The sequence below is a fragment of the Oncorhynchus clarkii genome, chromosome 14 (assembly GCF_045791955.1).
Source record: "Oncorhynchus clarkii lewisi isolate Uvic-CL-2024 chromosome 14, UVic_Ocla_1.0, whole genome shotgun sequence".
Taxonomy (NCBI): domain Eukaryota; kingdom Metazoa; phylum Chordata; class Actinopteri; order Salmoniformes; family Salmonidae; genus Oncorhynchus; species Oncorhynchus clarkii.
In genome coordinates, this window is record NC_092160.1 from 7559257 (window position 1) to 7630247 (window position 70991).

General features: G+C 44.8%; 4 protein-coding genes across 7 annotated transcripts in view; 1 reads left to right on the top strand and 3 right to left on the bottom strand.

The window, feature by feature from the left end:
• The first annotated feature begins 11919 nt into the window (after positions 1–11919).
• Positions 11920–20428, top strand: LOC139365941 (fibroblast growth factor 18-like). Of its 2 annotated transcripts, none has more exons than XM_071102999.1 (5): positions 11920–11986; positions 16474–16513; positions 16730–16910; positions 18226–18332; positions 18568–20428. In XM_071102999.1, exons 1-5 carry the CDS (start codon positions 11955–11957, stop codon positions 18835–18837), a joined length of 630 nt encoding a protein of 209 aa, XP_070959100.1. In that variant the 5' UTR covers positions 11920–11954; the 3' UTR covers positions 18838–20428. The 2 variants fall into 2 exon arrangements, with proteins under 2 accessions (XP_070959100.1, XP_070959101.1); XM_071103000.1 differs by lacking the exon at positions 11920–11986 and adding an exon at positions 12119–12182.
• A 3603-nt stretch (positions 20429–24031) lies between these two features.
• On the bottom strand, positions 24032–44882 carry LOC139366195 (F-box and WD repeat domain-containing 11-A-like). 2 transcript variants are annotated; one of them, XM_071103415.1, is made up of 14 exons: positions 43900–44882; positions 41609–41713; positions 39975–40046; positions 39566–39788; positions 35280–35466; positions 35079–35169; positions 34520–34657; positions 33992–34110; positions 31219–31468; positions 30935–31053; positions 25586–25696; positions 25408–25486; positions 25159–25323; positions 24032–25073 (listed from the first exon to the last, which is right to left on the bottom strand). In XM_071103415.1, exons 1-13 carry the CDS (start codon positions 43936–43938, stop codon positions 25162–25164), a joined length of 1695 nt encoding a protein of 564 aa, XP_070959516.1. In that variant the 5' UTR covers positions 43939–44882; the 3' UTR covers positions 24032–25073; positions 25159–25161. The 2 variants fall into 2 exon arrangements, with proteins under 2 accessions (XP_070959516.1, XP_070959517.1); XM_071103416.1 differs by lacking the exon at positions 41609–41713.
• Positions 44883–45009: 127 nt separating this feature from the next.
• Positions 45010–54087, bottom strand: LOC139366196 (eukaryotic peptide chain release factor subunit 1-like). Of its 2 annotated transcripts, none has more exons than XM_071103418.1 (11): positions 53912–54087; positions 53401–53512; positions 51716–51891; positions 50386–50525; positions 48953–49091; positions 48615–48805; positions 48309–48438; positions 47918–48091; positions 47580–47644; positions 47303–47450; positions 45010–45729 (listed from the first exon to the last, which is right to left on the bottom strand). In XM_071103418.1, the coding sequence occupies exons 2-11, from the start codon at positions 53484–53486 to the stop codon at positions 45647–45649; spliced, it is 1332 nt and encodes a 443-aa protein (XP_070959519.1). In that variant the 5' UTR covers positions 53487–53512; positions 53912–54087; the 3' UTR covers positions 45010–45646. The 2 variants fall into 2 exon arrangements, with proteins under 2 accessions (XP_070959519.1, XP_070959518.1); XM_071103417.1 differs by lacking the exon at positions 53912–54087 and adding an exon at positions 53642–53721.
• Positions 54088–63159: 9072 nt separating this feature from the next.
• LOC139366197 (SPARC (osteonectin), cwcv and kazal like domains proteoglycan 1) overlaps positions 63160–70991 on the bottom strand; it is a 270417-nt gene continuing 262585 nt past the window's right edge. The window contains exons 11-12 of the mRNA XM_071103419.1: positions 68763–68900; positions 63160–67443 (exon numbers count right to left, since the gene is read on the bottom strand). Coding sequence (XP_070959520.1) covers positions 67247–67443; positions 68763–68900 — 335 coding nt within the window. The 3' untranslated portion in view covers positions 63160–67246. The remainder of the gene's footprint in view (positions 67444–68762; positions 68901–70991) is intronic.

Here is a 70991-nt window from a genome sequence, read left to right on the forward strand (position 1 = left end):
ACATGTAGTCTACTTTGACACCGGGTCGCCACAATTTCCCACTCTGCCACGCCGAATGCAGCTAATTTCCAGTAATTCTACCCATTTTGCCATGGAGTAGAGAGATACTTTTTCTGTTTTTTTTCACATTTTGCAATGAATTGAGTGAGAGCGACTAATAACATCTACAGGTGCCCCCTGTAGGTAAGTGCCTCTGGGCACATGCCCTGTGTGACCGGTCGGTATTATGTCATGATTACTACAAGTCTAGATAGCTGGCTAGACTAATTTACCAAAATTAAAATTGTTATCTGACATGGCTAATTGACTGACATAACAGTCAGTGACTGACATAACAAGAGAAAAATTGCTGATTCATAACCAAATTTCAAACCAAATTTCTAACTATTGTAACTCTGAGTCCCCTCCCGCCCCTCCCGCCCCCCCCCCCCCCCCCACACACACACACACACACAAAAAAGAAGGGCCCCCTAGTGGCCTGGAGCCCTAAGCGACCGCTTTTGTCACTTACGCCTGGAGCCGGCCATGCCTGTCCCACTCCATTATCCCTTACAAATTGACGTCCCATTCCTCAACTCTGTCACATTCTATGTTTCTGTCCCATTCCAGAATTCTGTCACATTCCATCTGTCTGTCACTTTCTGTATTTCACTGTCATCCCATAAGTCTGTCAGAGCGCTGCCCCTCAGCCAGGCTGTGGAAAAAGGGAACGAGTGACAGAGAGGATGGAGGAGGTGCCATCAGAAACATTTCTCTCTTTTCCTGTTGTTTCCCTGAACTCTGCCTCTTTTAAAATAACAAAGGGCAGAGGGGGTGGCAGGTGGGGTACGGAGATGGGAGGAGGAAGAAGGAGGAGGAGAGGGGGGAAAGGCAGTCACCGAAACAGACGCTGACAGACAGAGAAAAAGAGAAAAGGGGTGAGCAAAAAAAAGAGGGGGGAAAAGACAGAGACAGGCCGAGAGAAAGAGAGAAGAGAGAAAACCAGAGACGTTTTTCTTCTCCAACGGGACAAAAGGTTACGGCATGACGGGGGTAGGTGTCAGGTGATGTGTGACAAGCCCAAATTAAAGATGACATAATGGTGGGGGCCGTCAGGGCCGGAGGCTGGCTGGGGGTCGGTGGAGGCAGGGGCCCGTGGCAGAGGAACCCGGCTGAGATGAGCTGAGCCGTGCTGGGCTGGACTGGGCTGGGCAGCGGGGGGCTACCCTGCCGCGGGCTGCTACTCCATATGGAACGCGTTAGTCTAGTGCTGCTAATGAAATGCAGGCTGACGTCAGGCCGACACCAGCCCATTGTTTTGCTGCTTAATTTGTTATAATATTTGTCTTACAAACAAGGGTTTTTGCAGAGCGAGAAAGAGAGGAGGGTGTAGAGTTTTAGGCTTCAAATGAGTAAAGACAGAACTAAGGAAGGGCCTTCGTATGACAACCATAGGGAAGGGATCTTGAGGGTTTAGCATTAGCGATATAGGTGGAGGTAGGCTTGAGGCTTTAGCATAAGTGCTAACAAGAGAAGAGCTTAGGGTTTCAGCATAAGGGTAGAGCCGTTTCAGTGGGTGGTTGTGCCCGGAGGTACATAGAGGTGTGTGGGTGGGTGTGTTAGAGTGTGAAAGGTGAAAGGCGGTGTTTATTGCTGATGTGGAGGAGGTCTTACTCACAAGCAAACACTTAATCTCAGAGTGTGTCTCTCTTCCTCCATTCCTCTCTCTCTCTTTCTCAGTCTTTCACCCTCACTTTCTCATGGCTGGTACCTTCATTCACAAACGGACAGGCCTTTCCAAAAATAGTCTCTCTAGACCAGGCTAAAGAATGCCTTTGTTTTCCCAAAAGAGAAATGTGCTGTAATTGACTACCACCTGGGCATTTGGCTTGAGTCAGGGAGAGAAGGGAGGGGCACAGAGAGAGAGAGAGAGAGAGAGAGAGAGAGAGAGAGAGAGAGAGAGAGAGAGAGAGAGAACAAGGGGGAAGGAGGGAGGAGGGTATGCAGATGGAAGAAAGGGGATGTGGCGGATGGGAAAAAATGAAAGGAAAGATGAGACATGAACCAACTGAGAGACAGAGGAAAGACAAGAGAGAAGGGGGGGGGGGGGGGGTTGAGGGGGGCATGGAAAGTGTGTGTGTTATGTCCTTCCCCTCTCCCCCCCTTCTCTCTCTCCGACATGTCAATTCGAAGGTGCTTTATTGGCCTGAGTAATGATGAGAAGTGTTGCCAGGGTAATTACATAGCACATTAAAGGGTTTCATAAACATTACAGTTCCTCCTCTGCCCGGTGGCAAGGCTAAGGGGGCAGGGAGAGCAAAAAAATACAAAATAAATAACAGAATGAGAGAAATGGACAGAAGGAGACAGGGCAGAAAGAAGGTGGGGAAGAGAGGAAGGGGAAGGGGCAATGGTGAGGGAGGAAGAATACAGGAAGAGGAGAGAATCAAAAGGAGGAGTAGAGAGGAAGAGGGGGAGAGGAGGAGGAGAGAAGCTTGGTTTTAGAGGTCCGTAGATTCCATCATCGTCAGAACATGAAACAGCAACAACCAGGATCAGCCTCCAACATAAACCACAGCTGCTATTCACATCACCATTAACAGTGTAGCAGAACACACACACACACACACTGCTGCCACGAGCCTTACACACTCGCATAACCTTAGCATACAACCTCACACACACCGCAGACACAAGCGTTACACACTTACACAATCACAGTGCAGCCGCGAGTCGTACAAACACTAACACACCGCAGCACACGCCTTACACACACACAAACGCCATGCACACAGCAGCCACGAGCCTCATACACTACAGCTGACTACGTCCAAAACTACAGCGCAGCCTCACACCCTAAACTACTTCCAACCAGTAGCCATGACTGGCATTCTACTGCAACTCACTAGATTGCAGTTGAGAGCCCAGTATTACTAGAATTTGCTATACCATCACTATTCAATAACACACAGATTTCCCTAAAGGCTGCATGGTCAGGCCTTATATGGGGAGGCTAAAAGGCCTACCTACTACACAGCCTGTAAGCAGAGGTGGATTGGCCATTGGGCAATTCTGGCAAATGCCAGATGGGCCGGTCCATCGTTAGCCCAATGGGCCAGTCTTAATTGGGCTTTTTTTGTGCAAATTGATATAGATTTTTTTACTAATAATGGAGGGGCCTCAAGGGAAGAAATGGGCCCGTGTGTTTCCTGGCTGACTCCTGGTCCCAGTCCATCACTGCCTGTCTATAATGAGAGATGGCTGGCTGTGAGAACGAAGAGGGAGATGAATAACGAATAATGAAGAACCCTGCTGACATGATTCCAAACAAGCATGAAACACTTCAGCTTGAAAGTGTCAAAGAAAAGTTATTCCAGCGCTCAGCTGGTCTATGTATAGACACTTTCCAACAACAGCTGCGACGGATTCCCGGACATGGAACGCAAACGTTCAATATTAATCTCACTGAAAGCAAGAGAACCAGACCAGGCTCTGTGTGCCACCAACATCGCCGCTAATGAAAACAATATTTCTTGTTTCTCTTCATCTCTTGCGGCGCGGTATCGCACAAACAGCCCTCGTTAATTAATTCCTGGTGTCGCGTCGTCGCAGCTGCTGGGGGATCTCATCTTCCAGACGTGGACAAGTGGTGAACAGGTTCCCATTTCAAAGCCAGCGCACTGTGCACATTCCACAACTCGAATGTACAAAAACATTTCGTAAGAAGAGCCCCTGTCATCAAAGCCGCTTTATTAAGTGTCTCACACATTGACATGTTGGGGAACGGCTGAGACTTGGCTCGTGATTAACAGAGCGGGGATATCTATCCTAGGAACCGATGTTAGGCTGTTATCTCACCATCTGACCAGAGGAGTATTAATGAAAACCACACAGCACGCTGTCCAAAGATCACACACACGGCACGACCCCCCCCCCCCCCAAAAAAAATAACCCAATCCATCAGTCTTTCAAAGTTAAAGGGATACTTAAGGATTTTTGACAATGCCATTGATCTACTTACCCTGAGTCAGACTCGTGGATACCATTGTTATGTTTCTATGTCCAGTATGAAGGAAGTTCGAGGTCGTTTTGTGAGTCGATGCTAACTAGCATTAGCGCAATGACCCGGAAGATAATAATTGTGCTAGTGCTAGTTAGCATCTTCCTTCAAACTGCACACAGAGATAAAAAATGGTCTCCACGAGTTCATCTGACTCTGGGGAAGTAGATAAAGGGCCTCATTGCCAAAATCCCGAAGAACCCCTTTAAGAGTATAAGCCTTTGCACTAGACCAACCTAAAACCACCAAATCCTGGTGAAGCCAGAATGCCCTCATATAATCAGAGCGCTGTTTGGGGATTTGTTCTAGCGTGATAGAGAAAGGGCAGGCTCACACAATGCACCCTGGGTCTTTGTCTGGGCGCTGGCAGTATTGACGAGCACTGATCGATGTTAATTGCTAGATGGAATGGCCCTAAGGAGGCAGCAGCCTGCAGATCTTCCTGGTTGTTCATCCTCATCCCTGAAAAGAAAGAAAGACAGAGACAGAGACAGAGACAGAGACAGAGACAGAGACAGAGACAGAGACAGAAATAAAGAAAGAAAGAAAGAAAGAAAGAAAGAAAGAAAGAAAGAAAGAAAGAAAGAAAGAAAGAAAGAAAGAAAGAAAGAAAGAAAGAAAGAAAGAAAGAAAGAAAGAAAGAAAGAGAGAGAGAGAGAGAGAGAGAGAGAGAGAGAGAGAGAGAAAGAGAAAGAAAGAAAGGCAGAGCAGGAGCAGCCACTGGGCTACACACAAATGCACGGACGCACACACACATGCTCTCATTCACTTAAATAATGAGTAGAGATAGGAACACAAAAGCATAGTGTCCATCAATGCCAAGTCTATTTAAATCAGGGAGAGGGTATATGCAAAATATACGCTGGAGTGTGTCTTTGTTTGAGAAGTGTGTGAGTGTCGGTTGGTCTATATCTGAAAGTGAGACTTACAGGTAACTGCCAAAATGTACGAAACACCAACACAGAGTGTCTTAATAGGGCGTTGGGCCACCAACAGCTTTGAATTCGCCTTGATTCTACAAGTGTCTGAAATCTACTGGAGGGATGAGACACCATTCTTCCACAAGAGATTCCATCATTTCTTTTTTTTTATGGTAGTGGAAAACACAGTCTCATGAGCCACTCCAGAATCTCCCATAACTCTTCAATTGGGTTGAGATCTGGTGACTGAGACACACACACACACACACACACACACATCTAATCAAATCAAATGTAATTTGTCACATGCTTCTTCAACAAAAGGTGTAGACTAACAGTGAAGCACTTACTTCCCAACAATGTAGAGAAAATTTTAAACATACACAATGAGTAAATGATAACTTGGCTATAGAAGCTGTTCAGGGTCCTGTTGGTTCCAGACTTGGTGCATCAGTACCACTTGCCGCGCGGTAGCAGAGACAACGTCTCTATGACTTGGGTGGCTGGAGTCTTTGACAATGTTTAGGGCCTTCCTCTGACACCGCCTGGTATTGAGTTCCTGGATGGCAGGGAGCTTGGCCCTTAGTGATGTAGTGCTTTGCAGTCGGATACCAAGCGGTTGCCATACCATGGGGTGATGCAGCCAGTCAAGATGCTCTCAATGGTGTAGCTGTAGAACTTTTTAGGGCCCATGCCAAATCTTTTCAGCCTGCTGAGGGGGGAAGAGGCGTTGTCGTGCATTCTTCACAACTGTGTTGGTGTGCATGGACCATGTTAATTCCTTAGTGATGTGGACACAGAGGAACTTGAAGCTCTCAACCCACTCCAGTACAGCCCCGTCGATGTGGATGGGGCGAGCTCGGCCCTTCATTTCCTATAGTCCACGATCGGCTCTTAGGTCTTGCCAGCGTTAAGGGAAAGGTTGTTGTCCTGGTACCACACTGCCAGGTCACTGACCTCCTCCCTATAGGTGGTCTCATCGTCGTCGGTGATCAGGCCTACCACTGTTGTATTGTCAGCAAATGTAATGATGGTGTTAGAATCGTGAAGTCTCGGGTGAACAAGGAGGACAGTGGGGGACTAAGCATGCTACCCTAAGGGGCCCCCATGTTGAGGGTCAACGTGGCAGGTGTGTTGTTGCCTACCCTGGCGGCCTGTCAGGAAATCCGGGATCCTGTTGCAGAGGGAGGTGTACAGTCCCAGGGTCCTGAGCTTAGTGATGAGAGGGCACTATGGTGTTGAACGCTGAGCTGTAGTCAATGAACAACATTCTCACATAGGCATTTCTCTTATCCAGGTGAGAGTGCAATAGAGATTGCGTCCTCTGTGGATCTGTTGGGGCGGTATGTGAATAGCAGTTGGTCCAAGGTGTCTGGGATGATGGTGTTGATGTGAGCCAAGACCAGCCTTTTCAAAGCATTTCTTGGCTACAGATGTGAGTGCTACAAGGGGATAGTCATTTAGACAGGTTACCTTGGCGTTCTTGGGCACAAGGACTATGGTGGTCTGCTTGAAACATGCAGGTATTACAGACTGGGCTAGGGAGAGGTTGAACATATCAGTGAAGACACTTGCCAGTTGGTCAGCGCATGCTCTGAATATTCATCCTAGTAATCCGTCTGGCCCCGCAGCTTTGTGACTGTTTAAAAGCCTTATTCACATTGGCTATGGAGAGTGAGATCACATAGTCGCCCGGAAGAGCTGGTTCTCTCATACATGGTTCAGTGTTGCTTGCCTCTACAGCTCATCTGGTAGGCTTGCATCACTGGGCAGCTTGCAGCTGGGTTTACCTTTCTAAATCCAGAGTCAGAGCCGGCTTAGTAGGATTCGATCTTAGTCCTGTATTACCACTTTGCCTGTTTGGTGGCTCGTGGGAGGTCATAGTGGGATTTCTTAGAAGCATCCGGATTAATGTCCCCCTCAGATGTTGCCTGTTATCCATGGCTTCAGGTTGGGATATTTACAGTATATATGGTCACTGTAGGGACGGCATCGATGCACTTATTAATGAAACCGGTGACGGATGTAGTAAACTCCTCAATGTTATTGGATGAATCTCGGAACATATTCCATTCTGTGCTAGCGAAAGAGTACTTTAGCTTAGCATCCACTTCATCGGGCCACTTCCTTATTGAGCACGTCACTGGTACTTCCTGTTTGAGTTCTTGCTTGTAAGCAGGAATCAAAAGGATAGAGTTATTGTCAGAGAGGGCGAGGGAGAGCCTTGTTTGCTTTTCTTGGAGTGGAGTATTTTTTTATTCATTTAATTTTTGATTTCACCTTTATTTAACTAGGCAAGACAGTTAAGAACAAATTATTTTTTACAATAATAAATTAGTGTGTGCCACCCTATGAAACTCCCAATCACGGCCAGTTGTGATACAGCCTAGAATCAAACCAGGGTCTCTAGTGACGCCTCTAGCACTGAGATGCAATGCCTTAGACCTCTGCCTTAGACCGCTGCACCACTCGTGAGTACAGGTGAATAGTTGTGTCACCTCTAGTTGCACAATGGACATGCTGGTAAATATGAGGTAAAATAGATTTCTGTTTCCCTGCATTAAAATCACTGGCCAAGAGAAGCGTCACATCTGGATGTGCATTTTCTTGTTTGCTTATGGCCCTATACAGCTCATTGAGTGCGGTGGTCTTAGGGCCAGCATCGGTTTGAGATGGTAAATAGACAGCTACGAAAAACATAGATTAAAACTCTTGGTAAATAGTATGGTCTGCAGCTTATCATGAGGTATTCGAACTCGGGCGAGCAAAAAGTCAAGACTTCCTTAAAACATTAGAGATCGCTCACCAGCTGTTGTTAACAAAGAGACACACCCCTCCCCCTTTCACCTTACCCCAGGCTGCAGTCCAGTGGAGAGAACGCATGGAAAAACCCGAGAGTTGCATATTATCCATGTCCTTGTTCAGCTACGACTCTGCGAAAACACCGTATATTAAAGTTCCTCACGTCCCGTTGACAGGCTAGTCTTGAAGAGAGCTCGTCCAGCATGTTTTCTGGTGATTGTACGTTCGCCAATAGAACGAGGGTAGAGGCGGTTTATTTGCTCGCCAACATAGTCTCATCAGGATGCCAGCTCGTTTGCCTCTCTTGCGCCGTTGCTTCCGCTTTTGAATCCCAGGCCCGGTCCAGAGTAAGCAAAACGTCCAGAGCTGCCTGACTCTAGGTAGAAATTGTTATTCAAATCTAGGCTAGTGATCGCTGTTCTGATGTCCAGAATATGTTTTTGGTCATTGGAAATGATGGCGGAGACCTTATGTGCAAAAATACTAAGATCAGCATTTTTGCACATAAGATCACCCCCCCCCCCCCCCCCCCACCACCACCCACACACACACACAAAATAGCAGTATAGGTCAGTAGCCCAGCGTCATCTCTCACACACACACACCTTGAAACCCCCTATGCTCCTTTGAGACCCCACTTTCATAGTCACTGAGATCTCTTCTTCGAGCCGTGGTAGCCAACATAATGGGCGACTGAGCATTTCGACACATGACCCTGTGTGTGTGCGCACGCATTTAAAACATCTTAGCTGAGGATCAATAGCCAGGAGCTGCGGAGGCAAAGACATGGGCGATCAATACACTCCCTCGCTGCAAACAGAGCGACAGTGGGAGGCGATACAAAAGACAGGGGGGGTTAAAGAGACCGATAGGGAAGACAGAAAATGGATGAGGGAAAGATTTGCGTGACAGAGGGCGAGGAAGAGAAGGAGAGAGAGAAAGAGGGGGGAAAAAAGGAAGAAAAATGTAAATGTCTGTAAGGTAGACAACTGAAAGCCCTGAGGAACTTTTCGATCTGGTCTCATATTTCAGTTGACTATTTCGCTCTAGACCTATCTTTCACCCATTCGGAATAAAAATGCATCTGTTGGTAAGCTGACTACACGATGGCTGTCAGCCAGCACATCAAAACCTCATTCATCAAGGTGCCGCCTTTCTTACACCACTGCAAAGCTGGACACCCACAAAAGGCGCTCAAAGTGAAATAGACTCCCTGAAGTCACTCCTCATGACGAGGCCTTTCTGCAGCTCTCTGGTCAGTCTAATAAAGGGCATGTTAATATGGCACAAATGACCAAGAGCAAGCTGGAGAAAACGGATGCCACGAGTAATGACTCTTGCTCCCTTTGTGGTGTGTGGTTGCAGCAGCGGTGTGCGTCTGTTTGAACCTGTGGTCCAGCGGGCTGTGGTCAACCAGGTGGTTTAAAATAAGTGCCCTCCTGCCCTGGCCTGGCTAGCTGGACACCAGGCAGGCCAGAGGAGCAAACTATCCACCCAGACACAGGTGCAGGGAGGGGAAGAGGGCCAGTAGGAGAGGAGGGCCAGGAGCTCTTCTTTTGAGCATGACTTAAAGCCAGTCAACCACAGTACCCCTACCCAGCCCTATGAAGCCACGTAGCCTGTGTGTGTGTGTGTGTGTGTGTGTGTGTGTGTGTGTGTGTGTGCGCACACACGCGAGCAACATTGAAAAGCCAAGATATCTGCCCCCCCCCCCCATTTCCAGCACACACAAGCGAGTGAGAACCCAATCTCTCCTGTGTGCGTGTGCGTGTGCGCGTGCGTGTGTGTGTGTGTGTGTGAATGAAAGGTATGGAATGAGTGTTGTGTTGGCTTGGCTGACCGTCTGCGGTTCTGTGGCGGTGAGAGGGAGGGTTGGGAGCGCAGAGCGGGCGTTGCTGCCGAAATCCCTGAGAAATGTTCGTTTTGGATCCGAGTCCATGCTTACATACCGCCCTCCCGCTTGAAAAGCGGACTGTCTCTCATTCTCTGTTTCATTTTCCCCTCAAGGTTTAAGTTATAAGTTATGAAACGAAGAGTCACAAAACATCACTTTTCAAAGCGGTAATTATTTACTTGGAGGGTCTGCTCTGCTAGTCGTGCCCCCCCACCCCGCTCTGGCGGTCTCGCCTCAGCCCACACTCCCCACCATGGGTCAGGGGCAGAGGGGTGGCAGTGGTCGGGTTTCTTTTTAACTGAGGTGAGAAGTAATCGGAGGGCAAAAGTGACTCGCCCCTGTTATTCCCCAATGACTAGTGAAAGGTTCCAAAAGCGCAGAGAAACCCACATAAACCCGTGTTTTGTGGAGATTTGTAAAAACTAAGCCCTGTTCCCCCTTCCTCCTTTGTTGCAGCCAGTGACATTTCCAACACGGTTTCGCCTTTGGTGTAGTTGGTCGGCATCACATAGCGACTGACTAATCTCATTTTGATCCAATAAGTGTGTGTGTGTGAGAGAGAGAGAGAGAGAGAGAGGGGGGGGGAGAGAAAGAGGGGAAGCGGGGGAGAGATAGAGAGCAGACGCGAGAGAGGGGGGGGGGGGGGGGGGGGGGGGGGGGGGCTGGTGGGAGGGAGGGGTGGATTGATCCACGGCTGTTAAAATCTTGTTCTGTTTTTTTCTTGGAGGTTCGTGCCTGCCGACTGACTCGCCTCTCCCTTACAGCACTCCCATCCACCGTAAAGACGAGCTTTTTGCGGAAGGAGAACGCTTTTTATATACATGCTGTAGCTGAAGAATAGACGCAGCTGTGTTCTTTCTGTATCTTCTCCTGTGCTTTCCTCTCGTCACTGAATGAAAGAGGGAGGTTGTGAGAGAGAGCGAGAGAGAGGGGAGAGACGGTGCAGGTTCTGGAGTGATCTGTCAATGTGATTAGGTAAACGTCGTTGAAGCGCATGCATTCACTTGTATTTCTTTACAAACAGGAGAAGTGGACCTGTGTCTTCTGCACTGCAACGGTCGGTTCCAACTGAGCCATCCAGACTTTGGTGCCTTTACAGGAAAAGTGCTAACTTTCTACGTTTAAAAAATTACTAAAAAGATCGGATTGCATTTTTTCCTTCAAACATTTTTGAGGTGATGTCATCGCGCTCTGTTTTGGCTGGTATTGTGCCGGAGCTCAGGGAGGACCGCAGCCAGGCAACCAGCGGTTGAAACGGTCGGGGAAGTCCGAGAAATCAGGTGCAGAGAGCGCCTGTCATTTCCGTGCTGTCGCGGGTGGCTGGGTCCGCCACCCAGTCACAGCTGTTCCCATCCTCTCCAACCCCCCCTCCCTCCCTCCATCCCTACCTCTATCTCCCTCCCCTCCTCCCTTTCATTCAACTCTCTCCATCTCCATCTGAGCTGGACCGCTACGGGCTCTTATCCACATTACTAGACACTGTTGTTCGGTGCCCCCGGGGCCAGAGACTTCGTGACCCATCGTGGGGTCGCAGCCATGACCGAGCCCGCCCTGCAGCACCCGGCGCACGCAGAGGCCCCTTCTTCACGCCGCCCTCGCCTCCAGCCCGTCCAGGTACCCCGCCTCCCGCAGCGCCTGGCATTGCCTCGCAGGGACTAGAGACCTTGGGCGTGCTCCAGCCTGCGTTCAGACAACCACTCCTCCTTTACCATCCCTCATTCTGCGTCTCCTCTCTTCAAATTCGTCTCTAATGTGGACTTCTCTCAGAATAAAGTTATTGACCTAGTATAAACTTTATTGTCGCACTAAAACACCAATACGAACGTGGATTACGCATAAGATTACCGGGAGAAAACATCGTCACTAAATCACATTGGAGTGATTTTGACTGACATTAGTTGCATTATTGATACGTAGCAGGTGAGTCGATTGGAGTTTAGCCTCTATGAGTCGTGAACTTGCTTTCACCTGTTCCTCTCCAGCCCGGAGGCGCGCAACTGTTTGATGACCTAACCTCCCCCCGCGCCCCGCCCCTCCCCGTTGCACCGGCCACCGTGACAGCCAAGAGAGGTAGCCCTCCAGTCACAGTGGCACGGCCACCCCCCGCCCCACAACCCGCCGTGCCCGCGCCCTCACACCCACGCCGCCGATGCCAACGGGAGTGTCCGCTGACTCTTTGACCCTCCACTCCGTCCAGCGGATTATAAAAACACAAGTGAACTCTCCGGACTGTCGGACCGGCTCTGACCGAGCGAGGCGATTGACTCTGGGCGAAGTTCCCTAGTGGAGGGGGGAAGCGATGCGGTCCCTTCTCTCCACGCTGGCTGTCTTGTAAGTCCCTCTAACCATTTATCAAGAATGTTATTGCCATATGAAGCACATTCTGTTTGATTGTTGCAGTGTGTTGTTTAGTCTTTGACAATGTGGACACGGCAGTTTTTGATGGGCATGGTTCATGGATGCTCTGGCCTGGGTATTCGACGTCTCATCTCTTCCCATCGGTCACCATAGAAACATGTCAAAGAAGGTGATTGGCTAATTAGTCGGGGTCACTGGGTCAGGGTTGGGGCTGTGCCACCCATAGGACTTGTCATAAACACGTTTATAACTGATTATTACTGGTGTAGATGTTGACCATTTCAATTGGATCTAGGTTTATATGATGTACAGTACAGTAATATATTGCATTGAATCCACCACTATCACAAACTATCGTTTGATCATAGTCTGCAACCATATTACATTGAACATGTGAAATACGTGCCAACTGCAGCTATGTGAAAGGATACAGAATGAAGCCAGGGATTTAATTTGTCTTTCATTGTGACCAATGTACTTCTCCCAGATGGCAGTCATCTCCAGATAGTTATCATTTCTCTCTCTCTCTCTCTCTCTCTCTCTCTCTCTCATGAATGGATAACAACCTAACAGTGTCAGATGAAGAGAAAGATTCAACTCTCCACCACCTCTTCTACGTTGTCTTCTTCTCTGCCATGCAGGCTCTCTTTTTTTTATTTCCCCCTCACTCCCCGAGACCACGGCTACTAACTACCGCTCCACACGAACGTTACATCTATGATCATCAACATATTAGCTCGCCCGGCTAATGGCTGCTCTACACAAACTCAAGCATTGGTTCAATGGTCTAGACTCGGAGCTACTGCTCCCCACTGGGGCCTATTTCACCTCTGACCACAACACCACAATGAGACCTACAGTGCTATTCTTTTAGAAAACACTGCTGCACGCTGGGACCCGCTGCTACTCTAACCACTGCTCCACACTGGGGCCTGTTACTGCTTTAACCACCACTGAGACTTACCGCTCTGCTTTTCAAACCACAACTCCTCTCTGAGGCCTACTGCTCTGCACTGAGGCCTACCACTCAAACCATTTCTCAGCAGTGAGGCCCACTACCTCAGCCATTGCTCCACGCTGGCGCTCTGTATTTAGGCCCACTCTACCTTAACGTCTACTCAACATGGGAGAACTTCAGAGACACAGGTTTATGATGTCGGCTTGATGCTTGTTTTGGCACAGGTCCAACACACAACCAGGTTTCCCCATTGGTCCCTCTTATAGAACTATTACCTCCCTCTTACAGTCCCTTTTCATCTCTATCTTTGCTACTCTCCCTCTCTTCTCCATTTCTTCTGTCTTCGCTTTCTCTGCTCGCCATTTCCTCACTGGCATACTGTGAGTGTCTGTGGTCGGGAAGAGAGAGGTAGAATCCAGAACTGAAGCACTTTTCTCTCCGTGTCCTCGGGCAGCAGCGCAGCAGTGATGTTTTAACAGCTGAGAGTCCTCACAATGCACAAGACACCGCCACTTTTACAGCTGCGCAGGCAGAATGCAGCTTTGGTTCCCCTGGTGTCTGCATCTGTTAGCAGCCCCTATGAGCTGATACACCAGCCAAGGGAAAGATCACCCGTGTGATGTTGCATAGGAAGGAGTTTGGCTTCTTGTGTGTTTGGGTTGGTGTGGGTTGTGGTATGTGGGTTGAGTGAGTCAAGAGTGAGGTACATGTATGTCTATGAGTACGCATCAGTGGATGGATGCAAGACCTTTCTCTTTTTCACGTTCTTGTCTTCCTGTCTCTCACACCACAAAAAATGGGGACACCCGTGTTTCTCTCCAGCCGCAATACTTGTACAGGAGGAGTACAGTCTCTCTTTCTCCCCACCCTGTCACTATCTCTCCCCGTACACAGACACCTCTCTCTCACTCTCACCCTGCAGTGCATCAGTCTTTTCTTCAGTCCAGCTGTCAGCTTCCTGCTCCCCCCCCCCCCCCCCCGACATACACGCATCCAGCGCACATCTCCACATCTGCGTGTGTGTGAGGCCATGACTGTGTGTGGGGGAGTCTCCTCCATCCCTAAACACTGAGCATGGGACAGGAGAGAGAGGGGGGGGGGGGGGAGAGAGAGGACAGTGGAAGGGAAAGAGGGAGACTGGTAGACCTAGGGATATGTGAGGGTGAAGAGAGAAAACAGGAGAGAAGAGAGACAGGTAGGAGAGAAACAGGTAGAAGAGGAGAGAGAAACAGGTAGGAAAGGAGAGAGAAACAGGTAGGAGAGAAGAGAGAAACAGGTAGGAGAGAAACAGGTAGGAGAGGAGAGAGAAACAGGTAGGAGAGAAACAGGTAGAAGAGGAGAGAGAAACAGGTAGGAGAGGAGAGAGAAACAGGTAGGAGAGGAGAGAGAAACAGGTAGGAGAGGAGAGAGAAACCGGTAGGAGAGGAGAGAGACAGGTAGGAGAGAAACAGGTAGAAGAGGAGAGAGAAACAGGTAGAAGAGGAGAGAGAAACAGGTAGGAGAGGAGAGAGAAACAGGTAGGAGAGAAACAGGTAGGATAGGAAAGAGAAACAGGTAGGAGAGAAACAGGTAGAAGAGGAGAGAGAAACAGGTAGGAGAGGAGAGAGAAACAGGTAGGAGAGGAGAGAGAAACCGGTAGGAGAGGAGAGAGAAACAGGTAGGAGAGAAACAGGTAGAAGAGGAGAGAGACAGGTAGGAGAGAAACAGGTAGAAGAGGAGAGAGAAACAGGTAGGAGAGGAGAGAGAAACAGGTAGGAGAGAAACAGGTAGGAGAGGAGAGAGAAACAGGTAGGAGAGGAGAGAGAAACAGGTAGGAGAGGAGAGAGAAACCGGTAGGAGAGGAGAGAGAAACAGGTAGGAGAGAAACAGGTAGGAGAGGAGAGAGAAACCGGTAGGAGAGTAGAGAGAAACAGGTAGGAGAGTAGAGAGAAACAGGTAGGAGAGGAGAGAGAAACAGGTAGGAGAGAAACCGGTAGGAGAGTAGAGAGAAACAGGTAGGAGAGTAGAGAGAAACAGGTAGGAGAGGAGAGCGAAACAGGTAGGAAGAGAGAAACAGGTTTGTACTGCATTTGGCAACCCTTCACTCAACAAGCTTGCCTCTCCATGCTGTAGTGTAGAACACACAGAGAGAGAGTGAGAGAGAGAAAGAGAGAGATAGAGGACAGTGCATGCTCTTCTCCACAGTGCACACACACACGCACGCACAAGTGATATTATGGCTACTTACACAATGGCACAGTACAGTCATGTAGGGGTCAAGAGGTGGTTGAGTGGGAGAGGTGTCAGTCAGTGTTTCCCTGTCTGTGTTTCCCTGCTGCTCTGATGGAGCATCTGCTGGAGGAAAACATGGAGGCTCTGGGTGTTGTCCCCGACTGACCCTGGATGTCTGTCTGTTTGTCTGTCTCGCATGTCGCCATGCCAACTACACCACCCCATCCTGTAACTAATCCCACCTACAGAATGTCTATTGACAGACACCTACAGAATATCTGTTGACAGACACCTACGGAATGTCTGTTGACATACACCTACAGAATGTCTGTTGACAGACACCTACAGAATGTCTGTTGACAGACACCTACAGAATGTCTGTTGACAGACACCTACAGAATGTCTGTTGACAGACGCCTACAGAATGTCTGTTGACAGACACCTACAGAATGTCTGTTGACAGACACCTACAGAATGTCTGTTGACAGACACCTACAGAATGTCTGTTGATAGACACCTACAGAATGTCTGTTGATAGACACCTACAGAATGTCTGTTGATAGACACCTACAGAATGTCTGTTGATAGACACCTACAGAATGTCTGTTGATAGACAACTGCAGAATGTCTGTTGACAGACACCTACAGAATGTCTGTTGATAGACAACTGCAGAATGTCTGTTGACAGACACCTACAGAATGTCTGTTGATAGACACCTACAGAATGTCTGTTGATAGACAACTGCAGAATGTCTGTTGTCAGACACCTACAGAATGTCTGTTGATAGACACCTACAGAATGTCTGTTGATAGACAACTGCAGAATGTCTGTTGTCAGACACCTACAGAATGTCTGTTGACAGACACCTACAGAATGTCTGTTGATAGACACCTACAGAATGTCTGTTGATAGACAACTGCAGAATGTCTGTTGTCAGACACCTACAGAATGTCTGTTGATAGACACATCTTCATAGGTCAAGTGTCAAGGCTGGTGGTTCTGCTGACATCAGGGTGACAGAGTTTGGGAACCAGCGACTGTCTGTCTCTTGTAGCACAAAAAAAAGTATTAAAATGTATGCATTCACTACTTGAGTGCTCTGGATAAGAGGGTCTGCTAAATGATAACATGTCAAATGTCATATCTGAGGGAGTGGAGAGTCCCACAGTCCAGCCAGAAGCTCTCTCTGGTTTCCCAAGGATAGGTCTCAGTGTTGTGGAAGGGATCAGACGGATGGAAGGAGAGGAATCCTTGAATCGGAGATATACTGAACCTATTTTCTCTTTCCAGATGCATCCAGATGTTGCTGGTGATGTGCAATCCATTGCAGGTGAGAAGCTAGATATGCGCGTGTGTGTGAGTACATGTTTGTATGGATATGTGTGTATGTAAACGCGTCTTGACAAAGGCATTTAGGACCTTCAGATTTTTGCGTAGTGTTGCCGTTCATCGTGTCCACGTATCCTTCCCCCAAGGATGGAGGGAGTGGGGGATAGGAGAGAGCATGCAGTATGCTGATTGTGACCCGTGTGTCCCGTGTGTGCAGCAGGTGTTTGGCGTGGATGGGGTTAACTTCAGCGTGCACGTGGAGAACCAGACCCGGGTGAGAGACGCTATGAGCCGGCGGCACCACCGGGTCTACCAGCTCTACAGCCGCACCAGCGGCAAACACGTCCAGGTGCTGGGGAGACGCATCAGTGCCCGCGGAGAGGATGGAGACAAATATGGTAAGACACACACACACAGACAGGCACATAAGTACACACACACACACACGCCTCAATCCTCCCAGCCTTGGCAGTGGGCAGTGGAGCTTGTCTCCGGAGCACAAAGACCTCATCGACCAACTGCTGACTCAATGATACACCAGAGAGACACACAGAGAAAGAGTGAAAGAGAAAGAAAGCAGGAGAGAGGGGGGCCTGCCAGGTAGAGTGTTAGGCAGTGGTAGAAACTCATCTCCTCCATCGATCTATCCATTGATTTTTCATCCTCCCCGTTGTCTTCTCTGGGTTTAAAACAGCAGGCTGCCTCCCCCTCCCTCCCTCCCTCGTCCATCCCTCCCCCACTCCTCCCCCTTCCCCTTTCTCTCTTTGTCTGTAATTATGCCTAACCCATTCTCAAACCGCAGAGGATCAATGCAGGAAAAAAAGCCCAACGTTAACGCTGGTGTTCATATTCCTCTGTGCAGATGAATGGGGTTCATGTTACCAGCTCTCCCATTCACAACCGTGCTCTTCACAAACATACCACTTCAAGGCCAGCCTTATTACTGCTCCGGGAGCAGATCTGTTCTTGACAAGTGGTTCTCAAAAGAAGAAAGACTGTGGTTAACGCCATCAGGCAATGGCAGTAAAGCATTGTGAGAGGAAAAAAGAACAGAGAACGAGGGGGAGAACAGAGAGGAGGGTTGAAGGTGCAAACATGTAGAGTGGGAGAGAGAAAGAGGAGGGGAGAGTTAAGGGAAGAAGAGGGAGAGAGAAGGGTATTGATTTCTTGTGACCCCTTTGTTGACTAAGGTCATGTAGGAACCATTTCAGGGATTTCTTTTAAAAACAGGCACAAGCGCTCTCTCTAAAGACAAGTGTTATTACAAGAGAAGGGGAGCTGTACTTTAATATACACTGAATGAGCTTCACAATGGCATGATGAACACACACACACACACACACTTAAAACAACAATCCCCCCTGCAGTGTTTGCTAGACTTCTTCTTCTTTTGTAGCCTCGCTCTGTGTCGGCTGTTCTCATGTCTTTCTGTGTCTTTTTTTTATGAGCCCCACTTGTAATGACCAGTCTCCCAAGACCATCTCTGAACAGGCTTCTTTGACAACTAACCATCTACTCACCCAAATGTCTGCCTGTCCTCGCTTCGCCATCTGCCTGGGATTGATCTGTCAGTTCAAACCCAGGCTATAATCTGTCGCTCTGTCAAGTTGCGTCCCCCCTCCTCCTCCCTTATTTTCTCTCCCTTTTGTTTTTGGTGCTCTACCTGTCTGTGGCTCTAACGTCTGTCTGTCCCTCTGTCTGTCCCTTCACAAGCCCAGCTTGTAGTGGAGGCCGACACCTTTGGTAGCCAGGTGAGAATCCGTGGCAAAGAAACCAACTTCTACCTGTGCATGAACCGCCGCGGCAAGCTGGTGGGAAAGGTGAGACCTCTTCTGTTTTCTCATGTTCTCAAACAATTACAGTTTCATTAGGCTTATGGCATGAATCACAACAATATGCCAAAAAAAGTGCTGTTTGGAAGCATTCCTGAGCATTCCTTGATTTTTGTTCAGATTGAATGTGTTCACCTGGATTGCTGATCTGCCTCTTCCCCCCTCATGTCTCTCTCTCTCCGTGTGTGTGTGTGTGTGTGTGTTCGTGTCTCTGTTCTCTCAGAAGGCCAGTAATAAAAGTGAAGACTGCGTGTTCGTGGAGAAGGTTCTAGAGAACCACTACACCGCATTGATGTCATCACGCTACGCAGGCTGGTACGTTGGATTCACCAAGCGGGGGCGACCTCGCCGCGGCCCCCACACGCTGCCCAACCAGCAGGACGTCCACTTCATGAAGCGCTTCCCGCCTGGAGAGTACCCTGAAACCACTCCCTTCCGCTTCACAACGGTCAACAAGAGGAGCAAGAGGGTCCGTGCAACCGGGCCCCGCTAGCAGCTAATGGCTACCCTCCATCCACTGCCCATTGCCACCTGTACCTGCTTATTCAGTAATCGCTAACGGGATAACATTGACCCTTCCTCTGGACTTTAATACATGCTAATTGGCTAACCTGAAGCTAATCGATAATGGGATAACATTGACCCTTCCTCTGGACATTAATACATGCTAATTGGCTAACCTGAAGCTGATCGATAGTGGGCCAGTGATACACCCAGACTCCTGACCCCACCTAACGCTTCCCGCTACTGGGATAACATGTACCCTCCTCGGGACCCTGATTGGTAGGTTTCCTAACTGTGCTAGTGCCACAGTACATCCACTAACTTGACACTTGGCCCTGCTAAGCCGTCACTGCCCCAGGCTCCACGATCTCTGTCCATTGACTGAAGGCCACTAGCTTGTAGCCCTGCTATCACAACTAGCCCATCAACCTGGCCCACTCCCCTGCCAGGCCCAGAAACTATGACAAGGCCCCTGAAAGCTAGCTAAACTGATGACCAGGCTTTCCAACTTGTGTAGACCTCGTTTCCCTCCAACCTCCAAGCTTGAACATAATGGTGCTATTGCACTGTCACTGGCCAGTTAATCACTAGTTTAGAACGGACAAACAAAAAAAGGGTAACTTTGCTGTTTTATCAAGCAGCCATGCTTTAAGGTTAACACTATTGCTCTGCTAAACAAGAATGAGTTCAGTGTGTTCTCGAAACTGCGGGTTTAAACTCTTTCTGAGGGCTAAAATGTAGCTAAGCTAGCTACACCGTGATAGCCCCAACCTTACTCACAGGCTTGGACCAGTTCAGCTATCTGACGCTGTCCAGGACTCACTGGATGATACCCACTTAATGGACCAAAAGACAGAGACAGGAGAGACAGACAGGTGGACAGACTGAACGTCTATGAGACAGTGGCGTCATGAGAGAAACTGTGGAGCAACCGGTGGACAAACAGCGCGAGGAACACAGGAAGTCAGTGGAGTGGTGATCAAGCCACAGTACGGGACTAGACAGAATGGCACTGTGGAGAAATGGATGGACTGCTTTGACGCACTTCTCTCTGTCTCACCCCCCTTGGGTGAGAAGAATCTGTGAGACTTGGGGTGAATGAATGTGAATGTATGTACAGTATGTGAGTGTAAGGGCACCAAAGACCATTTGGGGGGAGGAATCTAGAAAGGGACTAGAGGCCTAAATTATCCCTAAGGCAACCTCCCCAGGCAACTAACTGAAGTGACGGAAGCTTTAAGAACTGGAATGTACAAACCGAGCTGAACCAAAAAACAAACCAAATCTAATGACCACCAAAGACAACTGGAGACCAGCGCCATGACACCTCCCCAATTCCCACTGCCAGGACAGAATGCCCTCTTCTTATAGGATCAGAGGGTGATGACGGGCGCGTGGGGGAAGGGTGCCTTCTCTTCATGTATGCGTTGCTATAGAAACGACCCAGGGGATGACGCTCCTGTGCGATACCATGGATACAGAATGCTGCTACCAGGACATTCAGTGGAACACCAAAGTCTTATACACAAAATATAAAGGGAACAATTTATTAAAAGTTATATAAAGATGACCAAAAAAAACTAAATAAGCGATCTTTTTATGATTGTTACTATAATTGTTGATATTATTATTATAAAATGATTTCTTTTATTTATTTCAGCTCTGTGTGCAGCAGTCTTTCTCAAGTCAGTAAACCTGCATACAGAAACCTGTCTACTGTGTCATAAAGCATCTATACACAGCACAGGAGGTTGGTGGCACCTTAATTGGGGAGGACGGGCTCGTGGTAATGGCTGGAGCGGAATGGTATTGAATACATCAAATCAAATTTGATTGGTCACATGCACATGGATAGCAGATGTTATTGCAAGTATGGTGAAATGCTTGCGCTTCTAGTTCCCGGCATTGCAGCAATATCTAACAAGTAATCTAACAATTCCTCAACTACTACCTGATACACACACATATAAGTAAAGGAATGTACATACATCTGGGATGAGTAGTGCAAGATATGCAAACATTATTAAAGTGGAATTAATAAAGTGACTAGTGATCCATTTGTTAGAGTGGCCAATGACATCAAGTTTGTATGTAGACAGCATCCTCTCAGAGTTAGTGATTGCTGTTTAACAGTCTGATGGCCTTGAGATAGAAGCTATTTTTCAATCTCTTGGTCCCAGCATTGATGCACCTGTACTGACCTCACCTTCTGGATGGTAGCGAGGTGAACAGACAGTGGCTCGGGTGGTTGTTGTCCTTGATTATCTTTTTTGTCTTCCTGTGACATCGGGTGCTGTAGGTGTCCTGGAGGGCAGGTAGTTTTCCCCCGGTGATGCGTTGTGCAGACCACACCACCCTCTGGTGAGCCCTGCGGTTGTGGGCGGTGCAGTTGCCATACCAGGCCGTGATACAGCCCGACAGGATGCTCTCAATTGTGCATCTGTAGAAGTTTGTGAGGGTTTTAGGTGACATGGTTTCCATGTGTTTGATGCCATTCCATTCGCTCTGTTCCAGCCATTATTACGAGCCATCCTCCCCTCAGCAGCCTCCACCGATACACAGGTACACAACCCCTTCATCATCATAAATTGACAATATTTACTTAACTATGTGGAAGATAAGTCTTCCACAAGAGAGTGCGGCCACTGCTGATCTTCTACCATTTTGGGGTTTCTCGCCAGGTTTCCTTTGGGTGGCCATGTTTCCGTTTTTGGAAATATATAGACACAATATTAACATGTGGGTCTTGTATGGCCCTATTAGCTTACAAAACCTGCATTTCTTACTCTACTTATATTCCTGACCACTGATCTGAAAGCATTGTGGAAAATAACAGTAGGCTTCTGCAAAGCAGTAGTATCATTTTCTTATTCTTTCTCTCAACCCACGAATATAGGCCAACACCTAACCCCCTTCATCCACCACACAAACAACCCTCCACCACCATCCCAACACACAATTCTATCAGGGAACTACCATGAGACTTCAACATGGTTGCATCACAATAAATGTAATCTTGATTTACTGTATTAAATCCTCTTGGCCCCTTTGGGAGATTAGGGCGTCCACCATGGTTCTCTACCTCACCGTCTTCTATTACCTCTTAAATGTTGTCTCTCACCATGAGATCCCTGCTTTACTAAGTTCCCAGCTGGTTTTTGGCCATCCCTGCATTTGTAAAGAATCTTCCGTTTCCTAAATCTGCACTGAACTGTAAAAACAGGATAGGTGGAACTAAGCAAAGCCTACTGGCCAGTTACTTACACCTGTCCAGTTCTTTCACATCTGAGCCGATGAAGGAAAGGAACAAGGGAAAGGGAGCAACCAACTTTGGACTATTGAGATGCAGCAGGTCTCTTACATGCTACCTACTCCCCCATCCCTCCCAGGAGGTCTTTATAGAGGTGCCGCTGCCGAATGACCCAATCACGTCGGCAGACACAAACAGCTGACTCAGGGGGGAAAAAGGGCTGTACCCGAGGATTCCAAGGAAGGCAGGAGTATGAGAGTGAGGAATCTGAAATGTAGGGGAGGGGGTTCTGGAACATCGCTGCAGTTCCTCTCGGAATGATGGAAATATTCTGCAGAGCCAAACCCAGAGTAGAAGGTGTATGGTAATCATTTCGGGGAAAGAATGCCAAATATGTGTGAGAACGGCACTGTGACCTGAGAGCTCCAGGAATTATGGGCCCAAATCCGACAGACCCAGAGTAAGCGCGCGCGCACACACACACTCTCTAAACAGTCTCACACACAGAGCTTTGTTTTTGTGAAATTTCAAGAGTTAAGAGTGTAAAAACTGTATTTTCCCCTAACTCCAAAACCTAACCCTTAAGGTTAAAATAGCATTCTAAAAAAATTCAGGACCTGAAAGAAGTTCTGACTTCTCCAAAAAGTTAACGTTTCAGGACATTCGGGTGAAACGTTAGGATATTGGGGTCCTGATATGTAGGAAAACAAGTGCACAGTCACACACAGACATTTCCACACCACCCCACACATCCATTTGACAAGTTATTTACACTCAGGGTACTCCGCCACAACACAGGCACTCTACTCTTCCCCCTCCAACACAAACTTAGAATAAAAAGTTTAACCCACCCATCCGTTGGTGAAGGATAAAGGCTGCTGGTATGGAGCCTGTTTCTACAGTACATTTACTCCCTAACTCTACCCAAGAGGCTCAGCTATCCCAGTCATGAATGGAACCCTATTCCTTATATTAGTGCACTACTTTTGACCAGGGACAATAGGGAATGGTGCCATTTGCAATGCATGGAAGCACTGCAGGTTGGAGTTTGAACTCTGGCATTTGAAACTACAGTACAAATTGGTACTAATTTTTAAAAAAAAATGTTTTTTTAAATAACCCAACAGCCACTTTAGGTTCCATATGAAAGCTTTACTTCCATCTCTAGTACTTTTAAAAGGGAAACTAAATATTTGTCGCGAAGGAAAACAGCATACTGTTCCTACAGTGTAGGTTATCCTATTCACACGAGTGGGTAGTGTATTAGAACAAGTTGTAATGGGATATAAGCAGTGTAACTACTTGGGTAGGACTAGTGTTACACCATATCAGGCTCAGTGATACAGTAGGGTTAGAGCGCCACCCGGTGGCAAACCGTAGGCGAGAACGGACACGTTAATGATGTCCAAGTATACTTACCCATCTGCAATGATGTTGAAAGGTCACTAAAGCTAGAATCCAGATTTCGTGACACAGCCCCACTGTTCGCCTCAGCACGTTTGTTATTGTTTTGTTGATTAAACAGAGTCGAGTGGCTGGTAATGCGGTAAAAAAAAAAAACACATTTTGTCACATGCTTCGTAAACAACAGGTGTAGACTAAACAGTGAAATGCTTACTTATGGGTCCTTCCCAAAAAATGCTGAGGTAAAATTGAAAAGTAAAAAAACGCAGTACGTTCTCTCCGATTTTCTAACGGGCGTGCGATGACGTAAGAGGGGAAAGAACAGTGTTCGTTGTTTTAAGTAACCTCCTTGTCGTCGTAATATCCTAAACGGACGTGGCAGTTTCAACAAATACAGATTTCAGCTTCAAGGACGCAGACGCTAACACTCATCTGGGCACACATACTGATGCGGCCACACACAATAATGACACAAGGGATAAACAAACAGACACATACAGTAATTTATGTTAGTTGGCTCAATACCCAATCACTGTCAAGTACTTTATTCACAATATCATTTTCTTTAAAAAAATCATTTTAATATAGAACAATTTTGACAAGAGGACTCAGTTTTACAGCTAAATTGCATTCAGAGTTCCAGCTTCTCTCATAACTAAAGCGAGCATGGATGGATAGAGAGAGATGGTGAGCGGAAACGACTGAGAAGAGTGAATGAGAAAGACAATGAGAATAAGAGACAGAAAAATAACTACAATGCTTAGTATAATTTTACTAAGAACAAAATGATTTGTCAAATAAAATATAAAAACAAAAGAATAAAAAAAACATTCAGAAAGTAAAACAGCCGTAAAAGGAAAGAGCATAGGTGTCGCCCGGGACGACGTATCCCGGCAACCTCAACATGCACATCCATTTCCATGGTGACGGAGCAATACTGCCAGTCTTTCTATTAGTCTATGCCGCATTTTACAGGTTCACACACACACACACACACACACGTGTGTTCCGCGTTCCGAACAAGTGTTCATCCCAGGGAGAAGAAGAGTGGGAACCAGGATAGATGGAGTGGAGTCTTCATTCTTCACTCATTAACTAACTCCATCGCTCATCCTTCCTCACTCAGAGCCGAGATAAAAGTCTCTCTCTCCCACACTGCAGCGCCAAGGTCATTCGCCATCCATACGAGCACATGTGTCTAGGTGGGGTTGGGGGTGAGAACTGAAGAACTAGAGCTTATGGTAGGACTTCTTAAGGTAAGTGATTAGGTCATGTCTGGTGCAAGATATGTAAAAACATTTTTTACTGTGGTGGGTTAGTGTTGACTGGAGAACATAAGTTAGTGATATAATATGAATGTGTGGGTGTGTGTGTGTGTTCAACTGCAGGAAAAGTTGCAGTGCGTGTGTGTGTGTTTCAGGGGTGTGGTGGGAGACCTAAGTCCTTGTCAGAATGGGTATATGGACAGAAGGATGAGGAAGAAGACGAGTTGAGCTCCTCTCTGCAACACACCCTCCATCAGCCAATCAGATCTCAGCTCCTCCAAGACTCGCTGCAGTGGATGGCGCCACCTGAAGGACAGAGACGGGTCAGAAACTCCAAGCCAGAGTTGTGTGCGCGCGCGCGCGCGCGCGCGCGTGTGTGTGTGTGTGTTACCTGCTATCTGGAGATATAGGTGTAGGTGCGTGAGGGGGACCGGCCCTCTGACTGTCCATTGGTCGACACGTTCAGGAAGTCCCAGATGAGGATGGTGTCGTCATGGGAACTGCTGATGATCTGGAACTCGTCAAACTGCAGCCGGAACACGCGCCCCGAGTGCTCCTGAAAAACACACACAAACCACCTAACGCTACGGTCTACAACAGACCAGACATTAAAAGATTAAAGCAAACAAAAGATACTCACCACCAGTGTGCGCAGACACAAGGTGCTGGCTGGGGCTCGTGGGTCCAGGGCAGCTTGCAGGTCCCACACCTTGATCTTACTGCAGAGAGAGGAGACGAGGTCAGTAGAGAACAGCAGTGTGGGTGTGAATTGTAAAAAGACAATCTATAAACTCAATGTCTGTGTGTGTGTCTCTCACCCGTCATAGGCACCACTGACAATCCTCTTGTTGTCAAAGCGAATGCAGCGGACTAGTTCCTCATGACCTTCCAACACTCGCAAACACGCTCCACACTCAATATCCCATAACCTGGAAAGAAACAATACGTTCACACAATAAACCATGCGTTCACACAATAAACCATGCGTTCACACAATAAACCATGCGTTCACACAATAAACCATGCGTTCACACAATAAACCATACGTTCACACAATAAACCATACGTTCACACAATAAACCATACGTTCACACAATAAACCATACATTCACACAATAAACCATACATTCACACAATAAACCATACGTTCACAAACACACACACAGCTTTCAGAAAAGGTATTCACACCCTTTATTTAGGGCAAGCCTAAATAAGTTCAGGAGTAAAAATGTGCTTAACAAGTCACATAAGCTGCATGGACTCACTCGTGTGCAATAATAGTGTTTAATAGGATTTTTTGAATTGCTACCTCTGTACCCCACACATACAATTACCTGTACGGTCCCCTCAGTCGAGCAGTGAAAGCACAGATTCAACCAGAAATCTAATTTACATAAGTATTCACACACATCAATACTTCGTAGAAGCACTTTTCCAGCAGTTACAGCTGAGTCTTTCTGGGTAAGTCGAAGAGCTTTCCACACCTGGATTGTGCAACATTTGCCCATTATTCTTATCAAAATTCTTCCAAGTTCTGTCAAATTGGTTGTTGATCGTTGCTAGACAACCATTTTCAGGTTGTAATAGATTTAAGTCAAAACTAACTCAGGAACATTCACTGTCTTCTTGGTAAGCAACTCCAGTGTAGATTAGGCTTTGTGTTTTTGTCCAGCTGAAAGGTGAACTCATCTCCCTGTGCCTGGTGAAAAGCAGACTGAACCAGGTTTTCCTCTAGGATTTGTACCTGTGCTTAGCTCTATTCCGTGTCTTTTCATGATAAAACTCCTTAGGTCCTTGCCAATGACAAGCATGCCCATACTTGAGTAAAACATACCTTAATAGAAAATGACTCAAGTGTCACCCAGTAAAATACTACTTGAGTAAAAGTCTAAAAAGTATTTGGTTTTAAATATACTTCAGTATCAAAAGTATAAATCATTTCAAATTCCTTATATTAAGAAAACCAGACGGCACCATATAAAATAAAAAAAAAGTATAGCTAGAGGCACACTCCAATACTCAGACATAATTTACAAACAAAGCATTTGTGTTTAGTGAGTCCATCAGATGAGGCAGTAAGGATGACCAGGGATGTTCTCTTAATAAGTGTGTGAATTGGACCCTTTTCTTGTCCTGCTAAGCATTCAAAATGTAACAAGTACTTTTGGGTGTCAGGGAAAATGTATGGAGTAAAAAGTACATTATTTTCTTTAGGAATGTAGTAACATAAAAAAATGGTACAAGTAAAGTAGGTACCCTCCAAAAACTACTTTTAAGTGTTTTTTTCTTCTTTACACCACTGCCCATAACATGATGCAGCCACAACCATGCATGAAAAAATGAAGTGTACATCTTAGTCATTTAGTAGACGCTCTTATCCAGAGCGACTTACAGTAGTGAGTGCAATTATTTTTTCCCATTCTGGTCCCCAGTAGGAATCAAACCCAGTTCAGGGGGAGGTCACAACTCTGTTTATATACTTGTTTACATGGATATGCGTCCAAATAAAACCTATTTGAAACACTCCATTATCATCATGGCATTTAATGACTATTCAGGTTATTAATGATAAAAATAAATCACTGAAGGCTGCTGAGGGGAGGACAGTTCATAATAATGTCTGGAATGGTATCAAACATGGTATCGTACTCATTAAACGCATGGTTTCCGTTTAATTTATTCCGTCACAGCCATTACCACGAGCCAGTCCTCCTCAGTTAAGGAGCCACCAGCCACCTGTATTATAAACATTAAAATCAACCAATTAAGGCCAGGTTGGAGCGGGATCTGTTGCATTTTAGTATTGACAACAGGAAGAATCAAAATAAAGATATGCCTACCTTGTCCTCTCCTGCACAAAATATATAAATAAATAAAGATCCTACTTTGATGCACAAAACCATTCAAACGAAGTCTGATGGGTTTTCCCCACTTTTCCCGAAATAGTAGCATAATGTCACAAACCCTGCTGCTGCGGTCATTTGATGGCAGTGGCATATGTTCTTCAAAGAGAAGACGCCGTAATGAGAAATAATGTAGACTAAGCTACTGAAAATAGGCCTTTTACAAGATTAAATCATGACAGGGATGTTTTGATTCTTAAAAGAGACGGAGTCCAGACAGGCTACTTTAGGAAACTTTTTGAATAATGAAATTGACAATCATCAAAATAGAAACATGTCCATAGCCTATTTAAAATCAGCGACACTGATTATCGAGGGGTAGGAGTGTTAGAAAGATTCTTCAAATACTGTTAGTAACATGCATACAAAAACAATTCTGAGAAGCCCAGCTGGGCACTATACTACATTTGACATGTGCGAGAAGCAGGCCAGGTGCTTCTATGCGTGCTCAGGCGCATGCTCTCCATCAACATCAGGGGCGGCAGGTAGCCTAGTGGTTACAGCGTTGGACCAGTAACCAAAAAGGTTGCCGGATCGAATTCCCGAGCTGACAAGGTAAAAATGTTGTTCTGCCCCTGAACAAAGCAGTTAACCTACTGTTCCCTGGTATGCCGTCATTGTAAATAAGAATTTGTTCTTAACTGACTTGCCTAGTTAAATAAAGGTTCAAGGAAAAATTTATTAACAGGGAAACCAGACATGCTTACATGGAGCTCCTAAATGGTACGTCTTGTTACTCACAAGTGTAACAAACAACGTTTCCACTCCAAGAATGACAAATTACTGTATATAATACAGGCAGAAATGACAGGGATTAACTGTAAATTGCCTGTTTTACAAACTGTAGGTGACCACATGGGGCATTCATAAAAATTAGGAGGGCGGCAATTACTTTGTCTCGCCTAGGGCGGAATGTCGGCCAGTACCTGGCCTGATCAGCGTTGATGAGCGTATAAAATTATACCACTCCAGGTTGGAGGATTGGTGCATTGTCCATTTGACAAAACATTAGTGCATTACAGCCCTCAGTCAGAACAAATTTGTCAACTGTTGAATAATTAATGAAGTCAGACACATCCAAACTTTTTTTATAAAGACAGATTTATTTACTAGCAAGCAATGAAAAAGTCCACATATCTTTTTTTACTGTAGTCCCATAGCGCTCTACACCCCCCCCCCCCCCCCCCCCATCTAGGGATTACCTGATCGAGCGTCAAAGGAAAGAGGAAATAGAACTAGAAAGTTTGACAGACTAACCCCAAAACAATTGCTTATAATCAACTTCACCTAAGAGCGGGAGTGTTATCTACATGAAAATAAAGTTAATCCCAAAATTGATGTAGGCTTTTCATGGTGGTCTTCATTCATAACCGTCAGTTACACAGTTATTCAATTACTGTCACAGCCCTACCATTGGCCTCATGTTGAAATCACTGAGCGGTTTCCTTCCTCTCTGGCAAATGAGTTAGGAAGGGCACAAGTATCTTGGTAGTGACTAGGTGTATTGATACACTATCCAAAGTGTATATTCAATGTCTTCTTTATTTGTACCCATATACCAATGGGTTGCCTTCTTTGCGAGGCATTGGAAAACCTCCCTGGTCATTATGGGTGAAATTCAGATAAGTGTATGTGTGGGGTACAGAGATGAGGTAGTTGTTCAAAAATTACACCTGTTCATTTAAACGCATTCCAGATGACTACCTCATGAAGCTGGTTGAGAGAATGCCAAGTGTGTGCAAAACTCGGGGGAGCAATCGGGGGAGAAGGGCCTTGGTCAGGGAGGTGACCAAGAACCCGATGGTTACACTGACAGAGCTCTAGAGTTCCTCTGTGGAGACAGGGGATATCTTCCAGAAGGACAACCATCTCTGCAGCACTCCACCAATCAGGCCTTTATGGTAGTGGCCGTCTGGAAGCCATTCCTCAGTAAAAGGCACAAGACAGCCCACTTGGAGTTTGCCAAAAGGCACCTAATGACTCTCAGACCATGAGAAACAAGATTGTCTGGTCTGATGAAACCAACGTTGAACTCTTTGGCCTGAATGACAAACGTTGCCTCTGGAGAAAATCGGGCACCATCCCTACGGTGAAGCATGGTGGTGGCAGCATTATGCTGTGGGTATGCTATTCAGCGGTAGGGACCAGGAGACTAGTCGGGATCGAGGGAAAGATGGACGGAGCAAAGTTCTGAGAGATCGTTGGTGAAAACCTGCTGCAGAGTGCTCAAGACCTCAGACTGGGGCGAAGGTTCACCTTCCAACAGGACAACGACCCTGAGCACACAGCCAAGCCAAGGCTGTGGGACAAGTCTCTGAATGTCTTTGAGTGACCCAGCCAGAGCTCTGACTTGAAACCGATCGAACATCTCTGGAGAGACCAGAAAATAACTGTGTAGCAACGCTCCCCAACCAACCTGACAGAGCTTGAGAGGATCTGCAGAGAAGAAATGAGAAAAACTTCCCAAATACAGGTGTGCCAAGCTTGTAGCGTCATACCCAAAAAGACTCAAGGCTGTAATCGCTGCGAAAGGGGCTTCAACAAAGTACTGAGTAAAGGGTCTGAATACTTATTTAAATGTAATACTTCCATTTTTTTAATTGTATCACATCTGCACAAATTTCTGAAAACATGTTTTTGCTTCGTTATTATGGAGTAGTGTGTGTAGATTGATGAAGGGAAAAACTATTTAATCAATTTTAGAATAAGTCTGTAACATCACAAAATGTGGAAAAAGTCAAGGGATCTGAATACCTTCCAAAGGCACTACCTACCTGACACACATCCTACAAAGTCCCATAAACCCAGTGAAACAAGATATCACAGACTGGCCGTGTGCAAATACCCATAATGTGTTCTAAATAGTAGGCATTTAGCATATGTGAAAATATAACGTTTTATAGTATGTGAAATTGGGGGGGGACGTAGTATGTTTTAAATGCCAGGATGTCATACTCGTTTCCTCTTTTCATCTAGTACGGATTCACTGCATGCTATTGAGTAAGAAAATCACCTTTTCAGACCCATGTGTGATTGACAACAGCTGACAATCAGGTAAGGGGACGCGCTGTACCAAAATGAACAAACGATGGGAAACGTCGCCATTGTGCATTAGCTAACGCATTCTCAGTATGGGTGAGTCTGGTACGTAGATATTTATTGCTTACTGCATACGTTATTTCTGAACATTATGTTAAAAATAGGATGTAGGATGATTAGTACAGTAGTAGGCAGGACAGATTTAGGACAGGGCCAGTCTCCTACCGTATGGTGTTGTCCGAGGAGCCACTGACCACCAGTCTGTCTCTGTACTGCAGGCAGGCGATGCCTCGCTTGTGTCCGTTTAGCGTGCGCACAAACTCACACGTACTGGTGCTCCACACCTACAGAGGGCAGCAGAGAGAGAGGGAGACAGACATCAAATATTCACCGGAAACAACTACAATATCAAACACTGTAGAGACAAGGTATGTCCGTGTGCACCCACATACTCGCTAACACACTAGCCCCACATTTCATATCTCATGATCCACACACACACCTCTCACCTTGATGGTGCGGTCCCCCGAAGCGGACACAATGTATTTGTCGTCAAAATCGACCACGTTGACGGCGGCACGGTGACCCACGAGGACCCGCCGGAGGCTGATGTCGGTGGGCGAGGCCATGTCCCACACGGCGATGGAGCGGTCCTTGGAACAAGTCACCATCAGACCGTTGCAGAAGCGCAGGTGGAGCACCGCCTCGTTGTGATGGATCAGGGTGTTCAATACCTCACCCGACGTCACGTCCCACACCCTGGGTGAGCGAGGGAGACGGACAGAGAAGGGGAGGGTGGAGGGAGGGAGATTTTTAAAAAGGAGGGAAGGGAGGGAGAAGGAGAATGAGAAAAGGAGGGGGGGATATTATAAAAAATAAAGAACGAGACTGATTAACGAAAGCTCTGCTAAACAGACCGAAGCGGCCAAGGCTGGACACTGCGCTGTCCCAGTCAACACACCCCACACTAGGGACCAGCTGTTAAGAGCGTTTTTATTGAGTTCCACTGTACGACAGGGGGGGGATCAAACACACAAACTCAGAACACACACTGGAAAAGCTGAGACTCAAAGCCACAAACAAGTGCCCGTCAAGTCGTCGCTAAGGAAGTGAAGTCACATTTTCCTTGGATACCTCCCAGGGAGAGTGTGAAGTAATGAGTGTGTGAAGGTTGAGCTTCTGTGTGCAGCCGAGACTGGCATGGGCTGGTGCGCGCACACACACACTCTCTCCTCAGGTTTGGACATTGTGTGACATTGAAAATGTTAACTAACCATATTGACTATCACAACTCTCTTACAGATAGGAAATCTAACAGCTAGCCTTATATTGGAAGGTGAGAAATGGTAACGATTTAAATATCAATCTCCTCCCTGTGTACGAGTGTGTGTAGCGTCTGTGTGTAGCTACAGAAGATAGGGTGAAGTACTGATTATTACCACAAGAGTGGTAGAGAGAGAGACTGACATTCACAAATGATATAATATTGCATCCAAGAGACAGCGAGATGGCTGGGCAGCAGATTAGCACTCCTCAACTAGCTATAAATAAATGAGCAGACAGGGCAGGATGCTTTCATATATAGATAGACCACAGACAGAGCCTTCTCTCTCTGCTATGAGACCTGTGTTTGGCTGCTCGGAGGGTTGGCTGGTGTGACAGTCAGAAGTGACAGTGATCCAATGGCTGTGGTGGGTATTGGGCAAATCCAAGACAGATGTGGAGACGGTTGGCGATCCTGACCAAGACAACTTTTTAGTCACGTTTCTAGGACGACAATGTCCATTCTAGATGTATTTATATCATGTACTTTTTCCACATTTTGTTCCGTTACAGCCTTATTCTAAAATGAATTAAATAAAAATCCTCAGCAATTTACACACAATACCCCATAATGACAGTGAAAACAAGTTTAGACATTGTTGCAAATGTATCAACAACAAAAAAATAAAGCTTATTTACTTAAGTATTCAGATCCTTTGCTATGAAAATCGAAATTGAGCTCAGGTGCATCCTGTTTCCATTGATAATCCTTGAGATGTTTCTACAACTTGATTGGAGTCCACCTGTGGTAAATTCAATTGATTGGACATGATTTGGAAAGGCACAAACCGATCTATATAAGTAGACAGGTCAGAGCAAAAACCAAGCCAAGAGGTCAAAGGAATTGTCCATAGAGCTGTGAGACAGGATTGTATCAAGGCATAGATCTGGGGAAGGGTACCAAAAGATTTCTGCAGCATTGAAGGTCCCCAAAAACACAGTGGCCTCCATCATTCGTCAATGGAAGAAGTTTGGAACCACCAAGACTCCTCCTAGATCTAGCCGCCCGGCCAAACTGAGCAATCGGGGAAGAAGGGCCTTGGTCAGGGAGGTGACCGTGGAAATCAGGGAATCTTCCAGAAAGACAACCATCTCTGCAGCACTCCACCAATAAGGCAAAGATTATCAGAGAAAAGTACAGCGAAATCCTTGATGAAAACCTGCTCCAGAGCGCTCAGGATCTCAGATTGGGGTAAAGGTTCACCTTCCAACTGGACAACGCCCCTAAGCACACAGCCAAGACAACTCAGGAGTGGCTTCTACAAGTCTCTGAATGTCCATGAGTGGCCCAGCCAGAGCCCGGACTTGAACCCGATCGAACATCTCTGGAGACCTGAAAATAGCTGTGCAGCGACGCTCCCCATCCAACCTGACAGAGCTTGAGAGGATCTGCAGAGAAGAATGGGAGAAAGACCCCAAATACAGGTGTGCTAAGCTGGTAGCGTCATACCCAAGAAGACTGGTTGCTGTAATCGATGCCAAAGTTGCTTCAACAAAGTAATGAGTAAAAGGTCTGAATACTTATGTATTCTACAAATCTGTTTTTGCTTTGTCATTATGGGGTACTGTGTGTAGATTGATGAGAGGGAAAAAACAGTTTCAGCAATTTTAGAATAAGGCTGTAACGTAATAAAATGTGGAAAAAGTCAAGGGATCTGAATACTTTCCAAGGCACTGCAGGGGGCCGTGGGTTTTACACTGACATACCGGGTGGCTAAAGCAGTAGGTCATATAGCGACAGATGGCAGTGTAAGGTGGTCCCCTCAAACGGCACCCTATTCCATATATGGTAGTGTACTACTTTTGGACCAGAGCTCCATGGGTCCTGGTGAAAACTAGTGCACTGCATGGGAAATAGGGTTGCATTTGGACTAAGCCATTTGGACTAAGCCTGTGTGCGTGTGCATATATATATATATATATATATATATATATATATATGAGATGACTGTGTCATACCTGACAGTGGAGTCGGAGGAACCAGTGACTATGACTCTCTCATCATACTGCAGACACAACACTGACCCTGTATGACCTGTCAGGATCTTCAGACACTCCAGAGACTGCTTGTCCCAGATCTACACCAATAGAGGGAGGAGGAGATGTCAGGAGAGAGAGAGAGAGAGTAGAAAAAGAAAGAGTTAGCACGAGGAAGGGAGAGAAAGCTAGCAGGAGCAGATGTGGATCAGGGTAAGCTGGTCTCAGTATTGTTCATGCCCAATTTCCATGCAGTGTGGTAGGGATCCCTGTGTACTAGAGTGCTGGAGATGGACAGGCTAGCCCTTTCCTCCCTCCTCCCCCTCATTTTCCAGGCCAGACAGATGAGTGGAACACACAGAGGGTGGGCAAATGACTCCTTTCATCCTTTAATTCACGTCTTTCCTTTGAGATACAGACAGCTGTTGTTTCACATCAAAGGCATAGTCTGCAATAACATGATGATTAATCCATTTTGACCACTCCAAAAAGACAAGTACACTCACGCACCTTTATGGAGTTGTCTCTCAGGCCGCTGATGATTTTATCGTCGTCGTACTGGAGGCAGTAGACTCCTTTACTGTTCTCTGACCGACACTGGATCCTCTGTAGGTTGTGTCTGCCACACCGCCAGTTAGCCTCGATAGTCTACACACACACACACACACACACACACGAGATAGAGGTGAGGAGAGGGGGTAGAGGTGAGGAGAGCAGAGCAGAGAGGGGGTTGACAGGTAGTGGGAAGGAGAGAGAGATGTCAAGAGGAAACACATACAATAGGGGGATAGAAGAAAACAGAAAAGAGTGGATATATGAGGGAGGAAAAACATTGGATGGGGAAAAAGAGCAACGACGGGTGAGACCAAAATAGATCCCTTCATCAAAAGTATTAATAGTTTTTAATCACACCCACGGTCTATAGACACAGAATGGCACCCTATTCCCTACATAAGGTCACCAGAGCCCTGGTGAAAAGTAGTGCACTAAATAGGAAATAGGGGGCCATTTGAGACGTAGCCAACGCCTGAAGGGCGAGGGTTTTTTGTGGACAGAGCTACAGTCTAACCTCTATGTCCTGGATGATCTTGGGGTACAGGGAGTGGTAGTAGGAGTTGGGCGGGACCTCTGTCGTTCGGTTCTTGAACAGATACTTCTCCCTGAGATGACGGACAGAACAATAAGCCAATGAGAAATCAATCTTCAGAAGTTCCCTATTCCTTGTGTCTCCGTCTCCAGTAGCTCGACGAGCGTTCGTGTTCATGCTCACCACTGGTGCCTCTCGGACAGGCCTTTCCAGAGGGGGTCTGTGCGGACCATGCGTTCTATGAGTTTCTTCCAGAGCATGCCCTCTGAGATCACCCTCTGCCACTCCTTACACACCAGCTCCGCGGAGCACAGAGACTGCGCGTCCAGGAACGACAAGATGTTCTCTGCTATGTGGTCCAGACCCTGGGCTAGAGAGAGAAAGCGAGAGAGATGGGGTGTAAGTGTTTGTTGGGTGTGTGAGCATGGTGTGTGAAGGAGTGCAAAAGAGTGTGGAAGATAGAGCTCTGCTACCTAACACTAGACACCAGGTTAGGGGCCGGGCAGCTCCGTTTTTTTCGTAAATTTCTAGGTTTCGGGCTGGGCTCTGCCATCAGTAACGTTTTGAAGTTGAGCCATTCGCTCGCCATCTGCTGTGCAGTAGCCGACAGTCATACCTGCCTAACATGGTGCCGGAAGTGCTTTAACCTCGTCAGACAGACCAGAATATTGTCTGCGTCGACAGGAGAGATTGTCACAGGAAATAACGTTAGCCAGCTAGCGGCTAACTGCTCCCTCACGTCCCGTCATTGAGCAGCCCAAGGCGGAGCCGTTGCTATGGACACTCAGACAGGCCGATTAGCAGCAGAGTGCACGCAACAGTGCAGACTGAGACCAGAAGCTAACGGAGGGAAGTTATTTCAAATGTTGGGTTGGGAACGGGCTGAGCCTTAAATTAGGCAGAAGCAAATTGGGCCTGGGTAGGGTCTGAACGTCAGGCATTGGTAGGGCTCAGGCTTAAAATACATTCCTGTGCTGGACTCTATCGGTCGCATCCAAAACAAGGTGTGAACGTGTGTACGCGCGGGTGAGAAAGGGTGTCTGGAAAATAAGTTAAAGGGTGTGTATGGCTGTGGCAGTCACGAAATTGTCAGCCGGTGATTGCCAAGCAAATAACTGGTCGGTCTCACGGTAATTGACCGTTAATTAAACATACACATTTAGCATCTCCTGGATGCAGACTTTTCAAACATCTACGTTTGAATTAGTCTAAGAAATCCATGTATTATAGCCTACACCTTCACAATGAATCCATGATTTATTTTAGACAGGTCTAAAGAAGCACGATATGAAGAAAATGTAGTCTGTTTCAGAAGAAGAGAATAGCATACTCCGAGTTGTCTTTATGTTAGGTCCCGATGTGGCAATGCCAAATGGCTGTGGGCTACACTAGTTCATTTGGCAGACAAGATTTGCTTACAATTCCATGGCATTATTTTATGTTATGACGAGTACAATTGAACAAAGCTGAATGAAATGGAAAGGGTATTTTCTCCAATCGATTTGAGGGAGCGCGCCCATGCGGCTATTCTGTGTCGAACGGTAAAGAAACAGGTACAGGTATATGCTTAATTTTAAGTTATTCAATTTAGTCATTCAACAAACATTGGTCATTACGTTTTGATTTTTAATACATTGTAAGGCTACATGATGAGACTAATTTGAAAAATGCCGCTTGAAAAGGCATGAGCTCTGCTTTGTTTTTTCATTCAGGCAGTACACACATCAATCATCTCTCATTCACAATTTGACAAGCACTTGATAATATCTACAATTTCATGGTGGCATCCCCTTTGTATACATAATGCACTCCAAAACAGCCTGCGCGCGTCCTTATCCAATTCCAAAAGGTGCATATTGAAAATATTGGAAGAACTGTCCACATTTACTTATCGTCAGCCAACAAGATGAACAGCAAATGCACTAGCCTATGTCAATCTACTATCCCCCCCCCGCCCATAGTACAAAAGTCAACCTATCCTATTGTGTGAGAAATAAATATTCCAAACAGTCTGGGACAGTTATGGGATGCGATAGATCCCAAATTATTAGATTTTTATTTTTTATGCTAGTGGTTGTATTTACTCAATGTGGCTGACGTAACAGATCAGAATTTTTAGCTTAAAATGTTGATAGCCTAAGTTTATTTCTTCACATTATAAGCGCAGCAATGCGTACATGGCAGTAGGATATAAGCACGAATGTTCCATTAGCGGGAAAACACTGTTATCAAAAGTGACCGCAAATGCAATTATGCATGTAATCCTTTTTATAAAGGTGCATTTTTATAGTGAAAATTATCTTCCCCAAACTTGAAACTCACGCACTGCTTATGTATGCCGGTTAGGCTCTTAACCTCTTGTAAAGCGGATTAACGTACTTCATTTTAAGAAGTTATTTGGCCATTTTAGTTTTGATACAAACTTTAAAGAAACATATAGGCCTATGGGCAAGGGGGCAACATGAGGTGTGAGACTGATTCGAAAAAGTCACAAAAAAAAAAAAAATTAAAACATCATTCACAAGTGATAGTCTGATGGGTAACAATGTTAGCCTATTATTGATATAAACTTTGCATATACATTACCAGTCAAAAGTTTGGACAAATACCTATACCAGGGTTTCACTATTTTCTACATTGAAGAGTGATAGCGAAGACATCAAAACTATGAAATAACACATATGGAATCATGTAGTAACCAAAAAAGAAATGTGTTGAACAAATTTAAATCAATTTATATTTGAGATTCTTAAAAGTACCCTTTGCCACCCTTTGCCTTGACAGCTTTGGAGACTTGGCCTTCTCTCAACCAGCTTCATGAGGTAGTCACCTGGAATGCATTTAAATGAACAGGTGTGCCATGTTAAAATAATTTCTGTAATTTCTTTCCTTCTTAATGCGTTTGAGACAAATCAGTTGTATAGTGACAAGGTAGGGGTTGTATACAGAAGATAGCCCTATTTGGTAAAAGACTAAGTCCATATTATGGCAAGAACAGCTCAAATAAGCAAAGAGAAACAACAGTCCACCATTACTTTAAGACATTAACATCACTCAATGTGGAAAATGTGAAGAACTTTGAAAGCTTCTTCAAGTGCAGTCGCAAAAACCATCAGGTGGTGCTGATGAAACTGGCTCGCTTTCATGAGGACCGCCACATGAAAGGAAGACCCAGAGTTCTCTGCTGCAGAGGATAAGTTCATTAGCGTTACCAGCCTCAGATATTGCAGCCCAAATAAATGCTTCAGAGTTCAAGTAACAGACAAACCTCAACATAAACTGTTCAGAGGAGACTGCGTGAAGCAGGCCTTCATTTCTTTCTGAGGTCTCAGTTGATTTATTTTGATTTTCCCATGATGTCAAGCACAGAGGCACTGAGTTTGAAGGTAGGCCTTGAAATACATCCACGGGTACGACTCAAATTATGTAAATTAGCCTATCAGAAGCTTCTAAAGCCATGACATAATTTTCTGGAATTTCCACAGGTGTTTAAAGGCACAGTCAACTTAGTGTATGTAAACTTCTGACCCACTGGAATTGTGATACAGTGAATTATACATGAAATAATCTGTCTAAACAATAGTTGGAAAAGTTACTTGTGTCATGCACAAAGATGTTCTAACCGACTTGCCAAACTATAGTTTGTTAACAAGAAATGTGTGGAGTGGTTGAAAAACGAGTTTTAATGACTCTAACCTAAGTGTATGTAAAGTTCCGACTTCAACTGTATGTGGGAACTCCTTCAAGACTATTGGAAAAGCATTCCAGGTGAAGCTGGTTGAGAGAATGCCAAGAGTGTGCAAAGGGTGGCTACTTTGAAGAATCTAAAATATATTTAGATTTTTAAACTATTCTACAATGTAGAAAATAGTAAATACAAAGAAAAAATCCTTGCATTAGTAGGTGTCCAAAATTATGACTGGTACTGTATGAGTGAAATTTGTTTTCACACCCACCTGTATCGAAACGGGGGCAGCGGGAAAAAAACACATTTAATCTACGCACTTAAATAGCGAAGGGAGGACGCTTTTTCCCATGGTTTATTTTCATGCCAGCCAGGTTGGATATACTCCAGTTGTAAATATAAGCAATGTGCTTAATATTAGTAAAGTTGAGAAATAAATATTTTAGGTCTGCCTATAGAAAGCTGAACAACCGCTTTTTAGTAGAGGCCATCACTCAATTGCATTTCCTATTGAAATGTTGCACAACATGAGCTCTCATGAAGTGCTTGATTAGATTCTCAATAACATTTGCATTGATGTCAGAGTGATTAGAGGGAGTGCTGAGTACCAGGCAGTTAGCAAGTTTGGTACGCTACCCAATGACCATGAGCAGCATCAGAACTTGGAGGAGCCAACAAAAAAAAACGTGACTAAACAGTCACGTGGAATTTGACTCCTTTCGTGACTTGTGATCGCCGGTGTGGCGGTGTTACGTTCACCTCAACAACCCTAGGTGTGTGTTACCTGGCAGTGCTGTGATGAAGTCTCGTTGGAGCATGGGTTTGAGGTAGGAGTTGATGTGGCCGTGTTGGTAGTGGCACATTCGGGAGATGAGGTGTTCTACAAACTCAACTTGGTCAGTCTCGGACCACTGGTCAAACAGGGAGATGCAGTGCTCCTTCTCCTTGTCGTTGTTCCCCTCCGACGGGCGCTTACGAGAGCCCGTCATCACAGGACCGTTACTAAGCTGAGAGGGAGAGGACAGAGTTATACACGCACACACGGCACTACGGGTTCCATTCCCACTGAAATTGAATTGCCCATTGCCATACATTTTAAGTGCCTTTTCAAGGACAATTGACACATTTTACGATGTAATATCCCTCAGATATATTACACAGATTCCACACCCTCATAATCCACCTACACACACCTTGGTGAGAACTGTGGTCTTCTTTGGCGAGAGGTCGTCTACGTGGTTCTGAGACTCCATGACTGATGTGTTCTGTATGACGAGACAAGAACACGGGGAATGAATGGTTAGAGCTCATTTGGTGTCTGTTAAGAAAAGGTAAATGAACACAAATGTGCAAAATGGTAGCAGAATGCAGAGTACAATGGCACACACACACGGCTAGCTAATAACATAAGAAAGCTCCTCTCCCTGTGATGTGCAGTCTGGACAGGAAATTAAACTGGAGTATGTGGGTATGGCTGCTAGACAAACCTTGCAGTAATGAAACCATAATCTGATAGTACCAAGCCCTCCAACACAGACAGTTTTCATTTCAAATGGAACCCTATTCTCAACTACGTACTACTTTGTGTCAAAAGCACAACACCGTATAGGGAATAGGGTGTCATTTGGGATGCAGCAACAAACAGTGGGAGAATGCTGGGAGGAGTACTGTTAAAGGTTGAACCAGACGGGTTCCCTCTCCCATTTAAAATGTTAACAGATAACAAGCACGGGCTGTGTGTGTGTGTGTATGTCTGTGTCATCCACACACACTTCACCTGACACTGTCACAGATTGAGAAATCTGTCCAGATGTGTATGGATGTATGTAGAAGAGAAACACAAGGGACTTCCTCAGATGGCCTACAGTAGCACATCTCCACTATCTGATATGCAAAAATGAAACTGATATTGCACTGGATCATTTGTCACTCTTCAGTGGAGAGACTGACAGACCAATAGTAACAGGTCAGACGGGTACACAGACAGATGGGTACACAGACAAGGTCAGGGGTCAAGCCTGAGACAGACACTAGTGTTCATGCAGCAGTGCCATACAGAGCAGACAAACTAACAGACAGAGAGCAAGCCTAGGGACAGGCTGCCAGAGACAACGAGCATACCATTGCGCCCCTCACTCCCCCCCTAACACAGACAGGGCGGGGGGTTCCTAGACCATCCCCTGCCCAACACACCTCCAGGCAACCTAGCACTGCACCCCAAGTGACATGCTCTGGTAGCCTCTCCTTCCTTTCACCCCAGCCAGCAGCCCCAACTCTGCTCGTCTAATTCAGATTAACTAGACAACTCTTGTCAAGTGAACTGGGCAACTTTTGTCAGAACTAAAAAAAAAAATTACTTAAAAAAAAAAAAAACAATACTTGAGAGTAGGGAGTAGTCTAGCTAGTTGAAGCTTTACTTTCACTTTGCCAAGACCTAGCTAGGTTTGGCCAGGCTTGATACAATCCTGTTCCTGTGATTCACTTGTTAGCCTATTATGCTATCTTTGATCAACATTTGGTCTGCGTGTCACTTCAGCTTTGACCAAAACAACTTTTTTTACCAAGGAAAGAGGGAGGCATCTTTCAGGCGAGCTTGTCTGTATTGATAAACCCTTTTCTAGAAGGCTAAATATGAACTTGGGCCAAGATATCAGATATCCTGTAAGCTGGGCTGGAGAGAGAAGCATGTTTTTGGGAGGAAGAGGCGGGAAGGCAAGGGGGCCTGGGGAGGGTGCAGGACACAGCTCATGGTGTGGTAAGGGGCTGAGGGAGGGGAGGGGGGGGGGGCAGTAGGCAGGTCAGAATTAAGAGGAGAGAGTAGCAGAACCTGGTTGTGTGCCCGGGTGGAGGGGATGCTCTGCAGGCACCCGAGTGCACACAAACTCTCTGCCACCGAGGAGCAGCCCAGCCAGAGAGAGCGAGGCACAGAGCACTGTGTGAGAGAAGGAGAGATCGGAAGAGGAATGAAAGGAGAGAAAAGAGGTGTGAGACAGGGATGGGAGAAAGGATGGGAAGAGAGAGGAGGAGGAAAAGAGATGAGGAAACAAGCGAGATGAGGGGTGGAGGAAAGGAGTTGAAGAGGTAGAGAATAGATGAGAGTAGCAGGAGGAAGACGAAAATGGGGGGTAGAATATACGTAGACAAAATGGAGTGAAATAAATGGGAGGAATGTGGAGGGAAGACAAATATGACAAAACAGAATAGGAAAGAGTGAAGTGAAGAACAGATTGGTGTGTGTAATCACACCAGTGTTTGTGAAGATGAGAAGAGAAGGTGGGTTGGGGTAGTGAGGGGAAAAACCAGTATTAGAGCTACACGCACATTTGCACAGTGAGCGCAGAAACACATACTTACACACACACACACACAAGGCATAGACAGACACACAAAAGCATTGTTAGATATATGAAGTGGGTGGGGATAGGAAGAGAAGTTGGAGGGACGATTACGCAATGGACATGTTCGTCAATTTTAAGGCCTTTGATTTTTGCTAACGCCCCGCCCTCTGTTCTTCCATCCTCACACTATGAAAGTGGTTAGTGATTTACATAGGGTCAAAATACAGACACACAGAATAATCTAGAACATACATAACATATGTACATTGTCAATTCAGTGCGAGTAGGCTATCTAATAGGACTGTCTAATATAGCCTAGGTTGGGAAAAGGGTACACAGGGAAGGGAAGAGGGTAACTGGAACAGAAACATGACATGTATCCTAGCTCAAGATCAATGTAGTTTACTTGGAGGGTGGCTGTGTTGATTTAGGTTTAGTCAATGTCAAATAATGCTTACTATTGAGCTTAGTAATGGTTTAAAGAGGGGTACGACTGACCTAATTGGACAAGGGAAAACTATTGGAAGTCTTGAGACTCATTAGCTAGTTACAGGTGAATCACCTAGAGATTTCTGATTCAGTGTGAAAATAATGCCATCATTGCTGCGGTGTGAGAAGCGAGTCTGGTTAGGTGGAATTTAACTTTGCCAAAACAAACAGTGGTGGCTGAGGATTGTTGTGCTGGATGAAACCAAATCGGTCCCTTATTTAACAAACCATTTTACTGAAATTATCAGGCTTATCTGTTTCCAGCTACTAGTTACCAACACTGGAATATTATTCTAATGTTAGCCAATTGACAGTCTTGACAGGCAGATGTCATTTTTGATAGACGACATCAGACCAACAACTAGTAACGTTAAACGTGCAAGGTAGAACTCTGGGCAAACAGCTAGCCATCACCCCAAAATCTGATATATTGGCTTTTGGACTGGTCAGGTGGCTAGTTCAATCTAGCTAACGTTACCTATAAGTCTGCAAGCTAGCTAACGTTACCTTGGTAAATTGAAGAATGAAAAGATGGAAAACCCAGGTACAACATAGTTTGTTACAAATGTCAGCTGTCCATCTATAGCTGTCGAAATCAAGTACGTTACAATTATGTATGCATCACAATGTCACGGTGGCCAACTATTTGATGCTTAACCAACAACTCGTTAGCAATGGAGTTAGCAATGAAACTACCCCTCGCGAGTTAATGTTGTGCACTTCCTTCTACGCAGCTTTATAAACATGAACACGCACACCAGAAGAACATTCAGAAATTCACATGGGAGGGTGTGGGCGAGATTTAATTATATTTTATCAGACTTGAAGGTGCATTCCTGTAGCTATCCAGCTAACTAGCCAGGTACGTTGTGTCCATAGTTAGCAGGCTAGTTAGCTACCTAGCTGTGACACAGGGCCGAGTGGCGCAGCGTCACCGCAGTGAAAAGCTACACCGAAAGCCGTGACTTTATTTAGCGGACGCCTTGCAGAAACCATTCGACTATTTCACATGAGGTTACGGATTCAATTTGGCAATTGCAAAAATCAGGGACTATCCTGTCACTTTGACTAATAGGTTTTCGACGACCTAGTCAGTCGCTGCACCAGGACCCTCAAAGAAAAAATATCGATGTTTCAGGCCCTCCCTCTTTTTCTAGTTCCCCTTCCTTTTTCCTCCAACTCTCCCGACCGTCGGTTCGGGTTGGTACCACGTTCGGCCTTCGATTCAAGCCTCTACGGCTCCTTTTCGTTCCCAGTGGCGGCCTAAGGGGTCAATGTCACCAAAGCTTACCATTAATTCCAACGTTTTGTCCTCAATCTCCGGTTCCATGTTGTTGGTCACCCCGAAACTCGGCTGTGAAAATGGAAACCAAACACTGCGTCGGCGGCTGCAAAGGCAGAGACGTCATTCACTTCGCTCAGCCACAGCTTGGCAGGGCTGTGTTTAGTGCCCTGCCCCCACTCGTGAATCCGACACTCTTGACTGGCCAAGCTCTGCTAGAGGCGTGCCTTAACTGGCTTGCCCCACATTGATTGGCTTGTCGTGCTATCAAGGCATTCCCCTAACAGAAGGCCAAATGTTTGAAGATGCTGCCATTCTGAGAAACACATCAAAACTATACACCACTCATCACTTTTAGAACGATACCAAAATATGCTTTCTGAGTCTCAGAGATGACTCGCGTCATTTGTTAACATAGTACACAAAGGAATATGACGAGCAAGCAAAACCTATTTTGCATTACTTCTAATATAACACTGTAAATTAATGTAGACCCTAGCATACAGCACCAGATCATTTGAAGAATGACAAGTTGATATAGAATGGCTAAAATGACATCTAGGCATGTATCTCTTCAGTGCTTGGGGTGTCACTACAGACACCCTGGTTCGATTCCAGGCTGTATCACAACCGGCCGTGATTGGGGGTCCCTTCGGGCTGTGCACAATTGGCCCAGCGTTGTCCGGGTTTGGCCATCATAAATAAGAATTTGTTCTTAACCGACTTGCCTAGTTAAATAATGGTTCAAATTAAAAAAATTAAATGAGCAATGTGGGCAAATGTATTTGTAACAAATAGTGTAGAATGAGTTTCTCCTGAATTACACATTCTCCTTACCTTTTTGACAGCAATTGATTTGAGATGTTAAAAACCTGACCAGTGAATCTACCTCTAAGGTCCTCATTGATTAGAATTTAGTATCCTTATTTTCCACACCAAATAAAATACATGCACCATGATGATCATTACAGCAAAACAATTCAGACATTCTAGTCACACTCATTGGTGCTTATTGGCCAAAGAAACCTTTCATTGGTGGGGAAGGAGGAAGAACCAGCCGCTCTCGGAAGGCCAGCCACTCCACAGGATTGTAGACGACAGCGGATGAGGAGGTAGCAATGGTTTTGAGCAGTTCAAATTTAATACCCCCTCCCCTTTGCTACAGAAACCCAGGTAAAAAAAAAAACTCCCCACTCTCATAAAATTACAACAGCAGGAACCAATAAAAAAATGAAATGCAATTTTTTTTTTACGCATTGAAGGGGGGGAAGGAGGGAGGGCAAGGACAGGATGAGGGGAAGAAATAATCTATTTTTTCTATATGCGAGGAGTGAGTCCAGAGTCTTCATCAGACCGTCTTAATCAGACCAGGGGGACAGTGGGAGGCAGCGAGTGAGGATTGCTGGGAACTTGCTGTTGTGTTCATTCAAAATGGAGGGGGAAAAAATCTACGAACAAAAATTTTGAGTCAAGTCCAATCCAACCAGGGGAAGGAACCAGCACTCTAAGGCAGGGATTCATTCAGGAAGGGTTGTGTCCCTCTATGGATTGAAATCAAATTTCACTCTTCAGCCTGTGTGAGCATTAGTGGAAGTGTGTGTATATGCATTTAAAATTGAATGTAATGTATATGTCTGTCTATATGTCTGTCCCCTCTCACTTGCTGCAAAAGATAAGTCATTTTTCTTTCCTTATTTCTTCATTCATTCTTGCAGGTTTTTTCCCCCTCTTTCTCCCCAATTCGGTTCCCTACTACCTAGTAGTCATCTAAATCGAAAAACTCATCGTCCTCTGCCTGGTAATCTATGGCCTGGAAATCCACCCTGTACCGCAAGCATCCTGAGAAAGAGAGAAAGAGTCAATTATCCAGGTGAAGACTTCTGCTGGATTGAAGGGTCATTACTAATATTAGGCTTTTGAATTTGATCTCATGCTGTGAACTACCTCCACAACATGATCATAACAGAGACTCCTACACTACCGTTCAAAAGTTTTGGATCCCATAGAAATATCCTTGTTTTTGAAAGAGAATCACATTGTTTTCTCCATTAAAATAACATCAAATTGATCAGAAATACAGTGTAGACATTGTTAATGTTGTAAATTACTATTGTAGCTGGTGGAAACAGTTTTAATGGAATATCTACGTAGGCGTACAGAGGCCCATTATCAGCAACCATCACTGTGTTCCAATGGCACGTTGTGTTAGCTAATCCAAGTTTATAATTTTAAAAGGCTAATTGATCATTAAAAAAACGTTTTTGCAATTATGTTAGCACAGCTGAAAACTGTTGTGTTAATTAAAGAAGCAATGCAACTGGCCTTCTTTAGACTAGTTGAGTATCTGGAGCATCAGCATTTGTAGGTTCGATTACACTCAAAATGGCCAGAAACAAAGTAATTTCTTCTAAAACTCATTAGTCTATTCTTGTTCTGAGAAATGAAGGCTATTCCATGCGAGAAATTGCCAAGAAACTGAAGATCTCGTACAACGCCGTTTACTACTCCCTTCACAGAACAGTGCAAACTGTCTCTAACCAGAATAGAAAGAGTGGAAGGCCCCGGTGCACAACTGAGCAAGAGGACAAGTACATTAGTGTCTAGTTTGAGAAACAGACACCTCAAGTCCTCAACTGGCAGCTTCATTAAATAGTACCAGCAAAACACCAGTCTCAACGTCAACAGTGAAGAGGCGACTCCGGGATGCTGGCCTTCTAGGCAGAGTTCCTCTGTCCAGTGTCTGTGTTCTTTTGCGCATCTTAATCTTTTATTTTTATTGGGCAGTCAGATATAGCTTTTCTTTGCGCATCTTAATCTTTTATTTTTATTGGGCAGTCAGATATAGCTTTTCTTTGCAACTCTGCCTAGAAGGCCAGCATCCCAGAGTCACCTCTTCACTGTTGATGTTGAGACTGGTGTTTTGCGTGTACTAATTAGTGACGACTTGTGAGGCATCGGTTTCTCAAATCAACAGTTTTCAGCTGTGCTAACAATTGCTAAAGGGTTTTCTAATGATCAATTAGCCTTTTAAAATGATAAACTTGGATTAGCTAAAACAACGTGCCATTGGAACACAGGAATGATGGTTGCTGATAATGGGCCTCTGTACGCCTACGTAGATATTCCATAATTATATATAATATCTATTTAAATCATATATATATATATATATATAGATTTAGATAGATATTATATATATAATTATATATATATATATTTTAAATCAGCTACAATAGTCATTTACAACATTAGCAATGTCTACACCGTATTTCTGATCAATTTGATGTTATTTTAAAATGGACAAAAAAATGATTTTCTTTCAAAAATAAAGATATTTCTAAGTGACCCCCAAACTGTTGAACGGTGGTGTATGTTATAACCCTATAATAACAAGTGGCTGGTGCGGACTCACCCCCGATGCCTCCAAAGCCCTTGACAAACTGGGAGCCTTCTTGACTCTTGTCTGTGACGATCTCCAGCGTGGCTCCAAACTTCTTGTAGTTGTTGGCGAACCACTCCAGCAGAGGCATGCTCTCTATCAGCTCGTGGTCCTGCCCAGTCTGTGAACATGCGCACACACCAAATGGACACAGAGAGCGCAAAGAAACGTTTACAAGTAAGCAACAAATTGAACCGCCCGAATGGGCAACTGTGTGTATGACACCAAGGGATAGAGAACAGGGCTTTACCTCCTTGTCTGTGAAGTGGGACTTGTCTTTCTCCTGCTCTGGTGTTAAATACAGAGTCTTCTCATCTGAAACACAAACGGCCAACGGAGACAGGGAATGAGAACACATATCAAATTTTATTTGTCACATACACATGCTTAGCAGATGTTAATGTGAGTGTAGCAAAAATGCTTGTGCTTCTAGTTCCCGACAATGCAGTAATAACCAACAAGTAATCTAACCTAACAATGGTTTGTGTGTGAAAAGGAAGTGCGTCTGTAGCATTCTCTGCTCAGCTGTTCTGCTTCACGGAGCAAGACAACATACTGCACACGGGGAGTATGTGTGTGTGTGTGTACCGTTCTCTGTTCCGATGCTCTCGGCCCCGTGCAGGCGAAGGATGTAACGCATGGTGTCCAGGTTCTCATAGACGATGAGGATCTCCACAGCTCCCATCTCCAGGGCTTTGAGTGTGTCCTCCACCCCAAAACAGTACTTTCCCGTGTCCTGACTTATCTCATCAAAGTACCGCCCTGCAGCCAGAGAGAAAATGGGGGGGGGGGGGAATAAAGGGTCAAATAAAAAAGAATGAGTGACTGGGGGATGGAAATGGGGTAGCAATCATCATTATCACTCATCATCATTCACAATCTTCACTAACCCAAACAAACACCGGACAAATGCAGGCACAGGCAAACATTCGCTGGGATAACCCAAAATCTAACCTCAACATGTGCCACAAACACACACCTATGAGCTTCTTTTCCTGGATGAACTTGACGTTGGAGAGGACCTCTGCCGACAGTTCGATGGCCTGGTTGAAGCCATTCTCTCCTCCGTACGAGATGTCCACCAGCTTCAGAATCTTTGCCTGTAACCTCTGCGCGCGCACGCACACAAACCAGGGGTTAGTGTGCAGTGCTATGCATTGTCACTAAGAATGAGCAAATCCACAAGAGGAATTGCACCAAAAAGCATCAGTCTGACAAAGGACTGACTGATCACAGTAAGGATCGGCACAGCATAAACCATGGATCATCTCAAACACACACTTACAGGGTCAAACATGTCGGACTGGCTGAGCTCAGTCTTGAAGTCGGCAGACCCTGCTAGGACCATTCCAGCAACGTTGACCTTGTCGTTGGACACATAGAGCTGGACAGCTGTCTCAGCCACCTTTCTCACATAGTTATGCCTCTTCTCCATCCTCAGACGGGCAAACCGCAGAGCAGACTGACCTCCTCTGCCTGACAGAGTGAGAGAACGTTAGATGGATAGAAAAGTAGTGATGGGGGATAATAATTTTTTTTGATCAATTGTTCTTATTTAAAATCTCTAATGTTCTTCTTCTTATGTCCGTCTGTGTCCGTGTGTGTGTAATGAGCCTAGCGTACCGTGTTTTTTGGGCAGGTCCACTGTGAACTTGTGCAGCACCTCTCTGGTGTTCCCCTGGAGTGTCCCGAAGAGAGCCCCGCTACCATCGATCACTATGAAACCAAACTTACTGTCATCGGACAGCAGGGCCGTCAGTGCCTGGAGAAAGGGAGAGAGTAGAGGGAAAAAGAAAGACAGAGGGCATTTTCATTACAATTTCATTGCCATTAAACATCCACAAAAAGGAGACATACAGTGCCTTCTGAAAGTATTCAGACCCCTTGACTTTTTCTACATTTTGTTGCGTCACAGATCTGGGGAAGGGTACAAACATTTCTGCAGCATTGAAGGTCCACAAGAACACAGTGGCCTCTATCATTCCTAAACAGAAGAAGTTTGGAACCACCAAGACTCTTCCTAGAGCTGGCCACCAGGCCAAACTGAGCTATTGGGGGAGAAGGGCCTTGGTCAGGGAGGTGACCAAGAACCCGATGGTCACTCTGACAGAGCTCTAGAGTTCCTCTGTGGAAATGGGAGAACCTTCCAGAAGGACAACCATCTCTGCAGCACTCCACCAATCAGGCCTTCATGGTAGTGGCCAGACGGAAGCCACACTTCAGTAAAAGGCACATGACAGCCCACTTGGAGTTTGCCAAAATGCACCTAAAAACTCTGACCATGAGAAAAAAAGATTATCTTGTCTGATGAAACCAAGATTGAACTATTTTGGCCTGAATGCCAAGCATCACACCTGGAGGAAACCTAGCACCCATCCCTACGGTGAAGCATGGTGGTGGGGATGATTTTCAGCGACAGTGACTGGGAGACAAGCAGGATCGAGGGAAAGATGAACGGAGCAAAGTACAGAGAGATCCTTGATGAAAACCTGCTCCAGACCACTCAGATCCTCAGACTGGGTCGAAGGTTCACCTTCCAACAGGACAATGACCCTAAGCACACAGCCAAGACAACTCAGGAGTGGCTTCGACAAGTCCCTGAATGTCCTTGAGTGGCCCAGCCAGAGCCCGGACTTGAACCCAACCAAACATCTCTGGAGAAACCTGAAAATATCTGTGCAGCAATGCTCCATGTCCAACCTGACAAAGCTTGAGAGGATCTGCAGAGAAGAATGGGGGAAACTTCCGAAATACAGGTGTGTCAAGCTTGTAGCGTAATACCCAAGAAGACTCGAGGCTGTAATCGCTGCCAAAGGTGCTTCAACGAAGTAGTGAGTAAAGGGTCTGAATACTTATGTAAATGTAATGTTTTTTTTAAATGTTATAAATAAGCAGAAAATTCTAAATAATTGTTTTTGCTTTGTCATTATGGGGTATTGTGTGTAGATTGAGGGGGGGGAGGGGGGGGACAATTTAATAAATGTGTAACAAAATGTGGAAAAAGTCAAGGGGTCTGAATACTTTCCAAAGACACTGTACATATGTAGAGCTCCTACCTCAGTGTGGAACTTGTTGTCACAGAGGTACAGAGAGGTGTTGATGGGTTTAAAAGGCTCAAAGTCTATGTTGACTTTCTTCTCTTTGCCCTCGTCTGTCACAATGGTCCCACAGTACACCACCAGGCCGTTAGGGGGCACTGCAAGAGAGAGATGGGACTTAACAGTCAACACAGGCAAGACCCAGTGACCCTTAACCTCTCTAGGCTAGGGGGCGGTATTTTCACATCCGGATGAAAAGCGTGCCCAAAGTAAACTGCCTGCTACTCAGGCCCAGAAGCTAGGATATCATATTATAAGTAGATTTGGATAGAAAACACTGAAGTTTCTAAAACTGTTTGAATGATGTATGTGAGTATAACAGAACTTATTTGGCAGGCAAAACCCAGAGGACAAACCATCCAGGATTTGTTGTTGTCACTCTAAGGTTTTTCTATGTGGATCTAGATTTCCAAGGCACTTGCTTGCAGTTCCTATCGCTTCCACTGGATGTCAACAGTCTTTAGAAATTGGTTGATGTTTTTCCTTTGTGTAATGAAGAAGTAGGGTCGAGTCTAGTGTACTGTTGTGGCTTGGGCGCGCGACCTGAATGCTTGCTCCACATTGTTTTTATCCGCTATTGAACGCAGTTTATCCCATCTTAAATGTTATCGATTATTAAAGTTAAAAAATACCCAAAGTTGTATTAGGAAAGTTGTTTGAAATGTTTGGACAAAGATTACATGTAACTTACTAGATATTTTGTAGCCATGTTGCACGAGTTGGAACCTGTGTTTTTCTGGATCAAACGCGCCAAATACATTTTGGAGATATAACGACGGAATTAATCAAACATCCCAAATGGTCCTTTTGTTCATGGGACATATTGGAGTGCCAACAGAAGAAGCTCTTCAAATGTAAGGCATGAATTATATTGTTATTTCTGAGTTTTGTGTCGCGCCTGGCGGGATGAAATATGATTGTCTGTTTGATGGAGCGCTGTCCTCAGATAATCGCATGGTTTGCTTTCGCCGTAAAGCCTTTTTGAAATCTGACACGGTGACTGGATTAACAAGAAGTAAAGCTTTAATTTAGTGTATTGCACTTGTGATTGTATGAAAGTTAAATATTTCTAATAATTTAATTTGAATTTGGCGCTCTGCCATTTCACCAGATGTTGGCCAGGTGGGACACTACCATCCCACCTGCCCATAAGAAGTTAAGAAATATACACAACTAACAAGAAAGAGACATCCTTGCTGTAGCTTTGGAGTCCACTATGAGGAGGTCAAGGCTCCTAGCACAGATACATGATGACACACTTAGTTACATTTGAACACAAATCACTAACCTTTATTGTATAGCTTTAGTCTCTGCTGTACAGAGGTAATAGCCCCGAGCACAGAGAGCCTGTTGACTCTGCTCTTGATATTGGAGGCTGTCCCAAACTCATCAGCCAACATCTTGGCCACTCTGGAGATCTGGTCCTTAGGGGGAATGATCAGCGAGATCATACTGGTTCCATTACTGAGGAGAGAGGTACACATAGTGTATTTACACAACCTTGTGTAAAGTGTGTGTTTATGTAACTGTCTTAGTCATATCAATCTCTGAAAGGAAGGAATATGCTCTCAATCAAAACAAATCTGCCACTCATCAACCCCCCGCAATCATCCTCTAATATTATCTGACCCATATCTATCCTTGTAACACACACCTCAACTTTAAAACAGTCTGACACCAAACATTACTGTCTGAAAGGGGAGGGGCACACAGTCCCATACAGAACAATAAGTTCTGTCCTTGACACCAACGACTGCGCTAAAACCCCACCGTGCCACATTCACTACCAGTTAAAGGCAAACCAGCGAGCCATACATGTAGACGCTGCATACATACAGGTAGTTGGTTAGTGAATATAGGCCAAATTGTCAACCGTATGTGTATGTAGCAGAGGATTCTGTGCCAGTGGACAATAAGAACACTTAGGGGGCAAAGCGTTCCCATTTGCCTAGTCACACTGCCGAGTAAGCCACATAGCTAGCTTTGTCAAACTACTTATCTAAATGAATATGGATGACCGCTAGCTAACTACACACATTGTCAACAAAGGAATAGGAAATGGCAGTCGTGTGCCTGCTGCTTGCTACTCAAACATATTGTTGCTTTAAGCCTTCCACTCCCAAATACAAGACATGCTCAATGCTTTATCTTGAAAGCAAGCCAACATAGCCAACAACTGCTTTATCCATCGCAGCATATGGGAACATACTGGTGTCAGTTAGGTGCAATTGTACTGGTTTGCACAAAGACCAGTCCATGGGAAGATAACGTTAAGTTAAATACAATTCTGTTTCAACTTACTGTGCCAGTGGCACCACATGTGGCCAAAAAAGACAACTTGCTCGGGACTTTTATTGACGACATGATGTTAGCAGAGGAAGTTGGTCTACAACAGACCCATGTTTGGAAAGCCAGTTAAATATTAAACGATCCTCTAGATGTTTTGTCTCAAACCCCCCCTGTCACAATGACCAACCGTCCTGCCCACTGCCACAGTACTGGCAGTTAAGTTGAAATTGAATTTAGCTTCTGGCTTTGTTTTTGTGCAACCCAATACAATTGAAAACAAGGCTAGTGAATACTGTACACCCGCGTTGCTAAAAGCAACCTAGTCGTCGGTGTGATATACAAACGACCCGGCTGTTCTAAAGACCCCATCCACAGATGCCGGCATTTTCGGCTAACATGTAGCTAACTGGCTAACTAACCCGGACAGAAATACACACAAGTAACCGAGCTAGCTACAAATAACACGAATGGCATCATACTAATTATACGACACAAATCGAATATTGGTAGGAACTAACGTAATTTCCAATGTTGACTGTGTTAATAGTACGTTAACTGGCTAGCTAGTACCACTCCCAAAATTTGTCCTCGCCTATCCAGCTGTCCATTCAGGTCTGCATATCTCCGTCTCCCTCCGACACCCAGTGATACGTCCTGTATCGTGTGGCCATTTCAACCACTTACCCTCGGGCAGCTTCCAAACTTTTAATCAACTTCTTGATTTTCCATATCTCCACGTTCCTGTCCGCTGCGTTAGGGTCGTCCGCCATCTTTCCTGCTGTAATCGCTTCAGCACCTGAAAGAGAAGAACGTCAACTAGCTGGCTAACGTTGCATCAGCCGCGAACACAAAGGATAGATTTAGCTAACTTCATAAGGTTCAGTGACCGGATTTTAGGTTGCCAGGGTGACAGTTGTGTGTCTACCTCTCTGAGCTAGAAGCGGGTGTCCGAGAGGGACCTGACCAGTGTGGTGGACCGACCGGGAGGAAAGACTCTACCCCGCTGCTGTGTCAGTAAAGTGCGCGGAAAAACTAGGCCTACGCACTCTTCCCAGGCCCTAGTGTCCACCCCATTCATTGTCTAAAGTCGCAACCCGACCTAGTTTCAACTCTCTTCCTCGAGAAAACGTTAAATCATCCAAATGTCAACTGGTTCCAAACCCTTTCATTTACAAAAACGACGAAGATACCGTACCTGCCTCCGGCAAAGCCACTCCGGTCTCTGCGCTACAGCTGCCGCTCTAGTTCGGTCGTCGGTGAAATGACGTTGTCCACTTGCCTCTCCTGCCGGTTCCTCTCTACCACACTCCATAGGCTTCGCGTGGTGAGATCGGGGCTCACATGTGGGACTTCCTGGAAACGTAGAAACACTGAGATACATTTCTGGTTGGTCAAAACTCCATGTTGATCATGGATATCTATACGGTGATTGGAGTGATTCAATATTATACGAAGATGGGCGGGGATATCTCAAAATGGTTCATATGGGATTTGTAGTCAAAATTATAATTTGTTATTCATCTCAATTTAAAGTTCTCCTGAACTTCTTTAGTGACTATGATGGGGGAAAAAACGTAGTTTAACGTTTTAATGTCACGTGAAATGCCTTTCTTGCTAGCTCTAAACCCAACCATGCAGTAGCCAATATGATTGTACTACTAAAAAGAACACAAGTTAGAACAAAATCACACAATAAGAAGAAATAAGAAGAACATGATAAGTAAGTAAGTTATATACAGAGTCAGTTCCAATGTATGTGCAGGGATACTGGAGTGATAGCGGTAGATACACTATATATACAAAAATATGTGGACACGACTTCAAATTAGTGGATTCGGCTATTTCAGCCATACCGTTGCTGACAATTGTATAAAATTGAGCAAATGTTAAGTTTGGTGGATGAGGAAAATTGTCTAGGGCTGTTTCTCATGGTTCGGGCTAGTCCCCTTAGTTCCAGTGAAGGGAAATCTTAACGATACAGCATACAATGACATACTAGACTATTCTGTCCAACTTTGTGGCAACAGTTTGGGGAAGACCCTTTTCTGTTTCAGCATGACAATGCCCCCGTTTACAAAGTGAAGTCTATACAGAAATGGTTTGTCGAGATCGGTGGGGAAGAACTTGACTGGCCTGCACAGTGCCCTGACCTCAACCCCATTAAACTCCTTTGGGATGAATTGGAACGCCGACTGCGAGCCAGGCCTAATCACCCAACATCAGTGCCCAACCTCACTAATGCTCTTGTGGCTGAATGGAAGCAAGTCCCCGCAGCAATGTTCCAACATCTTGTGGAAAGCCTTCAAAGAAGAGTGGAGGATGTTATAGCAGCAAAGGGGGGATCAACTCCATATTGATACTCATGAGATGGAATGAGATGTCCGATGAGCAGATGTCCACATACTTTTGGCCATGTAGTGTATGTACAGGGTGACTAGGCATCAGGATATATGACACAGCGAGTAGCAGCAGCGTGTGTGTGTGTGTGTGTTTGTGCATGTGTGTGTGTGTGTGTGTGTGTGTGTGTGTGTGTGTGTTGGAGTGTTGGTGTGCATGAGTGTGTGGAGTACTGTGAGGGTGCAGAGAAACAAAATAAATAACAAGGGTCAACTCAGATAGTCTTTGTAGCCATTTTGTTAGCTATTTAGCAGTCTTATGGTTGGTGATAGAAGCTGTTCAGTAGCCTGTTGGTGTCAGACTTGATGCAAGCCTTCACAACTGTACTTGTGTGTGTGGACCATTTTAAGTCCTTAGTGATTTGGACACCAAGAAACTTGAAGCCTTGAAGGCCACGCAGTCTTGGGAGAACAGGGAGTAGAGGAAGGGACTAAGCACACACCCCTGTGGGGCCCCCGTGATAGCTTAGCAATGTCATGAAATTAAAATACCAGTCACAATATCACATTAGCAAAGTTTGTTTAGTAGAATGATAGATTTTGTCAATTATGGACCCTCTAATTTCCTTTTCAGGATATTGAGTATGCCCAAAGGGTCAATTGCATTAAAAAATAAAGTAATCTATAAGCAATGTGGAGTTGAAAGTTCTACAAAATCTACAGTATTTATTCCAAAGTCAAGCCCAGTTTTTTACCACTAGATGACAGCATTGATTCACTAGAGAAGGACCAATGTTACTTTGCCAGTTATATGTACACATAACAGTGGTATTGGCATAAATTATATTTCTACCTCCCTTTTACCCTCAGAACAGCCCCAATTCATCGGGTCATGGACTCTATAATATGATGAAAGCATTTCAAAGGGATGCTGGCCCATGTTGACATTGAATCCAATGTTTCCAACAGTTGTGTCAAGTTGGTTTGATGTCCTTTGGGTGGTGGACCATTCTTGATACACATGGGAAACTGTTGAGCTTGAAAACCCCAGCAGTGTTGCAGTTCTTGACACAACCAGTGCAACTGGCACCTACTACCATACTCTGTTCAAAGGCACTTAAAACTTTTGTCTTGCCCATTCACCCTCTGAATGACACACATACACAAATGTCTTAAGGCTTGAACAATCTTTCTTTAACCTGTCTCCTCCCCTTCATCTACACTTATTTAAGTGGATTTAACAAGTGACATCAATAAAGGATCATAGCTTTCGCCTGGATTCACCTGGTCAGTCTATGTCATGGAAAGAACAGGTGTTCCTAATGTTTTGTACACTTAATCACAGAATTTAAGCTCTGCCATTCAGTTGAATTAAAATGACGTGCACACACACAACACACTCATGCAAGCACGCACGCACACACACAAACCCTCTGCCCCTTCCGCATCATAGAATTAGGAATTAAAATACTAGAATGGACATAAACCTTCTTATGACGGGGTCAAAGGTCAGCCATTTTGTCAGGGAGCTGGTCAACGATGGTTTGCCAGTGCTGTGATAAGATATGGTGTAAAACAATTTATGTCTGTTAACTAGCTAGCAAGACAGCTTTAGTTGAATGATGCCATACATTTTTCAAATTAACTGCCAATGTGTCAACATTCAATTCAAACAATGCAGTCGATCCACAGTCATACAATAAATGAGGTAAAGAAGTCAAAACAACAAAGACCAGTGGGGGATAGAAGAAGGACACCAAGGTTTGCGCACAATCAACAAAGTTGATCGAACAAAGTGGATATTCCTCAAATCCGTCATGATTTATGTTTTGTAACAGGCCCACAATGTGTTTACTAAAGTCAGGTGTGGATGTATTTGGCTGTTTTCACTGCATAACATTTAGAAGTAGTCCCTTTTCAGGTTTAGAAGTGACTGCTAAACGTTAAGTCCCATATAAGTTGGTAACATAGCTAACAAAGAGAAATTGGTGATGGTAGCAGGGACAAATGACCAAACGGGCACGCTGGGCATGTGGCCCGGGGGCCCCCAACCAGGAAAACAGCAACATATTAACAAATAACAGTGCAACGCTTACTTACAGGCCTTTCCCAACAATGAAGAGAGAAATACTAGACAAATAATAACACAAGGAATAAATACACAATAACTTGGCTGTATACACAGGGTGCCAGTACTAAGTTGATGTGCAAAATGACAAAATGTTTTGAATTGCAAGACATTTGCTTTAAAGCTGCACAATTATCAGCCTCATGTCAAAATGTGTTGAACAGCATTATAAAACTGCACATTTTACTCTCTGCCCCATCGTAAAATGTGTTAAAATGCAGGAAGTTAGCTGTTTTCTGGAGGTAGGTGCCCTGGGGCCTCAAATGCGGTAGGCTGGCCATGGTTGGTAGTCAAAGTTGTTTTTTAACTGTAATGCAGTTGATGACATGAACATGTATTGGGGTTGACATCCGTACAGGCATTGTACACCAATTTTTACTTCGACTTAGTGTGAAATGCACAAAAAACAATAGCCTAAATGTCAGCAAATGTCAGCACATTCAGGATCTTTCCCCCACTCGTTTCCATGGCATATTTCCATTGTTTTGGTCGAGTTCCATTGACCTCTTTATCACATCTATGGTTGAAATCAGTTGATGATAGGACTTAAACAAGTTGTAAATGCATCAAGTACTGATATTGTATCATGTAATAACACACAGCTTTCCAAGAAAAGAAGAATTCAGACATTTATGGTCTGTTTACATATATTTTATGGAGACAATTGGTATGAAACCCTAATAAACTGTATCTATAACGATATATCACAATATTTTAGGTTGACAATATTTCTATTACACAATTTGTGATATATCGCATGACTTACTTTTATTTTCTTCCTTAAGTAAAATCAGGAAATGCATCACCTATGCCTCTTCTGCCATTCATTCCAATTAGACTGGTTTTGGATTTCTCCCTGTGCACAATGGCTGCCATTTTTACCCCATTCTGGAACTTTGAGTGTTGATGACATAGCCCCTCTAGTAATTTAATAGGATCTCTATGCTCCACATACTCTCAGATTCCATTCCAATTTCCCCTCTGCCCTGATACCCATATTACAGAGATGAAATGACACAGCAGTTTGCTAGGCAGTCTGCCTCCAGAATGGCTTCAGTACAATATAAACACCAATTCATCACTATCTGTCTGCAATCAGAGCTGTAATCTGGAAAGGCATCCGGCCTTGTGTTCAGTGTTCTTGTCAGAAAAGTTACATTTTTCCAAACGCAACAGATTCTCCATCATCCAGGGTCAGAGTGATCGCAGAGTAATATCATTCTGCAACATCCGACAGGTAAGAGAAGGAAACTCATCAGACCTGATTTATTTCTGCCATAGATAATAAAAGTCCAGAAGAAACTGTAATCTACAATATCACCTCGAATCATTTCTGGTGACTCCATAGCTTCAGGTAGAGGTTGGCTGACCATGCTTGCATGGCATCTGTGTGTGTAGTTGTGCCTGGTCATTGAGGAGGCAGAGAAAGAAAAGGAAAAGAGAGAGAGAGAGAGAGAGAGAGAGAGAGAGAGAGTGTGTGTGTGTGTGTGCGTGTGTGTGTGGAAGGGTTATGGCGAGAGCAACCCCACACAGATGCCATCAGGTCCGCTCTGCTCCACTTTCCATCTGTGGCAATCTGCTAGAGGGGGGCTGAGTGATGGAGGGATGGAGGATGGAAGGAAAGAGTGATGTTGTGGTGTTCAAGGGCGTCACTGTGCTTGACACAACCCGAACAGAAGGGAAGGGCTGCTGCTTTGGGGGTGCCACACGCCACACCTGCTCTGTCACTAATGTCAGATTCAGTTTAGTCCCAATTCCCAGAAGACTGTGAGAGCAGACATACACAGTACATTCATTGGAGCAGACAGAGATGGCTCTACCAGTGAAAAGGCCATGGCCTTATCCATCAGCAGGACAAACACAAAAACGGACCTTGGATCATTGCTCAGGGGGAACCATATTGATAGCTCTGACTCAGAATTTCCCATTGAATGGTGGAGATCACACACCCCTGATGCTTCAATGTAGCAAATTATGAAACCATAGCTAGTTCTTCAGTCTAATTGCCATCACCATGGTTTATTAAGCCTGGACCCGCCTCTTTCTTGAGCGACCAGGTCACCCGTGATACAAGTCAGTATTCGACGTCCATCCATGTCTGAGGACATCGGGAGATGACGTGGGATCCGGCCACTAGGGGCAACAGTGAGCGCTGTTACCTTCAGGTAGGTTTTCCAAACTTTAACCCTTACCTTAACCATTCGGAGTTAATGCCGAACCTTAAGATTTTGGAGTTAATGCCTAAACGTAACCTTAAACCCTTCGAAATTTGACGTTTCAGAAACATAGACGAACGTCTAATTCTGATGTGGGACTGTGAGAGCTAGTTTTCTTGAGATCAAAGACTGCGTAAACGGAGCTGTGCAAATACATGTTGAACGACTTTGATATTTATTTGACTCGTAATCTCTGGCGTTATAGAAAAGGGCCCCATTAATGCTTGGCAATTTTTTTCTCTCCCTCTGACAACTTCATGTCCCATTTGGAGGGTAAAGACGCAGCTCTCAGAGAGCCAGGGAAAACCTTTGAACCCCTCCGAGGGAATTAAGCAGAAGTTTTATTTTCCCCATGCTAATCTGTGACTCACAGTCTCTCTCCACCACATTCAGAGGGGATCATAATCGTCAGCACTTCAATAACTAGCATCCCCGCTAAATACACATCTTCTTATTAAGCTGCCGCGCGTGTGTGTTTGTGAGCAAATCTGGCAGTGTCTGGCTAGTATCTTTTGTGTGCTGCTGCTGCTGCTTCTGCTAGGAAATGCTAAGATTTGGGGCGCCCATAGCCGGGGCTTTGCTGTGTGTTTTCCATCTAATCTCTGAGTCTACATTCTTGTCACACTCTCTGCCACTCCCTCTTTCTCCTCTCTCCGTCCTCCTCAGAGGCAGACAGGAGATTTACGGATCTGCACCCAAATATCAAGTGGATTAATCAGGAATGGAGAGAGGGAGCGTCATAAATATCAATGAGAGGGGGTGAGATGAGAGAAGGTACCTGCTCCTCTCCGTGTCCGCACTCTGTAGAGCTATTAAGAGTTTATTAACGCGCTGGATTAACCCAATAACCTCTATTTAAAGAAGATGGGACATGCAGTCTATCTTAATGATGGATTTCAATGGGGTCACTCCTAAAGGGAATTGGGAGCCAGGGAAACAATGCCCGCCTCCACCGCTGAGTGACATGGGGCCTTTCACCTATGAGGGATCTCTAGAGAGTTACTGTCCACCCTCTTGTACAGAAACCGTTTGGTGTGCTTAGTGGGGATATAGAGGCCCAAACTGCTTAACGTTGCAGGTTGAAGTTAAATATATAGAATGGGCCATTTAAGCTATGTTAACCTTTACCATTCACCAACCAAGCACGTCCCTAATACAGTACGTCCTGTACTGCAACAGCAGATGAGTTATTTCTGAGTATTAACATTAGAGTAAAGAGAGAGAGAGAGCAATGAATAGTAAGTCTTATTTAGGAGGAACAATCAAGCCCCCTCAGCTAATGAATATGACAATTGCATGAGGGGCTGGTTTGACAACTGTCAACATGCCCTGTCAATCCTAGCCTAGTGGTTGATGCTATCTCAACACCTCTCGTTGATGACGCCTGCTGCCTAGTCCCTCAGGAGAAGCAGACACATTACCATATGTTCCTATCATCCTGAAAGCATCCCTGGAGATTCTGGAGTGTCTTTGTTTGGCTTGAGTCTGCAAGGGGAAATAGTAGGAAACAAATAGCGTTCAGCCATTTCAAACCATCTGCATCCACCCAGCCCATGGCATATTAGTTCTCTGAGAACCAACTTCCTGGGAGAATTGGTTGTGTGTGCATCAGTATTACAGTTCTGGATAAGACGGTTTAGTCTTGGTGCGGCTCGTATTTTGAAAGTTTTCCGCTTCTATGACGTTCACTGAACAAGAGACACGGCCCAGATGACTTTAGGTTCAGACATTGATCTAAGGTCAGTATTGTGCGTTTTCCCGAATGGATTTGAGAAGGGAAGACTGACCCTAGATCTGTGCCTAATGTGTAGTGTCTATCCATAGCTATATCAATCCACACCATCAGCCACAGATCACAGCCCGAACCAAGTCAGAAATCACTATGACAAAGCCACAATCATAACAGACTCCGAGAGATAGAATGATAGGAAGTAGAGGACAGAAGAGATGGAGCAAGATGGAGAGGGAAAGAGACTGAGAAATTGATTTCCCTCCAGCTGCATGAATCACATTGAGTACAAAAAGAACATTATCAAATCAATAGATTTAATATAGCGTGTTAGATGAAGACAAAGGCATGTCTGATGAGGGGAGTTAACTTTGACTGATGGCACTGGGACACATCAATATAGTCCATTTGCCTTTGGAGGAAGAATAAGCTATGTAGAATGCAATAACACAACTCCGAAACCTCTATAGGACTTGTTATAGGCATATGTGAGACTCATGTATGCGTGAGCGGGTGAGTGAGGGACTGAGTGAGTGAGTACGTGTCATATGCATGCCTACACGCACACTCATTTTGACGATGCAGCTGTGATTGGGTATGTCTGCAGGAATGTCTGTGTGTACGTGTGTGTGTGTGTATGTGTGTGTGTTTACAGCGCCTTCAGAAAGTATTCATACCCCTTGACTTATTCCAAATGTTGTTGTGTTACAGCCTGAATTCACAATGGATTCCTTACCCAACCATCTACACACAATACGCCATAATGACAAAGTGAATGATGTTTTTAGAAATGTTTGCCACATTTGTTGAAAATGAAATACAGAAACAGAGATTACAGCTGTGAGTCTTTCTGGGTAAGTCTCTAGGAATTGTGCACACCTGGATTGTACAATGTTTGCACATGTATTTTTTTTTACAATTATTCAAGCTCTGTCAAACTGGATGTTGGATCATTGCGAGACAGCAATTTTCAAGTCATGCCATAGATTTTTAAGCCAATACAAGTCAAAAATGTAACTAGGTCACTCGGAAACATTCAATGTGGTAAGCAACTACTGTGTATATTTGGCCTTGTGTTTTAGGTTATTGTCCTGCTGAAAGGTGAATTTCTCTCCCAGGGTCTATTGGAAAGCAGACTGAACCAGGTTTTCCTCTAGGATTTTGCCTGCTTAGCTCTTTTCTGTTTATTTTATTGTTTGCACCAAAATAGTGCTTTGTATTCAGGACATACATCTAATTTCTTTGCCACATTTTTTACAGTTTTACTTTAGTGCCTTATTGCAAACAGGAAGCATATTCTGTACCGGCTTCCTTCTTTTCACTCTGTCATTGAGATTAGTATAGAAGATTAACTACAATGTTGCTGTTCCATCTGTCAGTTTTCTCTTATAACATCCATTAAACTTTGTAACTGTTTTAAAGTCACCATTTGCTTCATGTTGAAATCCTTGAGCGGTTTCCTTCCTCTCTGGCAACTGAGTTAGGAAGGACGCCTGTATCTTTGTGTGACTCAGTGTATTAATACACCATCCAAAGTGTAATTAATCACCATGCTCAAAGGGATATTCAGTCTCTGCATGTTTTCATTTTACCCATCTACCAATAGGTGTCCTTCTTTGCAAGGCATTGGAAAACCTCCCTGGTCTTTGTGGTTGAATCTGTGTTTGAAATTCACTGCTCGACTGAGGGACATTACAGACAATTGAACTGTATGTGTGGGGGGTACAGAGATAATGTAGTCATTAAAAAATCATGTTTTATTGCACACAGAATGAGTCCATGCAATCATTATGTGACTTTTTAAGCAAATTCCTACAGCTTTTCATTTTTAATTAGTTAGTAAAAATATCTGAAAACATAATTCCACTTTGATTAGACCAGTGACACAAAATCTCAATTGAATCTATTTTAAATTCAGACGGTAACACAACAAAATGTGGTAAAAGTCAAGGGGTGGGAATTTCTGAAGGCACTGTATGTTTGTGTGTCCAGCACAAATGACACCATTTAAATAAGACGCACACAAAGAGAAGGTACAGGACAGGACAGACTTAAATTTATTCAGACAAACATTGTGGAACTGTTACAATAAAATAAAGGTATTTTCAGCCCATAACATCAACATTCCATTATAACTTCAGAATGGGGGAAAATAAGACACTCTAAAACTCACTGCACTATGCTTCTATGGAAAGAGCTTCTGGAGTCTAGCTACATTAAGGACAATCGATTTACACACCTCAGTCTGCAACTGGACAAAGCCACAGAGCCTTCACACGGCAATATATTACCCTTTAACATGAGTAATTTTTTCTCTTTACAAAGTAAAAAATATATAGAGTTAACAAAGAAGACTTTTGCAAACATGGCCATTTATGTGTGTGTTTGAACTAGCATCGTAAAACTGTATCGTGTGTGTGTGTGTGTGCGCGCGTACACTCCCCTACATATTTATTCGGGCAATTCCATCATTTTGGATTTCAAATAAAACGTGTTATATGCGGCGACATTACAGAATGACATGTTTTATTTGACTGTATTTTCATACATATCAGTTTCACTGTTTAATAACGAACAGTGCGTTCGTTATGTATATAGTCCCCCATTTGAAAGTGTCAACGGGAATAATGATGAGAGAGAAAGCTTGAGATGCACAAAGATTATACCCCCAAACACATGCTATCCTCCATTACTAATAACATGGGACGTTAGCATTTTTTGGAGAGGGGGGGGGTATGATATTTATTCCTATGTAACTTTCTCACTCATCATTATTCGTGGTTCATTCATGATTATACGTAATCACGGTAGCATCCACGTTAATGTGGAAGTGTTTAGAAACATATTCTCTTCTTATTTACAATAAAAGTGACTCCAAAATGACACAATACACTATTTACCATTCATTTCTATTGGGCACAACATAACACGAAACACAACCAAATGCATACTACAAACCTGGGGTGTCGCAAGCTTGAGTGCCAGGAACATGGGACCAAATACAACATTTTTGACTAAATCTCATACACTATAAGTGAATTTGTCCAAATACTTATGACATTTTCAAATGGGGGGGGGACTATATACATAGCATACTTCCATTTCTAAACAGTAAAATAGATGTGGATGAAAATAGCCTAAAATAAAAGCTGACATTTTGTACTGTCGCCACATATAAAACATTTAATGTCAAATACAAATAGCGAGTATTGAGCCAAATTAAACATTTTAGCTTCACTGTCCAAATAAAGACGTAGGGGAGTGTATGTGCGTGTGTGTATCTGAGGACATTTCAGCAACAGCGAAGGACCTTGGGATTGCATGTAATTCCGCTTCTGTAGACGTTTGAGTGACTTGGGCCAAACAGAGGGAGGGTTACTCAGCTATGTACACAAGCAGGCCAGGCAAGCGAGGGACAGCAGTGGCATCAGGACAGGGCAAGGGTCAGTTATGACATCATGAGAGGGCAAAGGTCAAGGGCAGGTTTGATTGCAGAATCAAAAGAAGAGGCCTTACACTGCTACAGCAAGAGATGACTTAATACACACGCGTTACAAGCATGTTACAGGCTGTGTGTGTGTGTGTGTGTGTGTATTGTGTTAGCGGGAGGTTTATTGTCTCTCTGGCTGATATACACACAGAGACGTCAGAGTTGAAGATGCACAGGGACAAAACACAAAAGGGTCATCATGCATGCTGTTGACGTGATAAACAAACAACCAATCAATATCAGGGTCAGAGGTCACTGTGATGCAGTGATCAGTTGTGACTAGATGAGTTAATGTTGTGATCTGAAAGGACCAACCGATTGATTAATGGACAGAGGGAGAAATCACCCATCAGTTTTTAGTAAATACACAGATATACTGTATATGAGTGTGGACATGAGAGAAAGGGATAAGGAGTGGACTGAAGAAGGGAGAAAAGGGAGCGCAATAAGGACAGAGACCAAAAATGGAGGATGGGGATTCGAGAAAGGGAGAGAGATTTGAGGGAAGGAGAAAAAAAAAGCCCCGAACCCAAAAGCATCACTTTCATCCCCTGTGTTCCTCTTCCTGTCCCCAGATTTCCCAGGCTCCTCTGGGAGAAGACTGAGATGAAAGGCCGACTCTACGGGTGTCGACTCCGAACTATAAAAAACAAAATAAGGGAAATTAGATGAATGAGAGGAGCGAGAGGAGCGCCACGGCTGTAAAACTCACTCATGCATTCCACCAGCGTGAAAAACAGAGCACAGAGAGAGATAGTGAGAGAGAGGGGAGAGGGAGCGAGAGAAAGAGGGAAAATAAGCGAGTGACAGAAAGAAAGTAAAGATGTGTGAGAGCGAGAGAGAGAGGGAGGGGGGAGTAAAAGGCTGTGAGAGAGGTAGCAGAGAAAGAGAGCGAGAGCGTGAGATTTGTAAAGTGAGCAAGCAGGTTTTGGTCGTGACAGACTGTTTTCTAATTAGCTCTGTGCCTGCCTGGAACTACACTTGGAAAACATCAGTGTTGCTGAAGAGTAGAAGAGCTCAGCCGTCTATTCTGTAGAGCTGTTGTTTGTGCTATATGGACCAAAGTGTCAATCACATCAGACTCTCATACGTGAATAAAAAATCTGTTCAAGATCGCTTCCCACTGGCCGAAGCACGCAAAAGCAGTGTATCATTACGCTGCATCACAAGCCCAATGAAGCATATAGTGCCCGGCTCAGACCTGTGAATATATGCGTCCAACCAACGAAGGCCTGTCATTATCAAAGTGAAATGTCACTAAGCATTGTGTGTGTGTGCTTATACTGTACCAGTGTAACGCTTATAACTGTTAATAAGCCCGTCTTATGGGTTACGCCTATCTCATCTGGGTTCGTGGGGTAGATACATTACGATAACTGACCTCACTTGACTGCAACCCGAAATATTCTGAAATAAAGCAGGAACTCATTTAAAATGGAAGCTATACTATAGCTAGAATATTTCACTTCTTATGTCAACAATACAAACCAACCAAAGAAAAAAAATTCAAAGCAAACCGTTAAAATGAAAGAAAAATATATTTGTGTCCGTCTCAAACGCTGCAGGCTGGTTTGTGGAGGTTTGAAAAAGGTCTGGGTACCTTGTAGGATTTCTCGGATCTGAAATTCCACAGACAAAGTGCTCGTCTCCACCTGAACCAAAGTACAAAACTGTTTAAAATAAATAAATAAATCATAATAATCAAATGAATGGAGAAACAATATGTATGTTTTGAACTTTCAAGCTGAAGATAGAGGTTGCTATTCAGTTAGTGGCTCACAATGTCGTTTGAAACTTCTAAAAGCTACATTAGAGGAGGTTTGCACGGCAATAAGACTGCAACAGAAGAGAGCGCTGCAGCAGCGAATGTGGGCATTGTCACCAAATAAACCAAACTAAATGTTACATATCTGGCTACCCAAACATGTCTTCAGCAGGGGCGTAGTAGGGGAACATGCAAAAAAACACAATCACTCTTGCTGATTCTAGGACACCCTGGAGCATTCAATAACAACCAGAACAATATTCTCAAGCAAAGAGCCTATAGAATATTCTGGAACCCGAGAATATGGTATTCTAGAACATGAGGAGGGAGGACGCGAGTGGAACACAAACAGGAGAACAGCCTCTGACAGAAGGGCCAGGGAACGGAACATACTGTAGAATCTCGCCTTCCTGTTGTGAAGGTATTTACATCAATGTGTCTATGGCCTCAGACAGACACGAAACTCCCAGAAACACAGGCAGATAAAGAGAGAGAAAGGGGAGATGAGAGAGCAAGAGAGAGAGAGAACGAGGCTATAGCAATCGGTGTCAGTCAAAAATTGAAGGGTTTGGGGACAGTTGAAGCAGAGGGTAACACAAGAAAAGAGTCTTTGTTTGAATTGAATAGGTCTCCATTATCTGAAGGAGAGTAGAAGGTGGACACATTATATGAAGGTTGAGTAGGACGGGATTAACGAAGAGAAAGCTTCAATGAAGTTATGAACAAGACGAAGGAAAAGTCAGTTGGACATGGACTGATGCTGAGGGGCAGGGGGCGGGACGAAGGAGACGCTGGAATGGCTTCAGGTCTGTGCAGAGTTAACGGGAGTCCCTGGTTGGTTGATGGGAGAGCAGGTGGGGGCAGAGCTACCAGACGTAGCCAATCTCGTCATCTTTGTCATCTTCCTCGTCCTCGTCATCCTCGATGGCCCCTCTGGGATGGATCCGGCCCCGCCTCTGCTTCTGCCGGCTCCTCCCACTCCGAGGTGGCTCCTCCTCCTGGTCGTCAAGGAGAAGGACGCCACCCCCGCTGCCAAAATCCCCCGAGGTCTCTTGATCCTCCTCTACACAGAGACAGGGAGATAGACAGGTTAGATATTGAGACAGACAGATGGGTAACAAAGAGAGACAGGTAGGCAGGCAGAGAGTCAGAAACTGAAAGACAGAGAAAGAGAGACAACATACGGCTGAGAAAGGCAGACAGACCGGCAGCCAGACCTACAGCCAGACTGACAGACAGACCCGACAGACAGACCGACAGACAAACAAGCAGACAAACAAACCAATCCACATACAGCTTCCTTTAATCGAGACGCGCTATTCCGACAGCACAATGCACAATGAGTGTAAATAACGTCCTCTTCCTCCAGTGGTCCGTGTGAGCCTGAGCTCTACTTTATCCCAGCTCACCATCTCAAAGCATGAAACCTTTCAAAGGAACACTGTTGAATCCCAAATACATGAGCAGCGAATCAGAGGTAGCCAGAGGCATTCAGCTATAGATAGATAAGACTTCACAGGCTGTTCTCAGGTCTGTCTGGGTGATTACACAGCTTCTATTAGCAGCAGGGTTTACCACACCAACGTTCAGTCTGGCAATTGTCACAGCAGATTAGTCTCCTTGTAAAATGGAACTACGCTTCAGAGATAGGAGTACATGCAAATGCCCAACACACTCCACAAACAACAACAACATGACAAAGGCATCGTCTGTTCCTCTAAAAGGCCTGGGGAGTATTTTTTTCGGGGGAGACACATTTGCGCCGTAAAAAGTCTCTAACAGAACAGAGACCTTGTCATTGAGATTCCCCGCATGCTTCAGTGGTATCTTTAAAGAAAGACTCAGCGAGCTCGCTGCCTCCAGCACCCCAGATTACACAGACCTAGATAACACACGCACAGCAACACCTGTATCACAGAGCACACTCATAGAGACAGATGGGACACATTGTAAAGAGAATGCTGGAGGTGTGTGTGTGTGTGTGTGTGTGTGTGTGTGTGTGTGTGTGTGTGTGTGTGTGTGTGTGTGTGTGTGTGTGTGTGTGTGTGTGTGTGTGTGGAAAAGTGTTGGAAAAGTTATGTTGGGTTCACATACTATGTGAAATCTTTTGAATACTTTGAGCATTTGCTCTAGCCTGCCTGGAGTGCCAGTTCGGCGAGATCTTCAGTTTTGGTGCAGGCAAGCTCAATCAAACACATATTACGTATTTGGAATGATTCAAAATAGTATTTGAAGCCAGCTCTGGTACATAGAGTACGAATATTGGTTATATGTGCATGTGTACATGATTGTGTGTTGGTTGTGTGTGTGTGTGTGTGTGTATGTGTGTGTGTGTGTGTGTGTGTGTGTGTGTGTGTGTGTGTGTGGACTGAAGGGCTTTACCACAGGTGGGGTTGCCCTGTTTTCTGGAGCCGGCGATCTCGTTGCCGTATTTGTCCACACACCAACACTGTCCAGTACTGCCATGACACTGGGTTGACTTAAAGTAACCCTCCTCAGAACAGCGTGGAATATAGGCCCCTGGAGAGAGAAAGGAAGGAAGTGAGGGAGAGTGTGTCGTGAGGGAGGGAGAGAGAGAGAGAGAGACTGTGTCAGAGATAAAGAGAGGCGTATGCATGAATGGGCCTGGTTGGCCCAGGCCAACCAAATCAGGTTGAGTTCTTTTTTATTATTATTCTCTACTTGTCAGTGTTCCAAACAGGATATTCTTAGTTTTTAATTTTTTTTTTTTTTTTACCTAAACACAGTACTTGATTTGGGCAGTAGATCGCGGGAACTGCTTACCGGCACCTGAAATTTTATTCAGCTTGAGTCCCTGCACTTCCTATAGAATATTAGCTCAAAAGTATTGTAGAGTTCCTGCACAGAAATATAAACAGTAACAGCACCCACAATGAGTACCGTGACCTATTTCAGTCCAAGCACTGGCCAAAACATGCAATTAGAAAATAATGGACAGGTTCTGGCATGTGTCATTCCACACTGATACCATGTGCAGTAAACAGTAGTTATCACTGTGTAGGCTAGGCTTAGTTAGCAAGCTAAAACTCACGAGCCAACTTGGCTAACAAAAACAAGTAAAATGGCCGAATAAAGCTCAGTGTAAAAAAATAAATAATCAAACAACAGAAAATAATTTTGGCGCATTTGCCACGTTATTTGATATTTAGTTTGTTATATTTACTAGGCTCGCCTGGCATCTACTCTTCCTTGGGTCCAAACAGGGTTAAAACAATTACATCACAGCCAAACACAAAGCCAAAGACATTATTATGCTATTATGACCCCATTTAGGTTCCGCTTTAAATGGCATGCAGCTTATAAAGGCTTCATAAAGCCTTCATAAAGACTACATTAATGTGTTATAAATCATCTATAACCATATGTCATGCTTTATAAAGGGTTCATAAATGTGGCATAACTGTGTGACATAACAACGAATGTCAAATGTGGCATAACCCACTATGTCAAATATGACATAAACCTGTGCTTTATAAAGGGTGGCATAAGCACTGCTTGATAAAGGCCTTATAAGTCATATTAAATTGAGGGTTCACAAAGCATTTCTAACCCTGTCATGCATCTTGGTAGAGCATTACAATGCCAGGATATTGGGTTCAATTCCCGGGACCACCCATCCGTAAAAATGTATTCATGCATGACTAAGTCGCTTTGGATAAAAGCATCTGCTAAATGTTATATATTGTATCATTAAAACATTTCTAGAATGACCCAACTTCTTTCCCTCTTTGGTGCCTCTTTGGTGCATAGTCAATATTGGACCTGACCTCAACTTCCCCCAAAATGCATTATTTTTCCAGGTTTCGGATTTCCCCCATTTATGTAACACTTTTTTTTTTTATAGAAAAACAACAAAATGTTCTGTGTTCACAACAATGCTTTAACCACATCAGGGGTTGACTTTGGGGTCTGTGAAAAATCTAAAGAAACTTAGATCTTTGTGTGTAGTTGCCCTTTAAAACTTCTTAAGGCTAGGGGTTCCGCTAGCAGCACCCCTCGACAACATTCCGCTGAAAAGGCAGCGCGCTAAATTCAAATTATTGAAAAAAAAATATGTAACTTTCACACATTGTCACGTTCATCGTAAGGATCGGACCAAGGCGCAGCGTGACTAGATCATTTTTATCGAATCATTTTAAATCAAAACAACAAACAACCAAACAAAACGTGAAGCTACTGATGTGCACTAAGGCAACTATACATAGACAAGATCCCACACCAGAAAGTGGGAAAAACGATAAACAGCTGTCTCTAATTGGGAACCATATCAGGCCAACATAGAAGTACACAACATAGAATGCCCACCCCAAATCACACTCTGACCTAACCAAATAGAGAAATAAAACGCCTCTCTAAGGTCAGGGCTTGACTGGAGGCCCCGGACTGGGGACCATCGCTGGAGGCTCCGGACTGGGGACCGTCCCTGAAGGCTCCGGACTGGGGACCGTCCCTGGAGGCTCTGGACTGGGAACTGTCGCCGGAAGCTCTGGACTGGGAACTGTCGCTGGAGGCTCCGGACTGGGGACCGTCGTTGGAGGCTCCGGACTGGGGACCGTCGCTGGAGGTTCTGGACTGTGGACCGTAGTTAGA

Excerpts from the sequence above, each read along its gene's own strand:
- LOC139365941 (XM_071102999.1), top strand. The coding sequence starts at position 11,955 with ATGCGGTCCCTTCTCTCCACGCTGGCTGTCTT. Across the intron at positions 16,514-16,729 it reads TGATGTGCAATCCATTGCAG|CAGGTGTTTGGCGTGGATGG; the intron begins GTGAGAAGCTAG and ends CCGTGTGTGCAG. Across the intron at positions 18,333-18,567 it reads GCGGCAAGCTGGTGGGAAAG|AAGGCCAGTAATAAAAGTGA; the intron begins GTGAGACCTCTT and ends CTGTTCTCTCAG.
- LOC139366195 (XM_071103415.1), bottom strand. The coding sequence starts at position 43,938 with ATGGAACCGGAGATTGAGGACAAAACGTTGGAATTAATG. Across the intron at positions 39,789-39,974 it reads AGACCACAGTTCTCACCAAG|CTTAGTAACGGTCCTGTGAT; the intron begins GTGTGTGTAGGT and ends TCTCCCTCTCAG. Across the intron at positions 25,324-25,407 it reads TGTGTCTGCGCACACTGGTG|GAGCACTCGGGGCGCGTGTT; the intron begins GTGAGTATCTTT and ends TGTGTTTTTCAG.
- LOC139366196 (XM_071103418.1), bottom strand. The coding sequence starts at position 53,486 with ATGGCGGACGACCCTAACGCAGCGGACAGGAACGTGGAGATATGGAAA. Across the intron at positions 50,526-51,715 it reads ACTAAAGCTATACAATAAAG|TGCCCCCTAACGGCCTGGTG; the intron begins GTTAGTGATTTG and ends TCTCTCTTGCAG. Across the intron at positions 47,451-47,579 it reads CCCACTTCACAGACAAGGAG|ACTGGGCAGGACCACGAGCT; the intron begins GTAAAGCCCTGT and ends GCATGTTCACAG.